Below are 72,089 nucleotides of genomic sequence, written 5' to 3' on the forward strand. Positions count from 1 at the left end.
AGAACTGATGAAATTTATCAGTCCAGCAGGACATCAGTATTTGACCATGCAGGTGACCTTAACCCTTCAGAAGCTTAGGAAAACACTTGGAAGAGATTTCGGTTTATGCCTGTCTGTGGGCCAAGCATCAGTCTTTTGACCCTATGAGTATTAACAGTTTACCAAGGCAGTGGTAACTTCAGGTGAAAAGAATACCTGTAACGACGAGATTTGGAATTAAAAACCAGAATAGTTCACCACAAATACTTGTTTGTGGATCTTTAATACTATCTCCAGCATTCCTTACTAAATGTTGTTCCGGCCTTTGATATAATCTCAATTTATTCTAAATGCTACTGCTAAGAACAACAGTAAATACCTACACACACAAAACCAGAGTGTTTAATGTTTCACAAGGTACATCCCTTTATTATTGTAATCACAAAAACATGATTTTGTACAGGAATGTTTAAGTGAACATTAATCAATGCAATTAAATTTGTTTCATAAAGATCAGGTAAACATACTACAGAACATTGTATTGTAAAGAACAAAAATATCAGCTTTCTGGCCTTGCGGTGCACATTTTAGTGCAAGTATTAAGACACAGTAGTGTTCAATTCAGCAATGTATTGCAGAACATCATGCCACAGTTCACTTCAAAGAGGGTCAGGACATGCACCTTGTTAATAAAATGCTGTAGTATATAAAAAAAGCCACATGTTAATTCATAAAATATATAGTGGTTTATCTGGATGATTTAAAGTGATTTCACTGTGGAATTTAGTTTTATCCAGGACAAATATCCAGAGTGTCTTGTCATTTGGAATATTCTTCTTTTAGGCGATGGCTTTGGCTTCAGGTAGGAATGCCTCCCAGTATTTTATTAGCTTGAAGAGAAGGGGAAAACACTCACTATTAAGTACTAAACGTTGGAAAAGAAAACACATACACCTTCCTCCTCTTGTGGTAAACTTGTCTCCACCAGACAAAGTAAGAACATAGGTGCTTCATGTTATCTATTCACATTATTGCATAATGCAAGAAAAAAAAATACAAGTAATAAATACACAAATCTGCTCCTAACAACAGAGTTGTTACCACACATTGAACACAATGCTACAGAATACAGTTATACAGAATTTGTTTGCAAGCTCACTTTGCTATTCTTACCTCTAAGGGTACTACTATAATTTTTTTTTTTTTTTTATTAATTAAACAAAGCTAGAGGGTTATATTCCCAGAATGAACAAAGGAAAAACCCAGACACTTCTGGGAACAACTCTACTTCTGAGTCACTGGAAACTGTTTTACTGCTTTACAACATTCAGTAATATTTTATACTTTTTAAAAAGAGCAATAAACATTTAAGCATTCAAGTCTCTTCAGTAAGTCTAAGTATATATTCATTACAATTTACTCCAATCTACAAGTGAAAGTATTACTTCAGTTTCAGAAGACAAGACCCTCCACTTGCCCATAGCCCTAAGGGAGCTTCTCCCTTGCCTCCCTGAGTAGGAGCTGTGCAAGGAAGCATAGCAGTAGCTGGGAAACTGCAATCACAACGTTATTCTCCAATACAGTACAGACTAGATGTAGTACTTTATGTTTTAGAAACTGCTGTACTTAAAGTCTGTCTTTTTTTAACTAACCTAATATGGAACGTAGTAAATATTAACTTGTACAAAACTTAAAATTTATCTTACCTGCTGTTGTGTTTGCACTAACGACTCTAAGTACTTGATAATAACAGTTTTAAAGTCTTTCACTCGTTCCTTCTGTTAATAAATAAATTATGGCATATTAACCTCTTAACCAATTTTACTTGGCATGTCAATATTATTTCAAGTAAAACTGTCATTTACTCGGACAAAATTATACATGCCTCAAATCTTCCCACTTCCTTGCGAATGGTTTTGGAGATCTGCTCAAAATCTTTTTCCCCTTGCTGAACTTTTGTCTCCCACTGGCAAAGGAAAGACATGCAGAGATAAGACTTCGTGTTGTCCATTCAGTCTATCAGTATCTGAACTTTTTTTAGTATATTAGTGATAGTCACTCAAGAGCTGAAAAGGACCTATTTGGGTTTTTGGCATACTTAAGGGAAAGTCTTACAATAACAATTTCAAAGTAACAACTTGTACAATAGGATGTCATCAGATCAGTTAAAACAATGGTATCTCTAAGACAATGCTATCTGTAGATGAAATGTAAAAATATCTTCGTATTGCTATTGTCCTGGTTTTGGCTGGGATAGAGTTAATTTTCTTCCTAGTAGCAGGCATAGTGCTGTGGTTTGGATTTAGTAGGAGAAGAATGTTGATAACACACTGATGGTTTAGTTGTTGCTAAGTACTGCTTATGCTAGTCAAGGACTTTTCAGCTTCCCATGCTCTGCCAGGTGCACAAGAAACTGGGAGGGGGCACAGCCAGAATAGTTGATTCAAACTGACCAAAGGGCTATTCCATACCATGTGACGTCATGCTCAGTATAGAAACTGGGGGGGGTTGGCCGGGGAGCAGCGATCGCTGCTCAGGAACTGTCTGGGTATCGGTCAGTGGGTGGTGAGCAACTGCACTGTGCATCACTTGCTTTGTATATTATTAGTAGTATTAGTAGTAGTATATTGTTACTATTATTATTACTATTTTACTTTATTTCAATTATTAACTTGTTCTTATCTCAACCCAGGAATGTTTCTCACTCTTACTTCTCCAATTCTCTTCCCCATGCCATCGGGGTAGCGGAAGTGAGCAAGCAGCTGTGTGGTGCTTAGTTGCTGGCTGGGGCTAAACCACGACAGCTTATTATGGAACACTTAATAACATTTTTTAAAGATTCTTTAGAAAAGAAAAAGGATCTCTAAAGCTTTACCAGCTATTCCATTTACAAACACTGCTATAACAGGAATTGAAACCTGTAAGCTTTCTGTGACTACCTGTCCAATCAAGCATGGAAGAGTCTCAAAAGTTAGTTCCCTGTACTTTCCTCATCCCAGAAGAGATGATTAAATCTTCGTCTCTGCCTATGGTCAAGTATACGATTATCTCTATCATAATTCTGTTGCAGATGACAGGCTATTGAGGATGTGTTTATTGGCTTTCCAGTCAGAATGCATGTTGCTTAGGCAAGCCAAAGCACATGCTTTCTTGTTTAGTGGGTACTGTTTTCATAGAACACAGGAGTAGAAAAGTTATTGCAGGTAAGAAGAGCACAAAAGGAAAATTCAGAGGAAGTCATGTTGCTTGTGGGGTTTTCCCATACTGGGAGCATGGCATTCATGTAACAATACATGACACTAGGTTATGTTTCTCCTTAGTTCATGGGAAAAGACATCCAGCTACACAGTAGGAGATCATCATCATCTCCATTACCTTATAACTGCTTTTACACACCTGTTATACTGTTAAATTTGAGCTAGTTGTGTAGATACACTGCGAAGTGTGAGGCTGATAGCTTTTTTCAGACACATGCAGGCTAGCAGCTATATAAAATGCAACTGTATCTATTCATCTCAACATATTAACTCAGTCATGGGAGCCAATATATCCAGCAATACTTATCTTCCCCAGAAAATGGCGGCAGGGAAGCAACATACTTCAATATAGCATACTCCAGTTAGCAATCTGGTGGTGCTACTTATTCACAATAACATTTTGTGGTGCAGTGCCAAGTTACTATTGTGATATGAGATGAACATCATCTATATTCCAATAAATATTAACGTATATATATATATTTAGTTTATATGTATTCAGAATCCCCGTATTGCCTTTTCTGGTATACATTATTAAGCTATGCAATAAGTCATAATAGGATGTCCTTCATGGAAGAACAGCCTGAAGAGTTATCTAATAACTGAAACAATACAAAACTCAACCAAGGAAAAGGTAGATAAAGACTGCCTGTGCTTTCCTACCACAGCAACTAGCAGTGCCTGAGACTTCAGTGAAAGCCTCTACAGGTCAAATGGATCCAACATCGCAGTTTCACCATGCCCAGCTGCCAGGCCCCATACGAATTATCACTGGATAATAGTCTGCCATCTCACAGGTTCTGACAAGGAGAAATTTCTCCTTATTCAATAAGGTATTTCTAAGACTGTTCTTCAGCCTTTTATCTGCAAAAAGCAACTGAGTCATGAATGAAGTTCAAGCTGTGTAGACTTCCACTTTGCGATTTCTCTGCCAGAAGGACTACTATTACAGAATTCAGCAACTCTGAACATATTTCAATGGCAGCACTAACTTTCCATCAGCCCATTCAAGTTGTGGGTTTACTAACAATCTTCTCTAATCATCCAATGAAGTTGGAAAAATAAATCCTTCAGGAACAACATAATTAATTATTTTAATATTGGGACTGAGAAAGGATCACTGCCTATTTCCTACTACTTCCAATACTCAGGAAGTATTTTTGACAAGGAGTTCCAGCTCACTTGTATTGTGATACTGATTGTATTGTGATATTGATTGTATTGGATAGATGGGTGACATCAAGAGAGGCAACCAGCAAGAATTTGGTCACACAAGAGTAGCACTAAGTTTTCCCAGTAAACAAAGGCCTTTTTTAAGAAAAAGAAAGCCAAATTAATGAGTAACTTCACCACTGTATGCAAAATATATTGAAGGGCAGAAAGAACAAAGCAGCATGTGGTTAGTGACCAATGAGGAAGCCAAACAAAGTAACTGCATAAGAGAGCTTGAAATCTGCAATGATGTTCTCCCATTATTTAATGGGAGAATACTGGTGCATAATTAGAATGCATTAACGTTAAATAATTAAGTTGTCCTACCTCTTCAATTTCCTTAGTGAAGCATGATAGAAAAAGTGTATAAATTATGACACTTCAACATGTTAGATTTATTTTTACTGAAATTACGCCATATATACATACACATATATATATATGGGTAGATATGCTGCATAATTAAGCAAAACATGGGAACAGTTCTCCGTTAGTCATCTTAGCTGGATTTTAGCTTTAGAAGCCAAGAGATGCTCCTCTGCCTATCCAAGTGATCTGTTAACAGTTAAAACCATTATTCAACTTGTCTGTGTTCCCCTCCTCCCATCTCCCAGACTCTGTACAGACAGTATTAATTGCCTTACAGATCTTACAATGAGTAACAATTGCACACATTTAGTATTTTAAATAAATACCTTTTAACCATTTCAGTAAATATGGAAAAAAGCAAATGAGTAAGTGACTTGTAAATAAAAATGGTATAAAGTAGTGCATTAATGCAGAATGAATGAGTTAATGCAGAAAGTCTGACCTCCAAAATAATGTTTGATAACATTACCTCTTTTATCTCATCTTTAGCTTGCTGCAATTTATCAGGTTTGTTGGCAAGTTGGAGCTTTGCTTCAGCTTCACGTTTTTTTTGTAAAGTGACCTGAGCATCTTGCCACTTCTGCCAGCATTTCATTCGATGATCAAACACACCCTGTAAGGACAGACAAACAACTGGAATTGTTAGAGCTATCTAAATTGCTAGTAGGAAAAGGTAATTCTGGATAAAACTGGGACAAGTATATTCAAAGAAACCTCACTGCGTCTACCATGTCTTCTTGCATTTCATTTGACAGCATGCTTGCACAGCTCAATACCTTCCACAAAAAACAGGGTATTCAAGAAGCCTTTTCAGAGCAGAGACCTTAGCTCCCCAACCCATTTTATATTCTTCTTTCCATCAAAACACTACCAAAACAACCACTACAAATTGCTCTATTATGTAAATACTTCTCTAAATGCAGATTCCAGTGAGCTTTTCATACATATGGATTACATGCATATTTAGTACTACCTTTTTCTTAGCAATGGACTAAGGTAACAGAATTAAAGTATACATATTAAAAAAAAAAGAGAGAAAATAAAAAGAAAAATATACAGTCCCAACAACCTGGCAAGTTCAAAGATACTTCTGCATAAAATTTGTAGACACCCCATCCCATGTCAAAACCTAATTATGCTGTGCAGCATGACTTACACCAAAATTGAGAAGGCCAAATTGTGTTCTCAAAAATTTATGAGCATACTGTAAAAATAAGTAGCCTGAAAGAAACAAGTACAGTATGCTTAGACACAGTAGTGTATGGTGTCCCCAAATACTGTGCACAATTAGTATTGCTCAAAGTAGATGATGTCTACCACTTCCATTTTGTCTGGATCTTCTTAATCCATTCCCATTTTTGATCACAACCATTTTTATCATTGGAATAACTGATCATGGTTGCATTCATTTTACTCAGCTAGACCTTCAGGCAAAAACTTAGTCTTAACTGTGCTATGACATGTGCAAATGCACACATTCATTTACCCTAAATCTACAAGTTGAGGAATATGACTTTAAATACAAAAATCAGTATTTTCCCTAGTAGTACTCACTTTTACTGCAGCAATGAGGCGAATGTAATCACCAAGCAGTTCTGAGAACACATAGAAATCAGCAAAAGCTTGTTCTTGATGCAATTGATCTATCTTCTCCTCAACCTCTGCAAGCTGAGACAAAGCTCTAGATAGAGCAGTGTGGTCCTCAGAGTTACCTAACATGGCAGCACTTTTAGCAAAGGCAGCTGTGTTGGCTGAAAGCTCTGAAATACAGGAGTAATGTTCAGTACAATGTAGTTAATTTGTTATATTACTATAACATAGTAATGTAACTGCAGCAGAGATCAGTGGAACAGAGACCTCTGCCCTATGTCAACCCTAACTTCACCAACTGAAAAATACAACCTGTATTTCCTAAAGCTCATGGTAGAATACACAAGGAGATCACAATGAAACCACATTTAGGAGAAAAACTGCTGCACAAAATCCTCTTCATCAGTAAGTGTTTTGCTGAGCCTGTTAATGTCATGCCTACTCTGTCTAGCAAAAGACATGGAGAAAACTGTCACCTTGGTATTATCCAACTGCCTAGTTCAAAGAAAATGCAAGCCCACAATATAACAGTCAAGTCACCTACAGAGCAAATTCAAAACAATTTTAACATGCCTATAGCACAGTTGTTCCATGCGGTTTAGAGTGGAAAAAACCCCAACTATTTCATAAAACCACCACCCCCATAAGTGGAATTTATTTCTGTTGTAGTGTTTTATTGACTACCTTCACTTGTGCATACTGTAATGTATTGCCACATTCTGACACACCTTAAGAGAAAAAAACCAAACCCACATACCAGCATGGCTGGCATCTACGAAGGTAAGGTTTTGAGCTTATTTATTAACAAATACTAGGGCAATTGTCTCATCAAATCCCATGTAAGTGATCCTGTACAAAGTTAAGTCCTACGAAGGACCTTTGAACAAATGTTTAATCCAAATTACTTCAGAATTGAAAGTTGGGGTTTTTTGCAACTGAGCTGTTTCTGCGCAATCATCAGGACACCAGAAATGTTTGTAGAAGCAAAATGTCTTCAGATATTTAAAACCCTTACAATTTAAACACAACTCTTTAAAAAAATAAATAAATAAACACTTCTTCAAATCTATGATAAGGCACCACATCAACAGCAAACAAACACTTCAATTATCCATTACTTCTGAAAATACTCTTTAGTCTTGAGGACATCTGGCCAAGGATTTTTTACTACAGAGAGTAATTCCCGATAGAGTTATGAGAGAGCAACTTACAACATTTTCATGTACTTTTCAAAGTGTAGAGCTGAAGGGTGACCCCATATTTTAACATAATATAGTGGTGTCAGAATGTACATTTATGGTCTTCCTTAAACTACAAATCAAAGTTTTGGTGTTTTGGTTTTTTTTAAAATCAGCTGATGGAAAGCAATCTTTGACCAAACAGCAGCACAGGTGATAAAAATAAAAACTTACAGGCTTTGCTTCTCTCTAAAATAGTAAACCAAAAGCTGACATTCTGAGACTACTTATCTTTCCAGAAAAGTTTACCTTAACAGCAGCTTGATGATGTATCATTATGTGGACCAAATCAAGAATAGTAAATTCCTGTTTAAGAGCTTAAACTCAGTTAACAGAGCAATACTGATCCAAAAGATGTTTAAATGGATTTATGCAGCCACTTTTTGTTCAGAAGGAAATGACTCTTGCCATGAGACCTAGAGATATATTTATAGATGTCTACCATAGTAGAATCACTTGCTAGGTATGGTATTGAATCTCTGCAAGAAAAAAAACTATGCTAAATCAATACAGTAATGTTAGGTATGACAGATATTCTGGTTAAAATTAAGATTAAAACCAGGTATACACAAATGCTAGAGCAGTTTCAACTAAAAGGTGCAACTAAAAGATTTTTGCATTAAAATATACTACATAACTCCATTAATTAGTTAAGAGCTCTGACATACTAAGCTCTTGTTTCATCACCATTTCCTAAAGTTCTGTTCAGGCAGCCACATAAAAGTAAAGTTACCTTTTCTGTGGCAGACTAATGCTTCGACACTGGCATGAAGTTTCCTAAGCTGCTGATCCAGATTCTCAAATTGCTGCTGTTTTTCTTCAAACCACTGACAAAAGATGAAAGAGTCAACCATTACAAATTAGATTACCAACAACATTTCTGGTTTTAAAGAAGCAAATTATCCACGTACTCCCAGGGTGGTCAACTGATACAGCTAAGAATTCGAGCCAATAGGCAAATTAATAACCCATTTTCTACTTCTACAGCTTTAAAATGCAATTGTTGAGGCTCATTAATTCGTCTCATTATTCAAGCCGAAAAATCAGCTCTTACTGCATCCGATTCATTCATCTTGATTGTCATTTTGTTGACAGCGTCGGCAGCCTTGTTCACCATCCTCAATATTCCTGCTCCACTCAGAGCCTGGGTGTTAACCGCTCTCGGCAGCTGGAATTGAATGACAAATAAGGGCAAACAGACTGGTTAAAAGGATGGTGGTTTAACTGGGCACAAGGGGGAAAGAAAAGGATATAGTGTTTTCTTTACTCCTATGTGTTTCAATATAGTGGAATGTAATTTCTCAGATTTACTACTTTTACATTCTCAGGAGGAAAACTTAAAAATATAGACTATTTACTTGTCTTCTACATTTTTACATTTAAATGGAACAAACAACCCACTTGTCCAAAGTTGTTATGAACTAGCCAAAGGTCCTAACTAGCTACCTATACACTATAAAGAACAAACTGCCACTACAGGAACAGAAAAGCTTAGATTTACAACAAATTACATGAAAGAAATTCTATAAAACATTTAATTGTAATGCAAGATTTGCATTGTGTCTTTTTGCTTTTCAATATAGGCCAGATTTCAAAACCTACCTCGTGTATCAAGAAAACTGTGTATTTGCTTAGGTACTTAGAAATCCACAGGGTTAAGTTAACAAACTTTAAATGTAATTGACATTATTCAGGCTAGTCTGAATATACCATACATGGTGGCCCCTATGTCAGACCATTGACCCTTCACGTGATGTTTTATCTGTTAGCAGCATGGACAAATCCACTGTAAGTCATCAGTGATGCTTTTGTCAGTAGTGAGGTCTCTGTGACTTACTAGTATAACTAAGATATTGACATTGGCCAAAAGACAGTTCAGTATTACAGTGAATCCACTATGCACATTTATAAAGAGATACTATATATCTTTAACAATATGTTTAATATGGTGAAAGGTGCCAGATTGATAGCATGGGTGACTGAAGTCCTCTATTCACAAAACATCTAGCCTTGCCAGCAGCACTGCTAGTGTTTTCACATTATGCAACCAATACACCTCAAGCTGGACTCCTCAAGGCAAGAGAACTGCTTTCAAGCCAGCTTAATTCTTGATCTTACTTAACAATCAGTAACATCAATTACGTACTTTCACCACGTATGACAGGCTTCTCTCAGAACTGCACAGACCAACTTACTTGAGAAGTCACAGCAAATAAACAGCAAATAGCTTTAGGTCACTACCACTCAAGTTTTATCAGAGGCAGAGGCACACCATTACCTAAGTAGCCTCTGCCATCTGTCCCATGAAGGGTACAATCCAATTTGATTTCATATTAATTTAGGGAATCAGGTCTCAATACAAAGAGAATATATTGTTTTGTAGGTTACCATATCTAGAAACAAACCGGAGAACTTAAAAGAACTTAAATACCTCAGAACTTTCCAAGAATTGTCTTAAATCTGGATCCTGTAACAAGGTTGGGTGTTTTACTGTTCGTTGCAGATACCTATGATTTTAAAAATTAAAATATTAGATAACAGAACAGATTTAATGTGCCTGACAGCATTGGAAAGCATCCTTCATCTAAAGAACAGGTACAATGCAGCACACAACCTCCCTCATTATCTAATGGGGCTTGAATGCTCTTAATACGTCACCTCTAAAGGGTCTGATGACAGTTCAGTCTCCATGCCCCTTCAATCCTTTGCCTCTCTGCTGACTCTTCAAACCGTATTTATGCATTCTGTCACCTTCCTCCAACAAACACTTAGCCTAAGTCCTACACAGAGTTACAAGCTAGGACCACTAAGCTGTTGAAACATTCACTGAAGCCTTACTCCAGTAAGACTGACACAAAACCTGGAACTTCTTACTGAAGTAATGCAGCCCCATGCACTCCATACCACAACATAACACATCAAAGGTGTGGGCAGTGGTTTCTGACACAGTTTGTTTACACCAGAAACTCCTTAAGGTGGGACCTGGCATAACTGTATGTTGCATAGTGGTTAAAATATTATACTTCCTATTTTCAACAGCTGAGTGAAGTCCTCCTCCTCTAATAATAGCCAATTTACGCCAGAAAAAATAGATGAGCTTGTTTAAACATTCTTGTACAGTGCAGTGGACCGGCTTTTTGTTACAGATAATTCTGGTTGACTTATTTTAGAATAAAAGGAAATCTTGGAAGAGTGAGCTGATTATGTTCTAGGTATGAAGTATTTATTTGCTGACGAGACTAAAGCCTTCAACCCACATTAGTTTTACAAGACTCACTGAGCACCCCCCCACCTCCCAAGAACAACCAAACAAAAAAACCCACAATGCCAGCTCCTTCCCTTTGCAATTTTTTGCGTTTCTGCTTAGATCTAAAAACCATGATTGAACAAATATGGGTTGAACAGAGAAATTTCAGCAGTATTCTTCCCCTAAAAACTGCTGCAAGTTTGTCTTCTGCTACAGACTGCTGCAAGTTTGTCATAACTGATTTTAATGTTACATATTAACAGAAAGTGTCCGACATTTACCTGAAGGCTTTATAGAAATCTAGTACCTCAAAAGATCACTAGAATGTAAGAAAGTATGTGTTACTGCCAATTAAGATGCAGTGACAGAATACTATCAACAGCACATTCTACTTTTTGCAAAGCCTTAGTTTTGCTCAAGCCTCAGCTGTGAAGTATCAGAACAGCCCCATTACATTCACAAATTGCTTAGAAACTGTCCTAGGAAGTGATGTGGGCTGGGACTTTTAACTGAAAGTCTTGAGTATGTTGATATTGTAAATGTAATGTATTTTTTTCCATCCTCCATTAGACATGGCCACCAGATCCTTATTTCTCTTCCTAAAGAAGCTAAGTGTTGCAGTGAAACTATTTTATACATTAGATGGCTCACCATTTCCTTGCTTGTTCTATACTCAGTAGCAAGTACAAGTTAAAGTTAATGTGGCAGCCAACCAAGGAGATTTTTCTTTAGAAATCTGCTGCTAGAGAACCACCTTCACTCCGAGGGAGACTTCTAAGATTTTCACTGGAGACAACTGGCAACGCGCTTGAGAACATCTGGCAGGCAGACTTAGAGGCAGCCTTGTAGTATGTAAGTTCACTATTCTAGGGCATAAATTTTCATGAACTCAACTAACAAGGTACACTGCTTTCCTGCCCACTTCCCCCATAGTTCTTTGTTCAAAAAAGGGTAAACTGAAGCAGATTTCTTTGGTCTGACTTTCTGGGGAACATTAATATGTTTTCCTCAGGTTTAGGCAAAAACAACAGAACCACTGCATCTAAATATTGTTTGAACACCTTGGTAGGTAGGCAACTTTTTGATTCTGAAAGGAAAAGACAGTTAAGTTGGCATGATGAAAAAGTTGCTCCTTGCCAGATATACTGTGAAGCTTCCCAACATTGTCAAAAGTCCTGAGGAGTCCATTCCCCAATACGGGAGGAGTGCTCAACATCCACTAGAAGTGGTACACTAGTGTAACTCCTTTAACAAATGAAAAAGCAGCATGCAGACAAACTTGTGAATTAAACCTTTTCCAGTCCTGCTTCTGTTGTTCAAGTAAGCAACTTGAAGAGGGAAACTAGTCATCTCTATTACAGACTTGAAGTTGTGTGGAAGTATCTGTTCAGTTATCTAAACCAAATTACTCTAATGCCAGCTGTTAATCCACGTCTTCATATCTCACAGCACCACTCCTTTAGCAATAGACTTCTTGTATAACCAGAACATGTTTCACAGTTCTGCTCCATGTGACAGAACAACTTCAGTAACTTCTGGGTGCAATTTTAAGTGGAAAATGTTAAGCTATATGCCAATTTTCAGTAACAGATAACTTAGGCTGTTCCGTCAGTATTTTTATTTTACTAGCCATGTCAACAGGGGAAAATGATGCAGCGTATCAGTGACAGTACCATTTCACAGCAAAGATACTTGAACAATATGAGTTGTATAGCCATGCTGGGTGACAGAGATCCAGTATCTCGTGCCAAAATTCAGCTAGTCACATCAATGTACTGTAAGTCACCCAAAGGCCATTTTACTTTCAAGTGACTGAAGGTGTCTTCCACCCTTCTCCCTGCCCAACAGCTGATTTTCTGTGGAACAGATATACTGCTGAAGCATCTTAATTCCTTAAACCCAAAAATGCCTAAGTAAGCTGATAAATAAAGTTTTACTTACTGGATCTCTGCAATCTCAATGTTAAGCTCCAACCAGTTTGAAAAGAGTTAGCTACAATCCTCTCTACGAATAAGGCTACATTTCCCATTATTAATGGGATTTATTCCATTTCTACACAGAAATTTGGCAGCTGCACACAGCCTCCAGAATCCATCTAAGTACAGATGGCCCAGACCCCAATTACAGAGACCATGTAGTATATTACAAGTCATTCTGAGGCTAAAGAAGTTTTAGTTAGATACATACATTACCTTTCTAGAGCTGCTCTTCTTTTCTCTACAAATTCAGTAGATGAAGAATCTTCCTTGCCTACTTTAACCTTGGTCATGCCTTTGAAGAAAATGGCATCATATTGATTTTATTTTGTCATAAATATACCATTAACATAACCAATGTGATCAGAAGATAAAGCTCACCTAAGTGCATGTATTTAAGTCAAATTACAATGAAAAGCACTACACAGGAACAAACATCAACACTGCATGCTGCACGGTTTTGTTGAAGCAGCTCTGTGAAATATGCAATTTTGTTTAATATATTAATTATGACTAAAAGTCATACAAAACTAGTTTAATTTGCATTTATGAAGACAATCTAAATGAAGTTCAGAGTCTTACTGGTCACTGATATTCAGAAGAAGAAAATGCTTACCAAATAAAGCAGAATAGGAGAATAAATCTCACACTATAAGCCTATTAATTGGTAAGCTTATTACTAATATTTTCATTCTATTATTTTTTTAAGTTCTAAACCAAAGATTTTTTTAGTCAGCTAAGGCAAACTAACCAGCTCTGAAAATTATGAAGCATATGAACAACTACAAACTGAATGGAGAATAAAATTAGCAGAATAAAATGTATCCAGCTTTACATCGCTTCCTCTGCCCAAGTCAAGAACACCATGAAACATCAAAAACACCATGAAACACTGAACGTTCATAATTATTCTTATTTCCTAAAACACAGGAGAGGTATGTTACAATACAGTCCAAACATCTTATTTCTACCTATAGCATATTCCCGCTCTGTTAGTTCTGTGCTTCTGCAGCTAAAAGTTTTAAGTCTGAGATTCTGAATATGCACTCTGTGACCTGCCAGGTCAACAGTTCCCAAAGTTGTTCCTCACCCGATCTCCCTTCTGGCTTAGAAGTTTCACACAGTAACCCACGGAGGGGACAAACAGCATCCTTACAGGAACAAGGAGGGACCCTTAACCTCTCAGTGAAGCCTTAGTTTTTCCCTTCTCTGTAACATGATGAAAATAAATCCGATCGGCATTTTCTTCAAAGGTATACTACACAGTTTAGTGTAAAATCCACAAATTTATCTGTAACATCGAGTATGTCTTTAAGTACAAGGATTAAATATTCAAACAAAGGTGAGGTAATTCACATGCCTCATCTTTTTTCATTAGAATACTACTATTCATTAATTAATTTCACTGCAGAAAGCATGAATGCTGCAGTTTAATACAAAAGGTCCTTCACATTTGATAGCAACAGAAGTTCGTAGGGAAAAAAATGTAATCAAATGACCAATATGAGGAATTCCTAACTTGTGATACTGACAGTTATTTCTAGATATCATATCAGATCTGATAACCGTATCAGGTTTCTTTCTCTGCTAATATAAGTGTAAATGCAGTTTCTGTAGCCCAAGCACTCTAACCCTTCACAGGAAAGGATCCATGACTTAATAGATTATTTTCTTAAAAATAGAAAATGTGATTTTCCAACACACATATGTAAGTAGTGAGGCAGTTTGGATGGATGTCCAACTCCAGCTCACCACCAACTCAGTTTTACCCTGTTGTTCCACAGTCAGTAATTGACCACTTCAATTTGTGGCTAAGGTCTGAAACGCCAGCCCCTCCCACCTGTCACCAAAATAAAGCTGGAGCTTAAAACTCCAGGCATTATCAATGGTGTAACAGAATGAACAGACTAAGGACTTTAGTACAATACACACTGCATAACACTGAATGTATGATTATTTCATATTAAGACTTTAAAATTAAACATGTGTGATGTAACCACAATATGTTATCTTTCAGCTGTTTTGCCAGCTCCCTGCTTTAAGATGCCTCATTTTAAATAAGCCTAGAATCCCTTCTTTTCTCCAGAATTAGAAATGTATGGACTACATATTTTTTGATAGCACTAAATACCACCTGTGCACTGAAGTTCAAGTTCAAAGCGGGAGGTTCATGTTCTTTGGAAAGTGTCCTACACAGTGTGAGTTTTCCAAAATTATCTGTAGTTTAATGAAGTCTCTATACAAGGATCTGAAGTGACAGCCACTGCTTGCTTACACTGCAGTAAGTCCCACCATTTTACACACTTCCAGGTGTATCAATATTTATGCTGATTTTGTTCAAATGGTACCTCAAATCCAGTCCAAGCCTTGTCTTGCAGATTAATTTGACTGTGATGCAAGTACTACATTTCCATGTAATTGCACACTGTCACAAATGCCTTAGATGTTGTATCATCCAAAGTACATGACTAGAAGCCTCATTCCATCTTTATAAGCATTGGTAATTAGACTTATTTTTGTAACATGAAAAATTGGTTATTACAGAATCATACATTACTTTCAAGAACTACAAAAAATTCCGACCAAATTTTCAGTCTTGCAGACTGAAAAATGCAGTGCTTTTCCACAGAATTAAAAGCATGATTTTCCCAAGCTTTCTGCTGCCCACATCTACTCAGTCTGCCTATTCCTACTTATATGAAAAGCTGCTGCTCCAACTAGCTTTACAGACCAAGCTACTGAAAAAAAATCCTGCCATTCCCTACATACCAAACAGCATTCTAGAATCCAATCACTTATTTATATGGGTAAGCCAAAAGACTGTAACAGGTTTTATTGTTTTAAATGTTTAGTTATTTTGAAAGAACCTCTACTACTTAGAGCTCATAAAACTGAAGTTGCTTCAATGCATCAGGCGTGCTTCTTAGTTCATGGAGAAAGGATCCGATCCTTCAAGGCATTCACGAAGACTAGCGTCACTCAAAGTGTTTTCCAAATTAGAACTTTGAAGAATTAACTAGAGGTTTTAGCATTGACCATGACCAAAAGAAACAGACTGAAGTATTAGAGAGGCGGAGAATGTATGAAGCACTGTATATTGCAGGCAACTGATAACAGCACAAGTTAAAAATAAACTTTCATTTAACATCTTTGTTTTGATAGACTAATCATCTCTTGAAGGGCAACAGTGAAGAAAGAGTGATAGATAAGAAACAGAAGGCCATGTATTAAGACAAATGTCATTATTATCATCAACACTGGTCTGAGTTAGGAAGAGGCCAGTACATAACTTTCCAATTTAACCTGAACTTTTTTAAAATACAGAACAGGAAGAATATTTAATAGTTTGGACCACCTGATAAGCAGTAAGTAATATTTGTGCAGAAGTATTTATTTTACAAGCCCAACACATATTACAATACTTAATTTGCATTACTGTACTTAAATGACACACTTAAATTCAACCTTACAGGAACTATACTTACCTACAATACTTTTTTCTGGAGCTGGAGGCACAATGTAACCAATATGCATGTACTTTGTTGCTAATTTGCTGTGCAAGCCAAGAAAATCACTGAATCTTCTTTTAACAGAGAATTCATTTTTGTGGAACATGGAAAGTGATGTCTTAAAAAAAAAATTGTTATGAATTACTGATCCATCTACTCAGCTATGATACAAAGTTATCTGCAAATACTTGTTGCACTAGTTACCTTTGTTGTTACTCTGTATGCCATATAAGCATTCATGCCATCTCCTGTAAGAAAATTAAGACAGTTATCCTAGGGCAAGTTATTTTAATCCCCCCACACACATTTTCTTCAAAATATGTACATTAAATACCTTTCCATTTAGATACTAAAAACTGCCAAAAGATAACTGAGTAAGAAATCACGCTAAAATATGAGAATAGTCTTCAAGGGAGAAGACAGTCTACCATCTGACTTACTAGACTCAAGGAACTTACCAACTTTCTCTGGGTCTGATACATTGATTTCTATATCAAACAAATCTCCATTTGCTTCCTCTTCAATCTAGGAAAAAGATAGGCCGTATTTAACAGGGTAACGTGCATTCATATTATGTATGGTTACAGGACACAGGTATAGAGGAAGGAAGAGGAAAAGTCAGTACATTTGTATAATTAAAAAGCCCTTCAAGACCCATCATCCAATGTCAAGTGAATATAGTTTCTAATATTGATTGTCACTGCAACAAAATTCATGTGGTAGACTTGGCAGTGTTATGTTTATGGTTGGACTAAATGATCTTAAAGGTCTTTTCCAACCCAAATGACTCTGTGATTCTGTAATTTAATTCTAAGCCTTCCTGCAAAAGCTTTTACTATGGCAGCCTTTTCTCAGGACTTGTTGGCCCCAAAATTTTTAGTAAATATTTGTCTTGGGGCTATATTCGTTGTATCTCCTCCAATGCCAGCAGATATTATGGTTCAAAAACCACTCTCATTTGCGATGTTTCTATAGGCCTCTAACCAAAGGACAGATATTCCTTTTTGTGAATGGTAGCTGTAGCAGAAGAGCTTGGAAAGGGAAAACTAATAGAGATCTTTCTGATATTTACCTGAGCTCTAATCACACAGAATGTCTTAATTTTTCATGTAATATACATAAGTTTGATAAAAACAGAGATCTTAAGAAACACCATGGCAGAAGAGACAGTGTACCAAGACTGAAGGGCAGAAAAATCAGGATAAAATGTCACCCTGCGGTATCTGGGGAAGCAGCCATCATCAAGTCTTAACTGCAAACTCTAATTCAGTAGAAACACTGTCTAGTAAGAGAACACTCCCCAGTGAGTGGCATTCAGCAATGCCCAGGCTTTGAATGGAACACCAAACGTAAACAGCAATGTTAAAACTACCATTAGCCTCAGCTGTTTGTTAGCATGCAGGATAATGCTAACAACTGCTTCCTCTATTTTCCCATTAACAACAGCTTCAGAAATGCAAGCTGAAACAGCTAACAGGCTAGTAAGAGTTATAAATCATTAACATTTCTCCTGTATCAAGCTCACGGCTTACTCCTACATACAGTCTTACAATATCTGTTCTGAAGGAATGGAGTATCTTACTCCTCACACTACAGATCTCCAATATAATCACCTAAGTAATAAATTGTTATGGTATTTCTATGAGTCAAATTCATACTAAACTTCATATGCAAAATAAAAGAATAGGTTTTCTTTTACAAACTTCCCTTTAGCAAAGGATGATCCCATGAGTCAACACTTAGGAACTGTCATTTTTAAAGAAGAAAAGAAACTTCAAAAAAACAAACAAGACATTTCCATAATTCAGAATTTTACTGTGTACCTCTTCTCTGGATCTATCAAAAATCACAGGGGCTGTTACACTTTTCGATTCCATTCTGGGAGCTACTAATGTAGTAGGTGTTACAGGAGTGATTGCAGGAGTAGGTTCTGGTGAAAGTATTGGATCCCTCTCCGGACTGTCCAGTGAAACTTCTTCTGTTGCTTCTAGATAAAGATTGTGTGTTAGCAAAAAAGTTTCTGTGCAATAGAGACATACGTGCATCACAAAGATAACAAACATGCACACTAAAAAATTATGATATACAAGTTTATTAAGATCATCTGTAAATAGCATCCATTTATGCCGGATAATTTCTTTCAATACATAGCTAAGACTAGATGTGACATTTGAGCTTCTAGTACATATGTTTTATAGTATAGGCTAGGGGATTTTTACCACACACACAGCATTTTTTCAGCACCCGTACCAAGTTTAGTTTTTGCACTCTGAAGAACAGGGTGATACCTGAGCAAACCAGCCATGTGTTAAATGAAGTTGCACAACCATAATACATCCCTGCCCCTGCCAAAAGCCCACAACCTGTAAAATAGAAATATTAGCAGGTGAGACATTCTGACTAGTAAGACTATCTTTAGTCTCTATCTTCAGTCTCTTTGGGGCTTAAAAAACAGTTTACTAGAAACTGAATACTTTCTTCAGACTGTAGACAGTCCATCTATCTTTCAAGAGGATGTAAGCTTCTGCTCTACAAATCCCTCATGCTTTCCTCTACTAACTGGTTTTGACCACTGGCAAACTACACATTTCCTGGGTATAGAAAAGTTCCTGTTCTAGTTTAAATAACTTATGCTGTGGTTCTCGCCAAATGTGCATTTTCAAGAATTCTAGTTCCTTAAAAGATAATATTGACCACAGAACAGTCATTTGATACCAAAATTGACTTCCCAACTGATCTCAAGTCTTGTTACAAACTAGACTTCTGTGGCAAGTACTTTACCAAGCAGGTAGAAAGGCAATAAAACAGATCCCCTCCAAGTTATACAGTTACCAAAAAGGTTTACTATGCAATCTGGAAAAGAGCTGTGCTTGCAACTTCTTTTGAAAACTGAGTGGTTCATATTGACAGAAAATAAGCAATCTCTGTTCCAAACTTTTTAAAGCCTGGTGCATATAATGAATATAACTAGTCCTTACTCAACAGTTAAGAGGAGTTTTAAAGATCAGATCTACTTTAAAATTTGTGAAATAGTTACACTACGTGTAAAAAAAAAAGTCTCAATTTTGTCCCACGTAGGACTGTTTGCTTCTCCAGAATCACCTGTAATCTACTAGCAATGTAAAAACAGAACTGGAAATAACATCCCACGAACCATATAATTTATTACTGCAAAAAGTAATATTATTTCATAATTTCATAATTAATGTATCAAAACCACTCAGCTTTGTCCCTGCTGCCACTTAGAGATATTCTGTTACTCAATTCTGTTTCCCATTCTTCTGTAACACTTTTTTTGCCAATCTTTGATGTTTTTTATAAATGATCAAAACCAAACTACTTCAGGGATGAAAATGACCATGTGCCTAAATTTTGTTTGATACTGAAGCTCAAAATAAATTGAAAAAAACAAACTTCAAGGTCACTATGCCTTAACCTGCTTTGAAGCAGATGCTCATTCTGACGTGAAGCTGACAAAGCTTTCCATCATCACTTTGTTTTGGGGTATATCACAGAATTGCTGAGCTTGGAAAGTACCTCTGCAGATCACCTAGTCTAACCCCTCTGCTCAAGCAGGGTCAGCTAGAGCAGGCTGCTCTGGACCACATCCAGATAGGTTTTGAGCATCTGCAAGGATGGCGAATCCACCTCCTCCTTGGACAAACTGTATCAGTGCTTGACCACCCTCAGCATTTAAAAAAAAAAAAAAAAAACCCCAAACAAACAACAAACCTAAAAAAACCCAACAACGTATCTTTCTTATGTTACCTATAATTTATGCCCATTGCCTCTTGCCCTGTCAGTGGGCACCACTGAGAAGTCTGTCTCCCTCTTCTCCATTCCATCCCATTAGGTATTTATACACATTGTGGGATTCCCCCTAAGCCTGCTCTCCTCCAGGCTGAACTGCCCCAGCTCTCAGCCTCTACTCATACGTCGTACACTTCATGCCCTTAATCATCTTCACAGCCCTGCACTGGACTTACTCCAGTCTGTCCATGCCTCTCCTGTATTGGGTAGCTCAGACCTGGACTCAGCACTCCAGGTTTGGCCTCACCAGGGCTGAGCAGAGGGGAATGATCACTTCCTTCAACCTGCTGGCAATCCTCTTCCTAATAAAAATACAAATACAGACTTCCATAGTATTTTCAAACTAAACTGAAAAGCAAGCACCTCTTTATATTCTTCATTTTTAATATGAACAAAGATCATCTAAAAGCTTTCTTTGAAAAGACTTCTTTTCCTACCATTGCTTTATTCTTAATGCTAATTTTTTCTGAAGAATCCTGCTGATGCTTCCTGCCCTCAAATGCCACAGGAAGGATACTGCATCTTAAACAAATAAAGAACTTAAATCAAAACCTCAGATCAGGTGAGAAGTCAACCTTCTAGACTGGTAGAAGAACAAGCTTTACACATGGTAAAGATCTCTCCTTTGGTGGCTAACAGCATTCAACGTATAAGCTATATGTTATACAAATGACTTTCACAGAAAAATTTCTCGGAAAATATTATATACATATGTACCATAATATGATATATATCTCTCTCTATAATATAATATTCCTCTTCAGTTCTTCCTTTTTCTATCACCAGCTGTATTCCAGCACATGTGTTTGGGAAACAAACCACTAATCACTACGTAACTAGCGATAGGACAAGAGGAAATGGCCTCAAGTTGCATCAGGGGAGGTTTAGATTGGATATGAGGAAAAATTTCTTCATGGAAAGAGTTGTCAAGCATTGGAAGAGGCTGCCCAGAGAGGTGGTGGAGTCACCATCCCTGGAAGTGTTCAAAAAACGGGTAGACATGGCATTTTGGGACATGGCTTAGTAGGCATGGTGGTGTTGGGTTGACAGTTGGACTGATGATCTTAGACGTCCTTTCCAACCTTAATGATTCTATTCCAGTTTTACTTTCATTAAAAAATAATCCAGCCACCCAGCCAGGAAACATGAAATTAATTATTACTCTACGCTTAACTGGTTTAGTGGTGGGCTTGGTAGTGTTAGGTTAATGGTTGGACTTTATGATCTTATAGGTCTTTTCCAACCTAAACGATTCTATGATTATAAGTACTGCTCTGTACTTTCCAATTTTAGACAGTCATGAAACAATTAAAAGCACAGATTTCTCATTTTCATCAGCTCAGAAAACATTCCTGTTACTGTAAACATATGACTTCATGAAAAAAGTGTGAATTCAATGTAACAAAGCAGCACTGCTATCAGATGAAACAGAAGCACACTCCTCCCCAGCACTCCTCTTTTTCAGACTTCTATCCACACACCCATTAGTATCATGAACTGATCTAGGTCGCATATCACATGAACTCCAACCAAGATTAGCCCCCTGCTACTGTTCTGCAGATAGCTGAAGATATTGCTAAGCTGGTGCATTATTTCTGTAAAAGAGAAAACAGCAGGAACAAGCAGTTGGAAAGGCAAGGAGGTTTCCTTTCAGCAAGACCAGCAGCATTAGACTTTGTCCAACCAGTATTTCTAAAGCTGTGCGACCCCAGGTTCGTTGGGCATGAGCAAGTCTTTAAAGGTGTTGCCTACTAGACCTCCTTTTCTGTTTTCCTGGAGGAACTTACCCAGAGAAAATAGTATCTGTTTGTTTGATAGCAGCAGGTCAGTTCTTTTAGGAAGAAGAAAGGAGAATTTATGCCATCCTCCCTCCTGTTACCTCTCACCCCCAAGTTTGCATGCATCCCGGACATTACGTAAATCTAGAAGAGTGAAATGGAAAAGACAGTGGAAGCGGATGAGGGGACAGAGCAGGACAGAGACAAGGATGTTGTACTTTTTGTTTAAAACACAAGTATTAAAAGATTCTGAAGGGAAAAAGAAGTATTAGCTCTATGTAACAACAGGAGGCTCTTACACTTCCTAGCTGTTTTTCCCCCTCAGAAAAGCAGTCCGAGTAGCACGTAAGCTGAAGATCTATTTCCCAAGAAACAGGTTTGTTCTGATGAACTCTGGCATCAATACTTATTGACAATTGTCTTTGTTTTGTGGGTTTTTTTTCTCCCCCTGCCCCGGAAGATGAATTTGGTAGGTTTCAGAGTAGAAGCTATGGCACTTTCAGAAACATTTGCTTGATTTATTCATTTTAGATTCTCCCCTGAAAACTTAGGTATTAGGTTGTGGGTTTGTGGGGTTTTTGTCTTGTTTTTAAATATTCTGTATTAGTATTTGCATGAAAAATGAAATCTAGATGTCTTGCTTTCCTGGGAAGTTCTCAAAAGCATAAGCTCTTCTTGCATAGAGGCACCTGCTCTGCCCAGCTTTTAGGAGAAAAACATTGAGATCCAACACTCACATCAGCTATAGTAGTTATCAGCACATATCAAGCACTCCCACCAATCCACTGCTGTGATTTCTACACATAAATACCTACTTTACAACGCATAAACAGTCTTTGTTATGGATCACTGTCAAGATGCTTAGCTCCAAAAGAACATGAAAACATCTCATCCTGCTGCAGAATACAACTATGTATGCTTAATTAACATTCTACAGCCAACTACACCAAGTTTCTACCACCACTCAAGCATGGGGCTCAATCTCAGCATTAGACAGCTCTTGCTTCTTTACTTTTCACCATCACTATTTGTCAAATATCATAGAAAGTGCAAGTTTGCAAGTGTAGCTCACTTCAGCTAAGTTGTTTTTACTGGTCACACTTAGAATCATAGAATCATTTAGGTTGGAAAAGACCTTTAAGTCCAGTCCAACCACTAACCTAACATTATCAAGTCTACCACTAAATCAATTCAGGGTAGAGTAGCAATTTCATGTTTCCTAGCTTGGTGGCTGGATTATTTTTTAATGAAAGTAAAAACTAGGAATCATTATGATTGGAAAGGACCTCTAAGATCATCAGTCCAACCATCAACCAAACACCACTATGCCTACTAAACCACGTCCCAAAGTGCCACATCTACCCATTTTTTGAACACTTCCACGGATGGTGACTCCACCACCTCTCTGGGCAGCCTCTTCCAATGCTTGACCACTCCTTCCATGAAGAAATTTTTCCTAATATCCAATCTAAACCTCCCCTGACACAGCTTGAGGCCATTTCCTCTCATCCTATCGCTAACTACTTGGGAGAAGAGACCAACACCCACCTCACTACAACCTCCTTTCAGGTAGTTGTAGAGAGCAATAAGGTCTCCCCTCAGCCTCCTCTTCTCCAGGCTAAACAACCCCAGTCCTCCCAGCCACTCCTCATAAGGCCTGTGCTCCAGACCCTTCGCCAGCTTCATTGCCCTTCTCTGGACATGCTCCAGCACCTCAATGCCCTTCTTGTATTGAGGGGCCCAAAACTGGACACAGTATTCCAGGTGTGGCCTCACCAGCGCCGAGTACAGGGGGACAATCGCCTCCCTGCTCCTGCTGGCCACACTATTCCTGATACAAGCCAGGATGCTGTTGGCCTTCTTGGCCACCTGGGCACACTGCTGGCTCATGTTCAGCCGGCTGTCAACCAACACCCCCACGACCTTTTCAGCCAGGCAGCTTTCCAGTCACTTTTCCCAAGCCTGTAGCATTACATGGGGTTGTTGTGACCGAAATGCAGGACCTGGCACTTGGCCTTGTTGAACCTCATACAAGTTGGCCTTGGCCCATCGGTCCAGCCTGTCCAGGTCCCTCTGCAGGGCCATCCTACCCTCCAGCAGATTGACACTCCCACCCAACTTAGTGTCGGCTGCAAACTTACTGAGGGCACACTCAATCCCCTCATCCAGATCATTGATAAAGATATTAAACAAGGCTGGCCCCAGAACAGAGCCCTGGGGAACACCACCTGTGACTGGTCACAAACTGGATTTAACTCCACTCACCTCTACTCTGCGGGCTCAGCCACCCAACCAGTTTTTTACCCAGCGAAGACTACACCCATCCAAGCCATGAGCTGCCAGCTTCCTAAGGAGAATGTTATGGGAGACTGTGTCAAAAGCTTTGCTAAAGTCCAGGTAAATGACATCCACAGCCTTTCCTTCATCCACCAGGTGGGTCACCAGGTCATAGAAGGAGATCAGGTTGGTCAAGCAGGACCTGCCTTTTATGAACCCATGATGGCTGGGCCCGATCCGCTGGTTGGCCTGCACATGCCTGAGGAGCGCACTCAATATGAACCGCTCCATAATCTTTCCCAGCACTGAGGTCAGGCTGACAGGCCTGTAGTTCCCTGGGTCCTCCTTCCGGCCCTTCTTGTAGATGAGCGTCCCTTCTAAATGTCATGCCTCTAAAATTCTGGCATGGCTCAAGTGTTAAATTGGCTTATTATCTTCAAAAGTTTACTCAAGTGATCACATAAAACCGGAAGTAAACTGAAGTAAAAACTGATGTCCAGAACAGAAAAGAAATTATTAAAAAAACTTCTCCGGGTGTAGCAATATTTCAGAGACAGGTATCCTAACAGAACTGACTGTAAGAACTACTACACTTAAGTCATAACCCATGACCCTTACTGTTATACCAGGAGTACTAAAAATAATCTTCATGAGAACACAAATAGTTCGAATGGAACAGTCAGCCACTAACAAGGCCGCCTTCTAACTTCAAAACTGTAGGTTCACATGCTTTTGTATCTTGCAGGAGAGACCTTGAACTGAACAACCAGCGTCAAAAAAGCATCTGCACTGAACTCTTCTGATCAGACACACCACATGACAACAGCCTGACAGACACCATCAGCTAGAAACTTTTGCTACTCAGCTGGGCTTAAAGTACATATCTTGTCTGGTCCACAGAATTAGAATCTCCTTTTCTGTATCAACTCCCAGGAAAAAAGCCTAAGACAAATCTATCATGACCTGAAGAAAAACAAAACAAAAATGCAACAAGAACTAACATTACCCCACCCCCCACACAATGACTTTCTCCCAGGACACAATAGCTAAATATTTGCATAAGACAGTCCATTCCCAAACACCTTTCAGAGCTGAAAAAACAGAAGAACATCAAAAGTAATCTTTTACCAGACTAGGGGAGAGGAAAAATTGTAATTTTCCATTTTTCCAAAAAGGCAACAGAGCACTGATAGAGCTTCACAGCCCTGCTCATCATCTATGAGCACTAGAGGCAGAAGGTACAGACAGCTATGTCCTGCACAGACAGTCCATGGCATGTTTCTGCAGCTACATACAGAAATTTAGGCTAACATTTTGGAAGACTAATTCAGTATCTAGTTCTCCACTCTACTGTAGAAGCTTATGGACAACCAGGTTTTAAGACACACCCCAAAGCCCCTCAATATACTCCTAATACTACCTCATTTTGAGCACTGACCATTATGGCAGCCTTCCAGTACGTGACAGGGGCCTACAAGAAAGCTGGAGGGGGACTTTTTACAAGGGCATGTAGTGATAGGACAAGGGGTAATGGCTTTAAACTGAAAGAGGATAGTTTTAGATCAGATATAAGGAAGAAATTCTTCACTATGAGGGTGGTGAGGCACTGGAACTGGTTGCCCAGAGAAGCTGTGGACGCTCCATGCCTGGAAGTGTTCGAGGCCGGGTTGGATGGGGCTTTGAGCAACCTGGTGTAGTGGAAGGTGTCCCTGCCCATGGCAGGGGCATTGGAACTAGATGATCTTTAAGGTCCCTTCCAACCCAAACCATTCTACGATTCTATGGTCTCCACATGTAAGAGCTCTACAAGGTAAGATAAAGGTAATTCTTTCTTGGCCAAATAATCAACACGCTGACTTTTATTCTAAGGGTGAAAGTGCTTAAGTGGATTTAGCAAGACAGTTTGTTTTTTTACAGAACCAAGAACCACAATACTAATGAATGCAGCAGCAAAATTTACTGGTATCCAATGACAGATGGAGAACTCATTTTCTGCCACCTTTGAAACCCAGTTTTAATAATTCAGCCAAAGCACTTACCTGTTTTCATCAGAGACAAGGTAATGAATATCTAAAACATTTTATTGCATATGCTATCTTCTAGCTGCCTCAGAAACACAATAGCAAAGAGGCTTTCCATATAGTCAAAAACGCCTAAAAAAGCCCCCAGATCCTGAACTGCATTAAAACAGTACAGGAAATAATATAATTTGTTCTCCCTCCCCTCTTTTTCTATCAGGTTGCATTATTAGATAGAATAATGAAAAAGATGTATCAAGCCTACAATAGCTGGAGAGGCATGCCATCACATTTTTTTACAAGTAAGTCTGCAAAACTAGAATTGTTTATGCCCCAAAAGAGTCAGTCTCCCCTTTCAGAAGCCATCCATAGGATTTCCTTGACCTGGATTTCATAGTGTCTAATAATTCAATATGAAGGAAGTAAATTAGAAAGCTGTGGAACCTTATTCTCCTCCTTTCCAGATAAGCATTCCTATAATCTGTGCAAAGATAGGTTTTTTTGGAATTTCAACATGTTAAAGAAAAAAACATAGTCACGCTCACTTGTAAATTAAGTCCTGCTTTCACAGAAAGCCAGGCTTATGCAATCAAGCTGGAAGCAAGAAAATAGACATCTCACGTTGCCTTTTCACACTCTTTCTATTCACTGCAAATCAGTATCAGAAAGTTAATCAGATGGATTAACATAATTGTCTAGCAAAACAGTCTTAAGAAAGAAAAAATAGTTATACTTGTGAGTGCACAGCACTGGAACATAGATCAGATGTCATTTTTGAGAACACCTATGCTGACAGTGATACAAAGACAGAAGTTCATCACTAGGGTACAACTGTATTACGCAAACTTCCTGCTTAGGACAGGATACTGTGAAAGATGTCATATTCTGCCTTAGCCTCCATAAATCACTCTTGTTTTTTCCCCTCTTTGGGAGTTTGTACCTTGTACTAGCCTCAGTCTGTACATAAATTGACCTTTTGAAGACCAGTCTTAGACATGCAGTACATGTCCAGTTTTGGGCCCTTTGTCCAGTTTTGGGCCCCTCAATACAAGAAAGACATTGAGGTGCTGGAGCGTGTTCAGAGACGGGCAACAAGGCTGGTGAAGGGTCTGGAGAACAAGTCTTATGAGGAGCGGCTGAGGGAACTGGGGTTGTTTAGCCTGGAGAAGAGGAGGCTGAGGGGAGACCTTATTGCTCTCTACAACTACCTGAAAGGAGGTTATAGTGAGGTGGGTGTTGGTCTCTTCTCCCAAGTAGTTAGCGATAGGACGAGAGGAAATGGCCTCAAGCTGCGCCAGGGGAGGTTTAGGCTGGAAATTAGGAAAAATTTCTTTACGGAAAGGGTGGTCAAGCATTGGAAGAGGCTGCCCAGAGAGGTGGTGGAGTCACCATCCGTGGAAGTGTTCAAAAAACGGGTAGATGTGGCACTTCGGGATATGGTTTAGTCTAGTCTACCCTTGATTGGTTTAGGTGGGCTTGGTAGTGTAGGTTAACGGTTGGACTGGATGATCTTAAAGGTCTTTTCCAACCTAGACGATTCTATGATTCTATGATTAGATGCTTTCAGTTCAGTGCTGCATGCATTTAAGAGAATGTCTTCCATAGCAAAATTTAAACTCATTGAATCAGTTCTGTGTGTTTTCCTCACAGCATTCATTTCAGTTGAAACAATCTGGCGGCTAACAGTTGTTCCTTCTGTCTGGTTCCCCTCAATATTTACTCCAGCCACCTTTTTTCTTAGTATTATCCAAAGGAGAATTGGCTTTCCTAAAATACCCATGCCAGATGGCTCTACGGTTATAAAAAGCCAGCTTTATATGTTGAAGCTAAATAACCAAATTACTAGTACTAGAAAGCTTCATTGCTAAAGCACTGCTGGTCTTTATAAGTCCTAAGATCAGGTAAGATAAATACAAAAGAAGTAGGATTATCCTCTATTCTTTATTCTCTCTTTGTCTTAAAACACTTTCAGAGAGTTAGTAAACTAGTCAATACATTCTAATAGCGTCATGAGCAAATATAGGTTCAAATATATGCAAATATAAATTTAGTAAGTTCAGAACAAAGTTAGTGGGCACATGTATACACCTATCTATACAAAACAGCCCAAAACTAAAGGCTATAAATTTTCTTTTCAAATTGTTACATCAGGGAATCAATGAAGATGAGATGAGGACTGTATTCAAAGCAGACTGCCAACCGACTCACACAATATGTAGTAATACGAAAAGTGTTAGTATTGAGAAGCAGCATTCAGAACCACCTTCTGATGTACATAAGATACTCCAAATATTACAACTCCTTTCTTGAATAGTTAACGTTCTTACAGATGTAACTGACAGCAACCATAACCCACATTACTATACTTGAAAACCAACACCAAAGCAGTGACTGACTAATGAAGTGTTAGAAATGTGTTGTCTATTGACTATGAATTTGATTCATCAAAACTTTCACACATCTTTCTCCAACATATGAAGTACAGTCAGGTAATAGAGACAGAATCATGTACTAGTGAAATTACAGGACTGGCCCCATATGCCAGTTTGTTACCTTTTCATAATAAGAAGAGACTCTTACGAAAAAGGAAATACCCTCCAGCTTGCAATATGATCTGAATTGTATTTCTTTGTAATTGGAAAAAAGACTGGGGCAGCTTATGTATGGTTATTAAGTAGAAAACTAGGATGTAACTTAAAGTCACATTTTTACACACAGATTTGAATATTGTTAATTATGTAATGATAAATAGTGTTATCACTGTCAGCAAAACACATTACTAACCAGCTAACACTTCCACACTATGCACTGACAGTACACACTGAGAGACCTGTATTTAGTAAACAGACTTAACTAATGCTACTAAGTCCCACAAGAAAAAATCCATACATAGTTGTCAAACTACTTAAGAAATTTAAATTAAGCTTTTCTATTAAATAAGTTTCTCAAAGTGCCACTAACTCAATATATGAGAGAGCATTTAATAGTTATGCTACAAAAATACATAACATCCAGAGTGTAATAGAAGTGTTTACACCTGAGACAACATGTGCAAATCTGGTGAAAAAATATTCCCAATTTTAATTTACCAACAAAACTTTAATAAAACTCACCTAATCCTGAAAAGAAGTCACCTATCACATTGTTTTCGCTAGTAAGCAAGATTAAGTTTTCTGCTTTGAGTTTGAAATGAAAGGCTACAGTCCAAAAAGAGTTTTACAACAATATAAAATCAATAGCAAGATGTGTTAACAATGATAAAACTAATAACTTTGGACAAAAAAGAATCTTGGGTATTTTTTCTTTTTAGTGTGTCACTTCTTCTGCAATTTCATAAACCTGGCAACGTACTGCAGAAGATGACAGGACTTCAATTAAATACATAATTGTTGAACTCGGGCAAGAATGACGGCTAGAGGCACTAATTCATTAATGAGCATATAAGCATATAAGGTATGCTTATACCTTCAGCAGGTTAAGCAACAGTTAAGATTTGCTACAATACTAAATTGTGTAAAATTAAAATTGCGGTTTCCATTGCTGGGTTACTGCTTCGTATTTCCTTACAGCCAAGAAAATGACATTTTACAGCATAAAAAGGTTTTAACCCTTCTTCCCAGAAAATCCCATTCCTTTCAGTCCAGGAGCAAAAGAGTTTATGCAGATGCATTAGAAGAAAAGAGCAATTACCAGCAAAGAGGTCTTCTCTGTCATCATCTAGCATGATTTCTGCCGGCTTTGGACCATTGGAGTTTGTGCTGAGGTCTTCTGCAGGAAGACTTGCTGGCTCTGGAGATGAAGGACTTGACTGGTTAAAAAAAAAAAAAAAAAAAAATTAGCAGAGAACCAGTTGCCATGTGTCAGTATATAAGAATTATTGCAACAAACATTGTTTCATGAAAAGAAACAAGGCGAGATGTACAGAAAGGAAACCCTGACAGCTATTTCCATTTCCTACTCCTAGCATGGTAACAATGAACAAAGGATATGAGCTAGTCAACAGGTCTTTTCATTTCTTTGTTGGAGAGAAAAAAAAGTCACCCATTTCCTTAACTTTAATTAACACGAAACAAAAGCTGCTACGGAAATATCTAGAATAAGTTTATTAGTATTGCTGAACATAATTTGATCTTTAAGTTCCTTTTGGAAAAGCTTGTATTGAGATTTGGACTTGTATGTAGAAAAAAATTAATAAAGAAATCTCCAAGGGCTCTATACCAGTTTTCAGAGATTAAAAGAGTGCATTAATATCATTCAAACAATTCAAGACTGCTTGCAGCCATAACAAATTTTGATATCTTTGCAACAGGTTGAATTTGGGGATTATTGCTGCATCATACTGACATTGAAGCTAGGCTTGCCATAGGTACAGTTCTTTTAATTCACTGAAGACTAGAATTTGCCCTATGAAAAAGAGAAACACTTGAAGACACCCAGGAAAATTAAAGCAATATTGAAGCTGGGCTACCAAATGTATAGCTTACTCACAAAATAAATACACACTTAACTGAGGATCAGTACTTCAGTTAGAAAATCCTTGTTGAAGAAGTATCAGCTATGGTTATTTTAATAGTTCTAGAAAATTTGCAAGACTCACTGCTCACAACTTTGGCCAAGATAGCTAGCTAAGGAGTTTTCAACAACAGCACATTTATTCATGAATGCATGCACTTTAAAATGAGCATCTGAAAACTGCATCACTACTTGCTTCCCAGTTTTTGCACAGAGTTGTCACATAATTTAAGTTCAGAACCAGAATTCCAAACAGACAGTAAACACTTCAGGCTACACTTCAACAAACACCAGAGGCTACAAAAGATGAAAAAAAAAAAAAAGCCTGAAAAATACTCAAAGCCACTGAAATCTGTCCAGGTTGTATCTTCACATTCATAAATGCAACAGAGGCAACAGTTCTAAGGGAGAGGTCTTCCTTATAGCCAGCTCTCCAAGAACAGTGGACACATGGAGTATGGCACTGCTGCTTTACTTCAGGCAGCACAGAGTAAGATCCTAGCCCCCACATCTATCCCAACCTCAGTCACCTGTAATTCTAGTACAGAGGAAGTAAGCAAGAAACAGTAAAAATCCTGCCAGACAAATTCAGACGCAGTACAAAATAGTTTTTCAGAGGACATATGAAACCAAGACTCTCTCAACCTGGAAAGGTATTAGCCCAAGGTTTACCCTGCTGAAGACAGAAGGAAGATAAAAGCAAATATAAGAACACCAGAAAATTTATATTCCTCTAAACCTGATTATGGTTGCAATAAGGAACTGCTCCATTCAAATGACAGAAGAAGTTATATCCCCTTCACTCTGCCAAAGGCTGCCGCTCTCTGACAAGCACACATATAATGTGGGGAAATCAATAAACAAACCAAAGTGATGAGCAATGGAAGGAGCAGCCTCTCAAACTGCTTGTTGGATTTTGCCCAAGAGCCTGCAAAGAAAGTCAAAGCAGAAACACATGGGAACTGTAGGAAGGTAGTAGAGTTTATAACCTTACAAGCAACCAATCCACTAGTCACATGTACACTTCTTGTCTCATACTAAAGCAATGCCAAAATGATCCCACAGCAAATAGAAAGCTCTCAGATAATAAAGCTGTATTTGTTCATTCTGTGCAGCATGATCCTTAAGTTATATCACAAGACTTGCAACTGATTTAGACAAAATGAACTAGGAAATTCAAGAAAACCTCACCACTTACATGCTTCATTATTCTACAAATCATAGTATAGATAGTATGTGTCACGTGCAATAAATAGTCAACAGTTTTAAGTGATTTGAAAACTCAGAAGTAGCATATTTCAGAAGAAACAGTCTGTCTCTCTAGGCAGCGTTGTGCAGAGCAGCGAGTTCAAGATCTTACACTTCAACTAGAACAGCAGAGCACAGAAACACTTGATTTCCCTTGTGAGGTTCAAGCAGTTTAAAGTTTTATCAGCAAAAGCAATTCTTCATGAAAACTTTATAGATAATCATTCTGAACCAGTTTTGCTGCTACTCAACTGTGAACAGCAACCCACTTCCATTTTGATAGATATGATCTTTAGGACATAGTGGGGACCCCACACTACCACAGATGCAGAAAGACATGTAGCTCATGCTTGTCAATACACCTACACGAAAAACAGCTGTAACATGGCCAGGCACAGAGAACAAAAGCCTTCCTGATCACTTGTTCCATGCAGCAGATGGCTTTCAGCTTTATCCCTTAATTGTGCTCTTGATTAATGAGTGGTGGAAAAGAGCCCTCGGAGAATACTGACACCTTCAAACTATTTCCCCAGCCTATCTTAGTTTTATCTGAGGTAGCTAGTTCGGTTACTGTGATTACTTTTGACCATACCTGGCTTCTAATCACAAAAAGAAGCCATACCGAACACAAGATTCGCCTTGAACACTTAAATATGATCAATGTATGGCATAATATGAAAAAACAAATATTTATGTGCCTAAAGCAACAAGTTAACCAGAGACCAATACATACAAAGCCATTCCCACTTTGAAGAAGGCACAGTGTCTTCCTAGAAATAGTCATAAATACATGGAAAGATACCAAGTCCTGATAGGATTATGGATCTCTTTCTGTTACTGAGCTGGGAAAGATCCTGCCCTTGGCATTATTTAAGAAAGCCAAGAATTCTGCACTGGATACCAGGCTTCACAGCTGTAGTTAGTGTATCAGTTACAGAAGACTTTCCCCAAATTTCACATACCTCAGTTCCCATGAACTGCAACTGGAGAACACTCACAAAAGGAGAGGACTCAAACAAACAGACCATAAGGGAACCTCAGAAAGCTCAAGAAGCAAAGCTTATTCATGCAGCTGGTATAATTTGTAGACAAGACGCAAAGTCTAGAAGTGACTCTGCTGTGGTTCAGCCCCAGCCAGCAACTAAGCACCACACAGCCGCTCGCGCACTCCCCCTACCCTGATGAGATGGGGGAGAGAATTGGAGGAGGAAGAGTGAGAAACACTCCTGGGTTACGATAAGAACAGTTTAATAATTTAAATAAAGTAAACCAGTAATGATAATAATAACAATATAATAATAATGATAATAATAATATACAAAGCAAGTGAAGCACAATGCAATTGCTCACCACCCACCCACTGATACCCAGACAGTTCCCGAGCAGCGATCGCTGCCCCGCAGCCACCCCCCCCCCTCCCCCCCAGTTTATATACTGAGCATGACGTCATATGGTATGGAATAGCCCTTTGGTCAGTTTGAATCAACTGTCCTGGCTCTGCCCCCTCCCAGTTTCTTGTGCACCTGGCAGAGCATGGGAAGCTGAAAAGTCCTTGACTAGCACAAGCAGTACTTAGCAACAACTGAAAACATGAGTGTGTTATCAACATTCTTCTCATCCTAAATCCAAAACACAGCACTATGCCAGCTACTAGGAAGAAAATTAACTCTATCCCAGACAAAACCAGGACACTCTTACAGGAAGATTTCCAGTGAAACAGAAGTTCTGCCTATGTGTTATTTATATCATACATATATAATAAATTCATATTTGTTATAAATCTCAAGTTCTGTTTTTAATAATAGTAGATACTGAAGTTTAGTTTTGTGGATGATTTACAGGTAAAATGTCTTTCCTTTAAAATACCCTTTCAGCTGTCTACTGGTTTTGGCTGAGAAAGAGTTAATTTCCTTCACAATAGCTTGTGTAGATCCATGGCTTGGATTTGTGACCAAAACAGTGTTGATCACATGGGGATGTTTTATTTATTGCTGAACAGTGCTTACACAGTGTGAAGGCCGCCTCTGTTTCTCACCGCTCTGCCAGCAAGTGGGCTGGGAGTGCACAAGAAGTTGGAAGGGGACACAGCTGGGACAGCTGACCCCAACTGACCAAAGGGATATTCCATACCATATGATGTCATGCTCAGCATATAAAGCTGGGGGAAGAAGAAGAAAGGGGGAACGTTCAAAGTGATAGCGTTTGTCTTCACAAGTAACCACTACACATGACGGAGCCCTGCTTTCCTGGAGATGGCTGAACACCTGCCTGCCAACAGAAAGTCATGAATGAATTCCTTGTTTTCCTTTGCTTGCACGCACAGCGTTTGCTTTACTTATTAAATTGTCTTTATCTTGACCCACGAGTCTTCTCACTTTTACCCTTCTAATTTTCTCCCCCAGCCTGCTGTGGGGATAGAGTGAGTGGCTGTGCGGGGCTTAGTTGTCAGCTGGGGTTTAACTGCAACAAGCTGACAGCTGAATAAGGTATTTCCTGGCCTATTAATCTTTCAATGGCTCTTTGGTATTTTTAAACAGCTGTCATTCTCAGACAAGATAAATTAAAGATGGGGTTAAAAATCTTCACAAACAGTTAGGACTTTATATGAAGACAATGCGTAGAAACTTCTTAAAAATGATTTATGGTCTGAATACTTACTGTAACTTTGGACACAGCATCAGCTTGTTTTTAAGAGTTTTGCAATAAAGTTTAGTTTATCTTCAAAAGTTACCTTCAAAACAGACATAGCTCTTAGGGAACTATGAAAAAACAGAAAGCCACAGTCCTGAAAGTATCAGAAACTGGAGTCAATAATTCCTAATAATATTATTTTACACAGTCAGTGGGCCAGAGAATGCTATTCAGCCTCTCGAAGAAAGCACCCATACACTCAAACAACTATTAACATATAAAGCTGCCCTAGTTACACCCTACTACAGGTGCAAGCTAAAAGACAGTACCCCAACTTTGCTCTTTGTTCTCTATGAAGTACAGCTAAAGTGGCGATTAAGATGGCTGTCAGAGGAGTTAGTTGTTAGTGCAGTGAAAACCTGAGTATCAGACAAGAAAGGGAAGATGAGACTAACAAAACACCTCATGGCTCAGACACACATGCAGAGCACAGCTGTTTAGAAATTTTAAACTTACTTGATGCCAGTGAGTCACAAAACATCACAAACAAGTCCACTTCCTGAAAGGTTCATGCCTGTGAAATTTCTGAGGGCCTCCTGAGCTGAAAGTCAGTCAGGCGAAGCATCCAACAACTGAGATACCTGAATGTCCTGGCCATTGGGTATCCAGGACAGTCAGGATCCTGGTTTACTTGTTTTCTAGAAAACAAGTTTCCAGTGAGAGGCCTACAGGCCCATTCCAATTTGCAATGGCAGTAACAAACTCAATTTTCTGAGCATTACATTTGGTGGTAAGTGTTTTATAGCTTTGACTTATGAAGAAAGAAGAACAAGTTCTCACATTTGCTGTTGGATGAAATTACAGCCCTAGACGTTTGGACATCCTCCCTCCTCTTAATAGCAGGGTCCCCCCCAAACCAGTTCAACTACTTGCCTGAACCCCTTCTAGCCTCCTTCAGTCAAAACACAGCAGGCTGACAAAAGCTGACCATCATACTATTCTAGTCATTCGAGTTAACCCAGCTCATTGTCTCAAACAGGGTTACAGAAGCTCGCAAATCACAGCATGGGCAGAGAGAATAGACTCAACAGTTGGACAGTAACATTTTCAGCAGAAAGCAAAGGACACAAGCAATCACACCAGAACAAACACCTACATGCTTCCATTACAGCCTGGATTTAACACCAAGGAACAAGACACACATTTTCAGTAGAATTACACCAATTCATCTTGGATACAGACTTAGTTTTCTGCAAAGGTATAGTAAGTACAGTGTCGAAGGACCTACTACTTTTCTCTCAGATATTCCAACGGGGTTTTTACTGCTTCCTCTATAATTGTCACTGTTAAATTCAATGGATATCATTAAAGATATCTGGACTTCTGTGCCTATCTAATGTTTTGCCTTCTGTGCAAAACCCAAATGCATATTGCAGATCTTTGACATAAACTCATAAACTGGCAGTGAGATTATATACACACCCTGCCCTAAAAGACAGTCCTTGATAGATTACCACATCTACTGCTTACTCATTTTTTTCAAATGCCTCCATGTATTCTTCCATTACCAAAAAAAAAAAACCCCAACCCAAACCCCACCCAGAAATATAAATACCAGTTGAAATGAGTAGGTGGCAGCTTAGCTACATGTTCCATGGCACCTGCTTTACAAAAGACAGAGACAGGCAATACAGAAATAAGCGAGAAGTTTAGGGAAAATGAAATAAGAAGTGGCACAACAGATAAGCAAGGAAGGTGGCAGGGAAACAGACTAAAGCAAGGAGGAAGGAGGAGGAAATGATGAAATGAGAGTAACACTAAACGTACCATTTTTCAGAGAATCTCACATATGCTTTTTTCACATAAGTCATCAAAAGTTACTTTCATACAGTTGTTTGCAGTCTCACCTAATAGTGGCAGAGGACACAGACAGCAAATGAGCAATTTGTTGATTACAAACTTATAACAGGGGATGATTCTTCTCATAATGCAGAGTTAACTTCCAGAACTTCTTGTTGCGCATTATCATGGACACCTTTTTTTTGAAACAAACAAAAAACAATGCACTTGAAAATTTAGCAAGTAGATAAATCCATGGAAGACTATTAATCCTGTAATGCTACCTAGGGCTCAGGAAGTCCTTGAGCTACAAAAACCTGGTAGCTGGGAGAGCACTGCAGGTGACTACCAGCACATACATATAATCACCAGCAATATTCTTCACACGGCATCCACCACTGAGCATCGCTGTAAATGCTATCTTGGCTTAGACCATTTGTCTGATTCAGTCTGGCTCTTCTCAATGATGAAAGCAACTCTGGCAGCTGGAGACCACTCAGTGACCATGAATTTAATGGAGGCAATCCTCAAGACATTACAATACGGTTGGCAGAACAAAAACTAAATGATTCCACTACTCTTAGGCACTGTGGATATTCAACAAGGAAATGAGCACCCCACCAGCTCAGACAAGCTGCTGCTCAGCCCCGTGCCTGGAGTTCATAGGCGCCCTACATTCACAGAAAGGGAAGCGTTCTCATACTCTGCCACCCAGCAAGTTTTCAAGACTTAGAATGTGTTTCCACTGCACCCCAGAAATGCCAGGTGTTACAGCTCAGTGTGATCTTTTAATGTTTTATATTCTAGAATTCAGAGGGTTTAATTCACGACATTAACTTTTAGTACACGCACAAAGAAAGCTAAAGCTACAGCTGCTTCTTCTTCACATCAGAGAATTGAACTTGAAATAAACAATATTCTCCATTTGATTACAGAGATAAGTCACTGAAGTCAGTAAGCCTTCCTGTATTTAAATATTTCATATTTGCTGTTCATAATATACATTAAATTTACATTTTGTCAGAAGAAACTTAGATGAGTTAGCATGTGTTTTCTAAACGGAGACTTAGTTAACATGGAAGCTATGTGGAAGGCCTGCCAGAAATCTTACAGCTTCTCCACTGCACAACCAAATCACAGGTAAGAAAGGAACACCATGCCTTTTGTGAGCTGCAAAAAGAATGAAAGCAAGAAAAAAATAGGAGGGAGGCTGAAATTAATCACATAAAAAGCAAATGGACAGCTCCAAGATAAACCAGTTGGGAACCCTTTCAAAGTACCATAGCCTTCATATCAGTTGGCTTTGGACCTCACCATCCCTTGCCATGCTCTCTCCTCAGGTATCAGCAAACAAATACATGATCAACTACGAAAAGCATGACACCGTTCTGTTGTTACTATAGAACGTCCATTGCCATTTAGAAACAGCTACGTCATGAATATTTACAGGATTAAAACAACACTCAAGCAGAAGTTTAATTAGGGCCACACCATGAGATAATCATTCTTCTCCGGACTAAGATGCCCTATACACTTGAGTTAAACAATCTACGGTTCAAACTAGTGAGAAGTTCAGAGTAAATTTTCATGATCTCTTCCTTCCAAATTTTCAGGAAAATCACAAGATTAAGGTTCTTCCCTAAATGATGTAGCTGATTAGATGTCAAAAAAAGCTTTACTGACAAAGCTTTTCAGAGCTTCTCTTTAAGCAGAGAGGCTTCCCCTTTCTAATTTGCTACCTTCTTCCAAATAGACTGTCTACAAAAATAAAGCAGTACAACAGAACACTCAGCTAAACCATCCAATACAAAGTGCATTTTTTAGCCAGTTTTCGCAGTTTGAGGAGTTTTCAGTAACTGTTTTTAATCATTGAGATGAGGACTTCTCATTGCAACTGTGACTTAGACACTCAATCGTATCTCTTGCAGCTTTAATTCTAGACCATATCAGTAAAGACGTTATTTCTGTTATACTGCAGTCTTTCTTAGCACACAGAACAAGACACCAATAACATACACTGCATGACGCACAGATGCACAGAAGTCTATTGATACAATTCTTGTCAACTGCAGGTTCAAATCATTTGCTATTCCTTCACAGCCTTTTTCCACAGATCTTTTTCTACCAATGCACAGATTATGCATCTATAAAAAGGGAAAAAAAAAGAAAGTGACTTGAGAGAAGGCAAGTGATTTTAAAATACATTTAAGAGCCTCTTTGTATACTGGCCTTTTTTGTTAAGGACAGGGAACAGCCAGCATAAAACAAAGACATGTCCACTGATCCTATTACTGTAAAGGTCAGGGACAGGAAACTCTTCAGGAAAAGAGGAACAGGAACAATTTTCTTTTTAAATGGGCAACTGTGTACGGGAAGAACAAAGTTGTTCCAGAAGATACTGGCAAAACACACAGGCGAAACGTGACCACAACAACTCAGCAAGAAAAGCGCCCACTACAATGAACGAAGACACAAGCGTTTTTCAGAACTGGCCTATTTACGCGTTCAGTTGGTTTGGGTTTTTTTGCATTAGGCTCCCGACATGGAAAGCAAGCGCAGTTTAGAGTCGTATCCACTACACGTTTCCAGATCTTTCAGGCTCCGATTTCTCTGAACAACGGCAGGTTTCCTGACACCTTGGGGGCATGCCTCCTCCCTCCGGCCGCCCGTCACTGCCCCCCCTGCCCGGGGCGAGGGGGCCGGCTGCTGCGGCAGGCGCCGGGCAGGCAGGGGCCCCGCAGCCGCCGGCGCCGGGACACGGAGCCACCGCAGCCCCGCACTGCGCCGGCTCCGGCGGAGGAAGGCTGGAGGAGGAGTAAGTTCCTGCAAGTTTCTGCAAACTGGAAGAGGGTGAAGCCTCGGGAAGAGGCCACACAAGGAAAATGCGTTGTTATTAATCCACGCAAAGTCTAAAGGGGGGGGGGTGGGGGGGGGGGGGTGGACACGACACCAGCGAAACTGGCGTCGCGTGAGGGAGGGAAGGTGGAAATATTTATTACCCCGGCAGTACAAGAAGGGGGTAAGACGAGGGAAAGCGGCGACCCGGCATAGCGGTACTTGGAGAAAGAGTCTTCGGTATCTTTTGTCAGGAGAAGACCTGAGGCGAGCCACCGAGCCCCCGCGGGGCCGAGGCCACTCGCCCGGCCAGGGGAAGCGCCGAGGAGCCGCCGCTCCCGCAACAGAGGCGGGCGGCAGGGCCGCAGCTGGGTGCCGGGCCGCTGAGGCCCGGCGGGCCGGCCGGGGGGGTCGGGGCCCCGGTCAGGTGCGCGGCACCGGTGGCCTGGAGGGGAGGGGAGGGGAGGGAAGGGCCCGGCGGGCGCTGGCCCGGCCGCGGGGGCCGGGAGCCCGCGGTGGCGGGCGGGCTCTCACCTCCAGGGTGGACACGGTGCTGGTGAAGAGGTCCTCGCCGTCCTCCAGCTCCTCAAAGTCGGCGGGCCGCGCTTCCCCCAGCGGCGGGGGCTCCCTCTCCGCCGCCATCTTCCCCTCCAACCCGGCCGCCAGCCCCGGCCCCCGCGCTCACGTGACGACCGCGCCGCCCCCTCCCGCCACGTGACTGGAGGGGCCGGGAGCGCGCAACCGCCCCGAGCGCGCGCGCCCGCCGGCAGACCGGGACCGGGACAGCGACCGCGACGGCGACAGCGACAGGGACGGGGACGGGGACCGGGACCGGGACCGCGACCGCGGCAGCGACCGGGCGGCCCTCCCCTGCCCCTGCCCCTGCCCCTGGCCCTGGCCGGGGCCCGCCGTCAAGCAGCCGGAGGAAGTCCTTCGTTGGAAGGCCTTCAACGAAGGCCGCGTCCCGGCGCGTCGGTGTTTTAGGCTCCCCGCCCCGGCGCGGAAGCTGGCCGTCCCGGGGCTCTCCCTGCCTGCCCCGGGGTGGCCTGGGTGCAGCCTTGGGTAGATGTGAGCCGGCGTCTTGCGTGTGAAGCGTCTGCTGGGGGTGAAGCCGGGGAAAGCTGAAGCTGGAGGAGGGAGAAGCTCCTTTCCCACCCCACCCCTCACCCTGCTATTCCCAGCTTTTTTTCCCCTGGAACACTGCGGGGCATGACATTGTCTTCCTTGGGCGAGGAGCCAGTGCTGCGAGGCTGACCCTTGCACCGTACAACCATCCACCGTGTGCCTTGCACCACAGAGTTGGAAGGAAGTTCAGGAGACTTTGTTTTCCCTTTCATGTCAGTCATTGAATTAAGAACTGTTCTTCTGTGAGGAAACTCACTGTTTAAGATGAGATCTTCCTTCGGGAGCGAGGATTAGAAGTACCATGCCCCACTCTCGCAGGCCAGTCGTTCAGTTGGGTGCAGTAGTATTCACGACCACTAAAGTAACATCTCATGCAAATAAAGTATTTGCGGGCCCACTCCCTAAATTACTACTTCCAAACTTTTCTTCCCCCCCTCCATTTGTGAGTTAGCTGACAAATGACACCAATTCTTCCAAAACTTTAAGTTATAATACTCATTTTAAAAAAGATTAAGTCAGCTGTCAACAGTGTCTATATAGTAAGCATTACTGAGGATACTTACACTTGATGTGAGCTGTTATTGTTGTTTCCGCTATATTGAAAGCAAGTTTTAAAAATTTTCTTGATTTTCCATGTGGATAACATATAGGTTTCATGCATTCAGCATGCTTGTGCTTTGTGAGGGCTTCGTTAATGTTTGCTGTGTTGAAGTTAATTTCTAAACTGTGTCCAATGTAGACAGTGCTCTTTGTGTAGGAAGAATGATTCTGTTTCTACAGACTATAAGCTTTTTGGGGCAAGGGTGGCACATCTCTAGTGTTTGCAGAGCGCCTAGTAAAGACTAAATGGAAAGAATATGGTCTTACATATTGTTTTCCTTCGGCCTCTTCCCAATCACATCACAAGAAAGTTGTAAATGCATAAAGAGAAATCCATGTTATCTTGGAAACACCTAAGTGCCATGCATAATTTTATCTGTACTGCTCAAGCTCCAGACGTAAGAAATTGTGGAGAACTCTCTCCTCAGAGACGTGGACTGCTGCGTGAAGAGAGAATATCCCTTGTCCCTGCCGACATCCGAGGACATTTCATGCCTCAGTGCTTTGACTGAGACCTTGTAAATCTCCCACTCAGGAGAGCTAAATTTGTGTTGAAGCTCGGGAACTCCAAGTTTCCAATTGCAAATGACAAAGAAGTTATCAAATAGAGGAGATTTATGAACAAAACTTCCAATGAAAGTGGCAATATCTCTCCTTAGACATACAGTAGATGGAAAAAGAACAGCCAGGCTTTCCCGTATTTCCTCAGGTCAGAAAAAGTTGTCCGCTGCTCTAGTAAAAGATGTATTTTGAGACCAACATAGCTACAATGTTACTGTTACTAGAAGCTGCAATAACTTGGTTGTTGTTTACCAGGTTGGATAGCATTTTTATTTTTCATGGGAATGGGACATTTTCCAGCCTATCCATGTTTTCCTTTTCTGTACAAAACCAGAACAGTAGTGATGCTTAAGTTGTTTGCAGTGACTATAAGATGAAATACACTCTATTCACATTTTTACTCTATTCCTAAACTCAGCCCATTGCTGTTCAGTATATGTCTAAATACCATTCAAAGGTCTTTTTAAGATTTAAAAATGCAGAGTAAGGAACTGAGAAAAACCTATTCAAAATATGCAAATATTTTCTATCCAGAAGTAGTTCTCTGGCATCTACATTTTTGTGGGTGGCACTATCATTACATCCTTACTGCCTTTCCAACTTCTTGTGGTATTCTTGTTCTGCTATGCTATTCCTGGAAGCTTTTCAAATAACTGGCTTGTGTACGCTTTATCTAGAAATTAGGATTCAATCACCTCAGTAATATTTCTGTGTCCTTTGACATTATACATTAAGGTATCTCACCATAATTTTATTTGCTGTGATTAGAAAGATCTTATGATGTTTATTAAATTTTTTAGATTTCTGGCAAATGTACTAATCTAGCATAGTACTTAGGTGTTTAATAGTTTTCCACTAGACTGAGTAGTTTCCTGACTTCATCAAGATTCACACCCATGCCTTTAATACTCATGTGGCTAGACTGTAAATCAGCTCTCTGAAATACCTTGAATAGTCATCTATCACACCAATTCTGTATGCTACAGAAGCAGAATAAAATGGAGAGCAAACAAGATGTCAGTTGTGTGTGTGTGGGGGGGTTGTTGTGGGGTTTTTTTTTTGTCACTCATTATGAAAGGTATGTAAGAATTTCAGCTTCTCTGATTCAAAGTAACATTGTATTTATATGTTGAGGGGTTTTTAACTTACTTTTCCAGTGCTTCTGAGATCTATGGCCACAGAAATCTATTACAGATATTTTTGGGCAGAGCGGACAAGGAGTAATACAAAGGTAACTACAGGACCTGGATTTTTAATTAATTGAGATTTCAGTTTGAATAAACTGTGGATTAGTAAATCTGGGTGGAAAAATAATCCAAAATAGAGAAAACCAATCAAGGAAATAAATTTTAAAACCATTAATGCTGCAGGAAAACTTAGGATGATTGCAAAAAGCCAATAACACATGAGATCATGTCATGATGTGTTACTGCAAAAACCAAAACCTCAATTTAAAGACAAGCCTTGTCCCTGTCAGTGTGGGTATTAATATGTGTGTCATTCAACAAATAGGTCATAGCTGTCAACTCTATCTCATGCTACTAAGTCAGAATCTAAGGGAGAAGAGAGGAAGCTATCCATGTATCCTAATGGAAACTGCAGCCACCCCATCCTTTGCAGCCAATAAATCCACCTCTGTAATGCCATGTGAGAAGGATATTGAGGTTGCAAAGTCAAGAAGCTGAACAGTAGAAACATCAAGGCAAGTTTACACATGGGACTTGTTTCAGCCCTTTGTGTATATGTGCTGTGCCTGCTTTAATTACCTGGTCACATGCTAAAGTTTCTATACAAGCCCTCTTCTCAAGGAGCTGCACAGTCACCGTCACCATTTTTCCTTATTGTTTCCTGACAGTTAGCTCTGTACTTCATTTATTATAAGCATTTCCAACCCTACTCTGAAGACAAAAAAATACATCTCCTCACGAGTTTTTCTCTGAGGCTCATCACTACCAAATCTAAACATTTCACAGGCACTGATGAATTTTATCTTCACAGTATTCCTGTGGGAGTATGTTGCCCATTACACAGGCAGTGAGCAGAAACTGAAAAATTAAAATGTGAAGTGTTTACTAATTTGGATGCCCAACCTGAAGCAGGTAGGATTTGGCTTTTTCTAGAATACCTAACATGTCAACAGTTTCTTCACCTAGGCAGCAAGCCTCAATATCACAGTACTAGCCTTACCCAGACCCATTTTTACGGGTGGACTTTTATTTCTTTCCTCCTCTATTCTGTCCCTTCCTTCCCTTTTGTCAGCCCCTGTCAGGTCCCATACTTTCTTCATTAGCCTTGAGAGAAGTTGAGAACCCTCCAAAAATGGCCATTTCTCATTTTGGTCCACCAGCCAGCAGTTCCTCCAAGTCAATACATCTGCTGCACAAAACTTTCACCATACGTATCCTGCTTCTGCCCACAGCATCTGTGGGCTCTGTAAACCTTTGCAGTCCAGCCCTTCAGAGGAGATACCAAAATCATAGAATCATAGAATTGTTTAGGTTGGAAAAGACCTTTAAGATCATCCAGTCCAACCATTAACCCGACATTACCAAGTCCACACTAAACCAATCAAGGATAGACTAGACTAAACCGTGTCCCGAAGTGCAACATCTACCCATTTTTTGAACATTTCCAGGGATGGAGACTCCACCACCTCTCTGGGCAGCCTCTTCCAATGCTTGACTGCCCTTTCCGTAAAGAAATTTCTCCTAATATCCAACCTAAACCTCCCCTGACACAGCTTGAGCCCATTTCCTCTTGTTCTATCGCTAACTACCTGGGAGAAGAGACCAACACCCACCTCACTACAACCTCCTTTCAGGTAGTTGTAGAGAGCAATAAGGTCTCCCCTCAGCCTCCTCTTCTCCAGGCTAAACAATCCCAGTTCCCTCAGCCGCTCCTCCTAAGACCTGTGCTCCAGACTCTTCGCCAGCTTCGTTGCCCTTCTCTGAACATGCTCCAGCACCTCAATGTCTTTCTTGTATTGAGGGGCCCAAAACTGGACACAGTATTCCAGGTGTGGCCTCACCAGTGCCGAGTGCAGGGGGAAAATCACCTCCCTGCTCCTGCTGGCCACACTATTCCTGATAGAAGCCAGGATGCTGTTGGCCTTCTTGGCCACCTGGGCACACTGCTGGCTCATGTTCAGCCGGCTGTCAGCCAGCACCCCCACGACCTTTTCAGCCAGGCAGCTTTCCAGCCACTCTTCCCCAAGCCTGTAATATTGCATGGGGTTGTTGTGCCCAAAGTGCAGGACCTGGCACTTGGCCTTGTTAAAGCTCATACACTTGGCCTCGGCCCATCGGTCCAGCCTGTCCAGGTCCCTCTGCAGGGCCATCCTACCCTCCAGCAGATTGACACTCCCACCCAACTTAGTGTCGGCTGCAAACTTACTGAGGGCACACTCAATCCCCTCATCCAGATCATTGATAAAGATATTAAACAAGGCTGGCCCCAAAACAGAGCCCTGGGGAACACCACCTGTGACTGGTCACAAACTGGATTTAACTCCACTCACCTCTACTCTGTGGGCTCAGCCACCCAACCAGTTTTTTACCCAGCGAAGACTACACCCATCCAAGCCATGAGCTGCCAGCTTCCTAAGGAGAATGTTATGGGAGACTGTGTCAAAAGCTTTGCTAAAGTCCAGGTAAATGACATCCACAGCCTTTCCTTCATCCACCAGGTGGGTCACCAGGTCATAGAAGGAGATCAGGTTGGTCAAGCAGGACCTGCCTTTCATGAACCCATGATGGCTGGGCCTGATCCCCTGGTTGACCTGCACTTGCCTGTTGAGTTCACCCAATATGAACCTCTCCATAATCTTTCCCAGCACTGAGGTCAGGCTGACAGGCCTGTAGTTCCCTGGGTCCTCCTTCCGGCCCTTCTTGTAGATGGGTGTCACATTGGCAAGCCTCCAGTCATCGGGGACCTCCCCTGTTAACCAGGACTGCTGATAGATGATGGAAAGTGGCTTGGCAAGCTCCTCCGCCACTTCCCTCAATACTCTTGGGTGGATCCCATCTGGCCCCATAGACTTGTGAGCGTCCAGGTGGCATAGCAGGTCATTAACTGCTTCCTCCTGGACTATGAGGGCTCCATTCTGGTCCCCATCCCTGTCTTCCAGCTCAGGGGGCTGAGTACCCTGGGGATGGCTATTAAACACAGAGGCAAAGAAGGCGTTAAGTACCTCAGCATTTTCGTTGTCCTTGGTGACAATGTTCCCCTCCACATTCAGCAAAGGATGGAGATTCTCCTTGGCTCTCCTTTTATTGTTGATGTACTTATAAAAACATTTTTCATTATCTTCTACAACATTGGCCAGATTGAGTTCTTGCTGGGCTTTTGCTTTTCTAATTTCTTCCCTGCATGACCTAACAAGATCCCTGTACTCCTCCTGAGTTGCCCGCCCCTTCTTCCAAAGGCGGTAGACTCTCCTTTTTTCCCTGAGTCCTAGCAAAAGCTCCCTATTCAGCCAGGCCACTCGTCTTCTCCGCCGGTTGGTCTTAGGGCACATGGGGACAGCCCGCTCCTGCGCCTTTCAGACTTCCTTCTTGAAGAAAGCCCAGCCTTCCTGGACCCCTTTGCCCTTCAGGACTGCCTCCCAAGGGACTTTCCCAACCAGCGTCCTGAACAGGCCAAAGTCTGCCCTCCGGAAGTCCATGGTAACAGTTTTGCTGCCCCTCCTCTTTACATCGCCAAGAATCAAGAACTCTATCATATTGTGGTTGCTAAGCCCAAGACGGCCTCTGACCACAACATCTCCCACAAGCCCTTCTCTGTTTGTAAACAAGGGACTATGTCTTCTGCATAAACACTCTTGGGAGTTTTTATGCAATAAAAACCCCTTCTTTTTATCACACAGAAACAGGTTTCACTGAGGCATATAATCTTGTCAAGTTTAAATGGCTTTCAAAAGGAGCAATACAACAGTGTTAGGGCTCCGTGTCATTTCCCTAGTTCAGGCCACAAATGTGCTGAAGCATTAAAATAGTTACAAGTATTTGGCTATGGACAATATACTGTTTATTACTTTGCTTGGATATACTTCTGTCCATCTGTCCAAACCCAACTAAAGTAGATGCAAAATAAAGACAACAAAGTTCTAAGCAATGTGAATTAAGGTTTCGTAATCAAATATGTCAGGTTTTTGCAACTTCTTACACTTGTCAGACTTCACCAACTCTATCTTGTTATTATACTAATGTAATAGCTACCACAATAACAAGTCATTTTAAAAACTGAAATATCAATGACACTGAAAAAAACTCAAGACTAAGAAAAAGCTATTTTGGAGGAGAGAGTGATAGTGAGTTATATAAGCTCAAGGTCAGCCCCTGTGATTTGGGTCTGCAGGGAGCCATAGGAGGTTATCTAGTCCATTTGCTGGAAAATATTTGTCATACCTTTTCTTAAACATCTCCAGTGACTAAGACCCCAAAGCCTCTGCAGGCAGGCTGCTTTAGTTCTTTGCTATCTAGCACCAGAAAAGATACTTGTCATGCCTAACCTAAAATTCTATTGCTATCCTGCCAGATATACGTCCTCATACAAAGTATAACTTTGTAGCAGCATGAGACTGTTGGGGCTCGTTTAGTTTGTGATCATATTCAGAACTGATACTGGCCTCATTCTGTATCTGTGAAGTGGTTTAGTCAGACTTTGGAGCAAAATCTCACTTTCCACGCTGAATTTTGTCTTTCTTTTTACTGACATTTACTCCAATCTGTTTTGACCATTTTGAATTCTCTTGCTATGCTACAGCTGTTTGGTATCACTTGCAAATATAATATGCATTCTCCCTGTTCCATCACTGATGCGAATATTAAATCATATCATGCCTATGATAGACCACTGTCATCTTTCATTCAATGCATCCTTCCGTAAAAATGGTAATCACTGAAAAATAGTCTTTGACTTTGTTTTCTAACCAGCTTTGTACCTACTCTATATTTGATTAACATATGATGTTTCATTAGCTTCCTTATGAAAATGTCATAAAAGATGAAGCTTCTTGCTTATGCTTTACAAGGGAGAGAATGCCTTCAGGCAAAGCTATGTTTTTATTTTGGCTCTCCCAGCCTTAAACATAAACCAGATCATTGCAACTTGACAAAAGACGCACAGCAACCTCTGAGATATCCTGATTTACTTTGGGTGTCAGTCACCTGTTCACTGACTGCTGGCTCTCAAAGCTCATAAGCATGTGTATCCCAATACAGGGGTCAAGCTGAAAACAAATATAAGGATGTTGTTAGCAGGCAGTAGACCCGAGGCATCCCTAGCCAAAGTAGAAGCTGTGCATCTAAATAGCCCCAGAAGGTTGGAGGTGGCACAATACTTGGAGGAAGCATCATATGTGCTTGCCTGAAGCTAACCCTTTTTCAAGCATCTGCTTATGGCCACAGAGAGAAGCATGGTCTTAATCACATTAAAGAATGCTAAAGATTCCTAAATACCAAGTAATTATTTGTTCAGCTACAGCCCAGTAAAATTTTTGGGTCATGTAACTGCAAGCCCATGGTCCGTGATTAGGTCAATTTCATATATTTCTACAAATATAAAGCTGTCTTGACCTGCTTTCCTACTTTCAGAGAATGTAAAGAAAACATGTAAGGTCTGCAGCTTGTCCCATATAAGGTATGAACATTTGCAGCATTTTATTAATCAATTTTCACTCATTCTATGAGGGATAAATTGTTATAAGATTTTTGACAACAAATCAATAAAGTCAACATCCATTTTTTATTATTCTCTAACTTGCTAGGACTTTCAGTTAGAGGTAGGAGCATTAGAAGCAGTCAGTCTGCTTAAAGATTCACATGCAGTCTTAGCTGGTGTCTGAGTCGTATTAGTAGCAATTCATTTCAGTGCATATTCTTTGACTCCTTTTTTAGAGCTATTTGGTTATATTGATGCTTTGAGTTGTCTTCATTCTTTCACCCAAAACTGGACAATACAAAGGTATTAGAAAAACAGAACAGTAGGTTAAAGGAGGCTGGACCTTCAGCACAGTGTCAGAGATGAATAAGTGCACCATCTCTGTTGGTGCCATCTCTGTGTGGCACATCACGAGTTACCATTTGAAAACCCCTCCAGTCAAAGAAAAGGATTCATGTAGCTATTATGCAATTTTTCTTTAATGGATTCCAAGTTTCTTTAACTGTGGACCATTTTCTTTCCCTCAGTTGGGAGATGGGGTCAGAGGTGATCCTGTTTTTCTGCAGCTAGTTTCTGGTACTGCATTAGGAACTGCTCAGAAATGCCTCCTGACTCTTACCATCACTGCTTCAGCAGGGGAGAATTTAACATCACCATTTGTTTTTATCTAATTTCTCCAGGGAAAATTTAATCTAGTAAGAACATTAGGGTCAGAACCACAATGAAAACAGTTTCGGGGAAAAAAAACAACAATCCATTTCCAAGTGTCCATTTTTAGAAGAAAAAAAAATCACCTGCTGAAAGCATACACTTCGTTAAAAAAAATTCTGTAACTAGAGCTGCATCTTGGTGTACACCTTTCAGCCAGCAGTACTATCTCCATCTAGTGTATGACTTAGTAAGATGAGAGCTCAAAATAGTTTTGTGTTATCACTTGGTAGGTGAAGAAAGTTTATATTGTCTTTGTCTTTCAAAGAGTTACAATTCTCAAGCTAGTCTTAGTTTAGAAGATTTGAGAAGGGAGTAGGGGAGAATGTGAATGAAGGGGAAGCTTTTTGTATGTGTGAGAACCTTGCGGAGAATCATGGCAAAAGCCTGAAGGTAGAGAAGATGGCAGCATGGAAGAAAATGGGAATAACATGCAGCAAAAATCAGTGTAATCGCCTCTCCAGTTCACCACCATAAACATAAACCTTGGGAGCACTGTATTGTTCTGCCAAGTCATGAGCCTGTGGGAAGGAAGCTTATTTTTCTTCTTGCTTGGCATAAACCAGAGGCTGTGATACTCACATACAGCAGCCTACTCCTGTGCTGTGGGATCCCAGTGATGGGGGCCTTGCTATATCCTAAGGTGGCTGAGAGTTTTCATTTGTTGCCATAGGAACAAATGCAGGTTTTACTGATCACAGGATTTTTCTGAAAGAAGATCTGCATTCTTCAAACATTACAAAATAGTGCTGGCTAATTCATCCATTTATAAAATGTGCGTAAAAGACAAAGGCAACATTGCAACTAGTTCTTTGGGATAGATAAGGAACAATATTTGTTATATAAATAATATCTTTATAATATATATAAATAATAAATTCCAGACAATGGAGACAATGTATTTTGTATGTTCTCATGACTTTGAAGCCATTGCTAGGGCATTGTCAAGAGGGTCTCCAAAGAGCTTGTGGAGGGTTGGGGTTTTGGGTTCCAGCCATTCTTCTGCTGCAATTATGTATGTGCAAAGGAAGGGAGGTGTTGTGTCTGCTCTTATATAGGTGTTCAGTGCTTTAAAATAGTTTGCCCCTCTCAGCTTGCTGTGTGTGGTTGATTTGAGGTAATTCACTTTGATTTTAAAGCAGAAAGTAAGAGAAAGGAAATCTGCTCTCTGAGACCACTGTTGGAATTTTGAGAATGTGCGTGTCCAACACATAGCTCCAAAACCCTGCACTTCAGTTCTCCCTTTGCATTTTGATACGCATTTTGGGTACAGTTTCCCCTGCATAACTTTAGCTGGCTAAAAGACAGGAATCTAGTCTAAGCTGTTCAGCTCAATTTGTAAGCTACAGAAGGAGACAATCAAAGGAAAAGATGATTTCTCTAAAATCCTACCTGTCTTTAACTCTTATTCTAGGATGGGTTGCCTGATGAATGCCTATTTCTATTGCCTAGAGAGGATGCTTATACAAATACATACACAGATGCTTGACTTTAGGACAACTGCGATTAGGTGAGAAAATCTCATTCAGCAAAGCATATGCATATATCCTAAATTACAAACTCTCTAAGTTATTGAGCCTTGATCTTAAATGTGGCTTGTTGGCTGATTATGGTATTTATCATCATAGAAGTTATAAAGTGGCTGTAGAATTAACCTGACTCAAAATACCATTAATAATACTCAATCCAAAATTAGTCTGAGAAAAAATTACTTCCCTCCCCTCCAGACACACTGGCACATGGACTGCTGCTGCTTTAAAAAACCCAGAGTCCTAAAATTAAAGAAAACAAGAAACACACTCATACTTAAAAATATCTCTCAAAATATTTGCATTTGCATGGATTAAGAGAGCTAGGCGCCAGAAAAAGTTGTTTCAAATGTCTCCAGTCATTTTTTTTCAGAGCATAATCTACAATCCACTGAGATCTTTTTCCCACTTCGTGAACATATAAGATAAGGGCATGTGAAAGCAATTTTTCTTTGAAAATTGCACCGTGAGTATGCATGAACCAGTATTTGCTTTATTTCAAAGTTCCACAGCCCAAATGCAGCTGTAATTTGCATCATTTACAATTTTGCTGTAAACTGACTTGGGGTATCTGTCTACATTATAGCCAAACCAGGCAAAAGATAAGTAAGAAAAATGAAAAACTTCTAATATAATTGATTTCCACCAAATAGCACTGTCTCTGGCTGTTATAACAATTAGTTCATCAATTTAATGTTGGTTATGACTTTCCCAAGAAGTAACAGGAAAGCTTGCAAATATCCACTGAACAGCAGTGCAAAAGAAGAGTCTGGCAGTGTTGCCACTAGAGCTAATAAAGTATCTAGTACATATATTTGTTTTTCTTTAAGATATTTTCAGACATGTTAAGCCAAAATCTGGCTTTACAACATTGTCCTTCTTTGACAAATTTTATTTCACTGTGCTCCAGCTAAATTTATCCTGTGGAGGCGTAAGTTTGGGCTTGGAAAATCTATTTCCTTCAAGTTTGTGCTTCAAGTGACAGCAGATGCTAAATACAGAGTAAGAAAATAAGATTTTTCTCTCAAGACCATTGAGAAAACAATCAACATATTGTCTAAATAAGTTAATAACCACATTTTCAAAGTTCTTCATAAGAAAACAGCTTCAAGAGCTCAGGGAAGTCCTTAGAGGAGCATGCAGTCATAAGATAGTGAGGAATCCATTGATAAAGAGATGGGAACTTCAGAAACAAACCATTGAGATTCACTTGATGTCTTAGAAGGGATTTTTTAAGTGCTTGACCTGCATGAAGTAGAAATTTAACTACAGAAAAGTGCACATGGTTTTCTAATCTTCTATTTGTCTAGTTTATGTTGTATCCTACAACATATTTTCTTTGCTTTGATTAACCTAGTGTTGTGTATGTCAAAAAACAGGGCATCAAGCATCTCATTTCAATACAAGTATGATTCTGCCAGTAAGTTAATTAGTGAAATCACTGAACCTGTTCAGGATGAATTTAGTATGGACTTAAACTGATACTAATGAAATTCTGCATGTGCATTCTGGAGTGGCACATGGTGGGATTGTCCTAACTTCACCTAACCAGTCCTCCTTAAAAAAACCTAGCACTACTGTAAGGAGGGACTTTCTATCCTAGGCACGTTTTCCCTTTCAGATAAAGACAGATTGTAAAGAGCTTTGTCTTACCTAATTTTAAGCATGATATTAAACTGCCTGTAATGTAAGCACCCTCATTTCTATGTTCCCTATTTAGTTGGCAGGAGATACCTTCAGACAGTAATTCCAATTTGCTCTAGATCACCCCCACTTATCTCCCTTATCTCTTTCTATTGACCATACAGGAACCCTATAGCAAGTCTTACCTTACCTTTGGCCCTTACCTTGGGCAACTCAGGTGGATGTCCTCTTTGACATAAGCTATCTTTTAGCTTTATCTTTGATCTTTTAGATACAAAATATGTATATCCACATGGAAAAAGCCACTATAAAACCATACAGAGAGAGCAGAAGGGTGGGGAGATAATATATATATAAATCAGTGTATATAGATAGAGTATTTATATATATAGATATATAGTGTATATATAGTATATAAAGACTATATATACTCTAAACCCTCTTGATATATACTCTATATAGAGTATATTTACTCCGTCTATAAATTCTCTCTATCTCTGTATACTTTATATATAGACTATATATATGTTAGTGTGTGTATATATATATAAAAATATATATCAGTTGAAATTTTGGGAAGCTAATTTTTTAGCATATAACAAAAGAAGTTTGTTTGTCTTGGAGATCACTAAGTTTTCTTCCTGTGGCTGCTAGTATACTGGCACATTAATATAAGTATAGTGGACTGATATCTCAGTTCCTCCTTCTTGTTTGCAGTTCTACAAATTAAAACAGAAGAAGGAAAAGCAGCCTCCCACTTCCTGCCTGATGCTAGGAATGTAGATTATAAACAGCTGACAAGCTGATTTATCCAGAACAACAAACAACCAGTCCATGGAATTAATTATTTCAAGATATTTGAGCTCTTTGAATTATTTTGAATAATTTCCTCCAACAAATATACCCACCTTCCTCTTCATAGACCAATTCAGTTTCTACAAAATATGTGCTATTTTGAAGTGTTTGTTTTCAAAAGATGTTCAGATTTGTGGTGTTTCAAAGCTACATTTTCCCAGCTGCTCACCTGGCTGTCCACAGTCACTGACCACTTGCTGCAGGACCTGCCTGCAGTTGCCGGTGGGAGTGATCGCCATTGGAAGCCGTTAGATGAATGGCCAAACCAGTAAGATCAACATGCTGGGAACTGCTTGGTGGCAACAGGCAGTTCAAGGCGTGGCTTGGGAGCAGTACCTGCTCTGTGCAGATGGGTCACCTGGCTCTGCCCAAAAGCTCAGCCTGGTTCCCTCTGTGTTAGCGGAGGACAAGATTGTGTTCTGGTTTTTGTTGCCCTGTCCTACGGGAGGTTATTGCTGTGCTGATCCTCCAACCAACCAGCTGAGATGAGCAGTCAGAAGTGATTTTGCCAGCCCAGGCAGGATCCAGCTGGGTTTGCAGTCCGGACAAGCCTGGCTGAATTTGTCCCAGGTGACTGTCATGGTTTAACCCCAGCCAGCAATTAAGCACCACGCAGCCGCTCACTTGCTCTCCCTACCCCAATGGGATGGGGGAGAGAATCGGAGGAGTAAGAGTGCAAGAAACTCCTGGGTTGAGATAAGAACAATTTAATAATCGAAATATAGTAAAATAGTTATGACAATAATAACAATATAATAATAACAGTAATAATAATATACAAAGCAAGTGATGCACAATGCAATTGTTCACCACCCACCCACCGATACCCAGGCAGTTCCCGAGCAGCGATTGCTGTCCCCTGGCCAACCCCCCCCAGTTTCTATACTGAGCATGACGTCACATGGTATGGAATAGCCCTTTGGTCAGTTTGAATCAACTGTCCTGGCTGTGCCCCCTCCCAGTTTCTTGTGCACCTGGCAGAGCACGGGAAGCTGAAAAGTCCTTGACTAGCATAAGCAGTACTTAGTAACAACTAAACCATCAGTGTGTTATCAGCATTATTGTCATCCTAAATCCACAACACAGCACTTTGCCCACTACTAGGAAGAAAATTAACTCTATCCCAGCTGAAACCAGGACAGTGGCCTAGAAACAACTCCCATGTACTTGGTGACAGAAACACAGGACTAAAAATATTAATAAGTCTTGCATGGCAAGTAAGTAATGAATAGCACATGTGAGAAGTAGTGAAGAAAACATGATGGTTTTGGAACAATAGTTAAGGATTAAGTTTCATGTTTAGAGACTATTCATTTTGTCATACCCCATGATTGAACTATTATTCAGTTGCAGTACTTTTTGATCTATAAAAATTAAATAAATCTGGTTCGGTACAAAAATCTGAATGTAGACATGGTTGAAATCTTGAGAAAGGCTTAGATGTTCATATGGTGTAGTGTCACCCAGTTAAACTAAGTTAGATGTTTATAAGGTTAATTAGTCTTTATGTTTTAAAATAGAAATTATCTGCTTCTTGACATTTGGAAGATTTACCGTATATTCATTTTATTATGTGGGAGGAGAATTTTTTTCAATGGTTGGGATAGGACCGTAGTTCTGCTTTGTTGTGGTGATTCCTCTGTTCCTACATTTGGCTAAGTTTTGTCAGCAGCAGAGACAGAAAGACGTGCATACAACTTCGATTTGCACAGGCATGCAGCAAGACTGGCAAGTGTCTGCATGCTTTTAGTTATGTAAAACCTTACCTCGCATCCCCAAGACTACTCGGGTACCTGTTTCCTAATGAGATCAAAAGTGTAGCACACTTGCACGCCTGTGTGGATTGAGCTTTAGTTATTGTTTGGCTTTTACCTAAACGCTCCAGAGACTTCCTAAAAGTGCACACTGCCATACTAGCAATAGGCATCTGCTGGGAAGGTGCCTGCCTCCATCAAGGAAAAAATCCACTTGGGGCTCTCAGTGTAGTAGAGGCCATGACCGGAGCAAGCAGCTGCCTCATCTATGCTGCCCAGAGTAGAGGAGATGTCCCATCCCTTCTCCAGATGACAGAGCTGGTAACATGGAGCAGGAAGGGATGGAGCACAGCCCATGGAGCAGAAGGACATGGTCTGCCCCTGTGGGAGAGGGTGCTGGTGCCTGCGGGTGGGTGGTCCAGAAACAGACTTTGGGGCAGTCTGTGTGGTCTTCACCATCACTGCTGTTCCTGACAGCATGTGAGCATACATCTGCCAGCTACTGTTTACTCACTTTGTGATTCTGGTATGTGCCTCAGCATTTACTGTCATTGAGTCAGTCTGTGTGCCAGGCTGACTTCTGTGTACCTATTCATCAAGGAAAGGCTGAAAAAATCTTGCTGGCACATCCTTTTTGTGGAGGAGGCTGCTCGTGTAGCAGGGCTTGTTCCAGAGGCAACGTTGTCTGAAGAACTGGTGAAGACTGGGAGGACTGGGAGAAATGCAAGTGCGGTGCTGGCACCAATGTTTTTGCGCAGGTGTTTAGGCAGTAGGAACCTGTGAAGACAGATGGTTGCTGTGCTGTCCGATACAGGTTGCCAGGTCCAGGCACTGACTGGTCATGCAGAAAGGATGAGGAAGGCTGAGCATCTCTCAGAGAACTGGGTCCAACTCCTGCTCAGCGCTCACCCCGCTCCAGGCTCCAAGAAACTGTCTAGCAGTGGTCCTTGCATGCTTTCACTGACTATAGAGGAGTGGATGGGGATTGGGGGATGATGGCGTGTCTTGAGGAACTGTGTATCCTCTCCCCTGTATTTGTGGTGTACTGAAGATACAGCTGGAGCATTCAGGAGGTACCTTGAAAGCCGGCAATGAGGACGCAGACAGGTACATAAAGATATGGCCATTTGCTTAGTTTTTCTGTATGTCCTGAGACAAAAGTATTGAATATATCTTCATCTTCATTTATGCACACTGAGTCAAGATCATGATTACTGTAACCCATTTGAATATTATATGGGATAAATTCCTTTAATTTTTTTTCCAGGGACTTACACATTTTTACTTAAGCCTTTTAAAACATAGAGGAAATTAAAGTCTTCTCGGAGGTTCTGATGGATGAAAAACTTAAATGCTGACATTGTACTGCTTGTTAGATCCAAGCATTAGAATATCCAAATTAAATCAAATGGAAAACATTAGTGGATTTGTAATTATGACTTCAGTATGATGGGAATGCATTGTGGGTTTTCTGGTTTAGAGAGCAAATGTTATTTAGAAGCCACTTCTCTCAAAAAATCATGAACACAAACCATCAGCCTTAGGAAATTCCCATACTGTTACTTAACCAGAAGTATAAAAAATGAAGCAAATGCTATTTTGGACTAGTGAGCTTTTTGTTCTCTTATAACAACTCTAAGCTATTGCCAAGAATATATTTCTCTTTGCTAAGTCAGTATGTTGACATGGAACCTATTATTTTAGATGAGCATGTTACTTCTGGAAAAATTCATTGGTCTGTCAAAGGATTTTGTATTTTTTCTTCTTCAAAGAAAAACAATGCATTGAATTTCATTTTCCCCAGACATTTATGTCAAAGCTGGCATAAGCAACATGTTACTTTATGAATTCAATAAATTAAGAAACTTCCCTTTCTAACACAGGTGTTTAAACTACACTTGGAAACACAGTTTATGCCCAGAACACACTTCAAGGTTGCCACTTGTGTCCTCATTTCTGTATTCTCAGACTCACTTTTAAAATTTATGGTCTAAAGTAGCCCTTTTTTGTGAGATCACAGAATATTTTGTGTTGCATTTGGAGCTAGGTAGACTCCCTCTGGTGGCTAACTTCAAACTTCGACTGTCCACTTACTACCGTTTCTCTAGGTTAAGTAGCTACGTTGGTAGAGAACTATGTGCATCAAAACTTACTGTGAAAGTAATGTGACTGCAGCCTGTCTTCATGCTTCTTTACAAAGTGGATACCAAATTCAATCACAAAAGTCACAGACATGTACACCAGAAAAGCATCATAAAACCTGTGCACCAGTTAGCCAGATAAAGAATACTTCACACGTATGTCTATCCAAGAAGATAAGGAATATATGAATGAAAAAAAAGGAATAAAAAATGGCTTGCAATATTGAAAAATGCTAATCTACTGAATCAAACCCATTGCACTTCACTGACCAGCAACCCTAAGTAGTTTGTTGTCTTTCAAAAAAACATTTCACTTGATAGCTTCGAGTAATTAACATAATATGCATTTTCAAAGACACATCTGCTTCCCAGAGAAGCTGTCTGAAACTGATGGGAAGTGGCAGAAAGTTATTGTCTCATCCAGCTACCACAACAGGCAGTCAACAAACCATATCAAAAAGGAATAGTCAATGCTTCACAGCCAAAATGCAAAGACAGTGCAAGCTGATACCGCAGGTATCTGTTCTGGGTCAGTCCTTCAATTAGTTGATGAAACAGATTCAGGCTTGAAAAGAATTGTAGATGCTTTATAGATAAGTGAGAAGAACTGAAAAAGGATTAAATTTTGAAATTAAAGAACTTGAGAATTGGCTGTTAGAATTTAGAAAAAAAGAAAGTATCACATTCAAGAAGCAAATATGAAATGAACAAATACAAAATAAGGACTAACTGGTGAGGAGACAAAACTGTATCAGGAAACTGAGACTGTGGAGCAGACCACAACTTGATCCTGAGAACATCACCTGCAAAACAGGCAATTTCCATTCTGGGGATATTAACAGGAGCATTTTATATAAAGCATGAAAGACAGTTTGTTTTTTTTTTACTCAACTCAATGCTCAGGCCCCAGGTCAAAATATTGTGCAGAGCAGAGCACAGTAAGAAAGATGTAGACAAACTAAAAGCACTTCAAGGGACAGCAGCAAGAAGGATAAGAGGTTAGATAACAAGACCATGTGAGGAAAAGCTCAGAAAACAATGAGGGATATGACAGTAATCTAATATATGAGAAGTTGTAAAGAATGGTGTAAAGAAAAGTGGTGGTGAACCATTCTGCATTTCCCTCATACTATGGCAAGAAGTAAAGGCTTATTTGCATATGGGAAAGTTTTGGGCACATAATAAGAAAACTTTTTAATATGTGTGGAGTTGTTCATGTGTGATCAACTCTTTCATGAGACACTACACAATAATTTGAACAATGACTTTCAAGAGTGGTATAAGTATATGTGATCTTAGTCAGAATAGGAAGCAGAGTGCATCACTTTCTTTATTCGAGGTCACAGGGTGGCATGTTACCTCTGGACCTACACAGCTTCTGCAGACTGATTCCTTTTGCTCAGTTTTAGACTGCAGCCATAAATGCAAGAAAAAGCACTGGATTTTCTCATTGCATTGGAGATACCCACGTTTTATGGATTGTTGAAAAGGGCTTATCAAGAAGCACAGAATTAAACTCTCATTTTTTCTTGCCCTGGAGTTTTCTTGAAAAAGGTGACTAGTACATAAAGCTTGTTGTAAAACTTATTTGTTATGTTTGGCATCTGCTGCCACTGAATGGTACCAGGGAGTCTGGATCTGTTGTTTTTCCTCCTTCATCCACACTTCACATATTTTTTCAACTTTATTTATATCTGAAAAAGAAGCCACAGGGGATTTTTTTAAAAGGGAAGCATCCAACACAAACAAGTTTCCAATTCACGTGAAGCAAGATAGTAATCCTGAAACATAAACCAAAATCACTTAGATCATTCTGTCACAATATAAATCCTGTATACAGTATTTTCTTAAGAATTCCTTAAAAAAATCATCTTGTCTCTCACATTTGTTCAACCTGATCAGTTATTTTTCTCTGGTACATATCTGTCTGTGATAACTTTCTGCTGTATCATGGGATCGTAGGAGATGGAGTTGGAATGGACCTCAAGAAATTTCTGGTTCATCCCACTGCTTTATGCTCATCTGTCTCTTATTTGATGAAATGCACAGATCCATTTTTAGAACATACAATCTTTTGTTTTTCATTCTACTTTTTGGAACAAACTGAGATGAAAATTTCAAGGTAGAGGGAAAAATGCTGCATGCCTAAACATAACCTGGGACAATTTGGTGATATCTCTGCCTGCCTTCCAACATTTTGCTCTGTTAACTATGTGTTTTGTTTTCCTTTTCCTCCTTATGCTATTTTACAGCTTATTTTTCTAGAGTTGTTGCTTTCTAGCTTCTGTCTTTCCTTTGCCCTTATTTCCTCTGTTATCTTCACAGATGATGGTGCAAAAAGAACTGAATGAAATGGTTTGCTGTAGAAGAGCCATCAGCAGCATGGTATCTTTCCACTGAAGAAAATGGAAATGCAATAAGCACAGAAATGATGCTGGTAATTGTTGATAATCATTTCAAGAATTTCTCAGACCATTTTCTCTACTCTGATTGCATTTATATTGTGGTCTGGACATGCCACATAAAGACACAATGATTACTCTGTGTTGCATCCAACCAGCTCTTTCCTGCCCTTGGTTCTCTGGCAGCTGCTTGTTGTTTCCCCTGGACATCAGATTCCCTTCTCTGCTCTTTCAGCATAGACCTGATGCCAGCAACATGACTGAAAGACAGGCCAAAAGTGATGGCTGACCTCCCACCTGGGTACTTCTTATGGGAATCTGATCTGTTGGAAAAACCTCTGAGTGAAAAATCCAGCCTGTTTCTTGGAAGGTGCTCACACACCCAATGTAAACCTGAAGGCAGGAAACAACTCTGTAAAACAATATGATTTTTAAAATTAATGAAAACTGCCTGGAGAATAGAATCCCATTTTTCTAAACTCCACAATGATGCAGAACCTATGTGTTACCAAAACTGTTTAGATATCTGAAATTTGTTTTTCAATAATGTAAATTCTTGCTGAGTTTTTTGTAATCAATTTCCAACCTTGCTTGTGATATTTTTTTTCTCTTTTACTCTCTTTCGGTAACCATTGCTACATCTGCATTGTTCTGCAGCTAGTGCCATGTCAGGTTAGGGACCAGCTGGAAGAACCAAAGACAGCCTCTGCTCCAGATGACCTGCCATCCTTTCCAGTGCTGTTCTGGAATGGAGCCCCAAGGCTAGCAGCTGGATTGTGAAACTTCAGTTAATAAATCATCATTTAAAATGGAAAAGAAGGAAAAAAAGTCTATGCATAAAGAAGAAATGTCAAGCACTGGGCTATTTATAACATAACTCATTAGGCCTGGACTTTTATGTTTAATTTTACCCTCTATTTGCAAGAAAAAAAATTAAAGTAGTTGAGACACATTTTGTATTTCTGAACGTCTGATAGCAAAGATTAATTTGCTTTGAAAATTGGGAACAAGAGAGCTTAGTGCACATATAGTAACTTGCAATGTGACATTTGCTTGTATAAATGGAAGATCTATGTGATCTGCTCTGAGCAGTTGTCTGGGTGACACCCATGCATTTCAGTGAGGATCCTGGGAAGTCCCCCCAAAATACTGGGACTTATGCAAGGTACCTTCCTCTTCTGTAGTCCAGAAAGTGAGCTGCAGTAACAGGGAACTCCAATAGTTACAAGAAAGCAAGCATGTAGGTCCTTGAAGGGGACAAACTGAAAAAAAATGAAAATGTTTTGTATTTCCCTGATTTAAAAAATTCATAGGGATTCTCTTTATATTCAGGGGCTCCCATCATTCCTAGGAGGTGGATCTGTTTCAAGAACTGTTAGCCAGTTTTGATTCCAGGAAAGGGTTCTCACCAGTCTTATACTGTCTCCACAACATCCATCCCTAAAGGTCTATTAATGTATGTGCTAAAACAGAGTTGAAGATGAGGAGAGGAGTGTAAGGCTCCACTGATGAAAGTAATGAGCTAGTTCATCAGAGAGCAGCTAGAAATATAATTTTTAGTGAGCTTTACTCTAAGAAGCACTCTGAGTTGAAATGGAGTGTATTCAGGACATATACACCAGCCTGTGAATCAGGATTTAGTTCACTGATGTTAGGATTAAAGTTCAGTTAGGAGAACAGCTCCATCATCTTCTCATTGGACACCATGGGAAAGTAGATATACTTGATATATTTTATGTTATACAAATAGCAACAGTCTCCAAGAATTCATTAATTGATGGCCTAAAGGCAATGAAGAAAAACATTACATTATAATTCCCAGAGCAATAGCTGAGGTTATGAATGTGCAAAAAATAAATTCAATGAAGTCCAAAACTAATGTCAGATTTGGCTTTCATGAGCTGGTTTTCCCCCGCAACATTCTCACCTCAGTTTGGGTTTATTTTTCCAGCTCTTTGAGCATTACATCTCTTTGCGTGGCTTTAAGAGTTACAAAACACAGAAGGGACTCAGGAGAGACCTCTAGGCTGTCTTCTTCCACATCCACCATGTGATATCTGGGAGACCCCTTTCTTAAACTGGTTGGATCCCAGCTCACTAGGGAATTCAGAAGTGGTTGGATGACTCTAGTAGTATTGAAGCTAGTCTCCTTTCATTCTTGCAAGACCATCATAAGGTGAAATAATAGGCTGCTTCTGTTACTGTTTAACAGCATCCCAAGTGCCTGGGAGTAAAGGTTGTGAAGACAGGGGGCATACACAACTTTTTTCTTACCTTATTTGCTTTGCCTTATGTCGCTTTACCCTGACTCTTAGTACTCTTCTGTAAGATTTTTTTATGAGAGAGAATCCTAAATCCTTCACTTACTCTTGATTTGTGAAAGCACTACAGAGTCAAATATTTTGCTTTCATTTCATTTATGAGGAAAAAGATTTGGAGTGCATTTTGCACTATGAAATTTTGTGACCTCAGTTCAAAAGATCAGCCAAGCACATGCAAACCATATTAATGCCCTGTAAAATACAAAGAGAGAAGAGTACATTAACAAATAGGGAAGATCTGTTCAGGCAAAATGAAATAATGCAGTGCTTTCCCTGGGGGAATAATAGCAAGCACTGTCTGAATATTAGTTAGAAGAACTAAAGCAAAAAAATTACAGTATAGCTGGAAGAAAGGGATATTTGCCACAGGAGTACTGCAGGGCCTGCTGAATAAATACACATACAGTACTTTCTGATCCTAAGCTGCTATGTGCATTAAGAATTAGTGAATTTCTGCAAGTAAGCCCATTAAGTAAATAAATCTATGTTTACTACCTACAACGTATATATTTCATAAGAATAGACCTCTGAACTGTCCTGGCTATGTAACCTGCCCTGAGGATTATAAAAAGGCAGTGCATACATGGTTGTTTATGGCACTGGGCATGAAAGTGGCACATTTGTCATGTCACTAGATGGTCACCTGCCAAAAGTCACCCACATCCTATTATCTGCTGTGTGTCAATAATATACTCATCCTGATTGTCTACAGTTGAATGAAGTCACTCAAGTTTTCAGGGAGTATAGCACTGTTTGTATGCTATGAAAAGACTGAAAAGGAATTTTGTTGCAGTGAAAGGAGGTGAACGTATACTTTTAAACTTTCTAAGTAATCCAAGCCTTCAAGCCTAATAATGTCAATAAACCACACTAATTATTTAAACAAAAGGACCTGCAGATAAGAGGAGAGCTCAGACACTGGGCAGCATCTGAAACATGGAGCTGCCTAACAAGATTAGTATTTTTATACATGTTCCATCTTACTCTGTATAAATATCTTCTACGTGGTAATGTTGTTTGCCATAAAATAAATGAATCTGTTAAAACTCAAGAAAACCATCTGATGGCTGGAATTGCACAGACATATTTAATAAGGGCTGTACACTCCAGTAGTGAGAAACTCAGAGTAATACCCTAAAATGTTCCCGAAATGGTATCTGAAAAAAACTCAACACTGTTTTTCTGGCAGTCCAAGCTGGTAAGTGTCAGGATGCACCATGCAAGGACAAGTGCTATTTGCAATTGCTGTGGGAGGAGTCCTGGTGGTCTCCCCTGCTGCTTTGGGCAAGCACAGGCAAGGTCAACAAGCCAGGGCCTCTATGGTATCTGGAGACCACCGAGATACTGGATAGTGCTCTGGACAGCTTTCGCAGTGAGCAGCTGAGCTGGGTCAATGTAAACACCTGCACTGTCTCTAAGCTGCTAACTTCTGAAGAGGAATTTCTCCTAATTGGTCTATGTAAAGAAAACTAATGTTAGGTGGGGAAAAAAACATACATTGGTCAGAGAGAGGATAAGAACCTCAGTCTGACCCAGCTGTGTCTTGTCTGTGACAAAGAAAAGTGAAATAAATTGCAAGGTCATTGCACCCTGCCTGTATCAGACTGTCTTTCATATTCAAAAAATGATGTGCGATTACAGTAAGCAGCTAGCTTTGAGGGAGTATATTCTGGCAAGGCCTCTCCCCTCTCTCTTCAGCACTGGTACTATGGCTTTGTGCCATGGTATCCTCCTACCTGTCAAAATACTTCAGTCTGAATGCACTGACTGCTACCGAGTGAGGAGTAAGCCTGGCGTTAGGCAGCTGTCTCTGGAATGCATCTCACTGAGCAACGTCGCTGGGCAGAGAGGTCGCTCTCCCCATACCCACAAGGGTCATTCTGATACCAACAGGACTTCCCTCTCCAGACCAGCAAGAGATGGTTTTAGGAGCTAACAGGCTATTTTGTCTAGGTCTGTTTGTGGAGGATACAGCAAGGTGATTGTCTCCTTCATGTATTTTTCTCTTTTTCCCTCTCCAAAATGACTCTGTCAAGATGTGGTGGGTTTTTTGTTGTTTAGTTTTGCTTTGGTTTTTTTTTTATTCTTAAGGGTCGGTTTTTTTCGCATTGCTTTCCCTCAGAAGATCAACATTTGAATTTGTTTCTTTTATGGGTAGCATAAACTAAAGACAGATTTTGTTTGCTTCTCTTTACTGAACTTCTCTTGTTAAAAATGACTGATGCTTGTTTATCCTCTCTTTTGTGCTTTGAACAGATATCAAATCCCATGCTTTGAGAAAGGAATATAGAAGGGGATCATGGATCTGTCATCATTCATCATGCACTTCGATGTGCATGTGTGTGCCTGCACTGCAAACTGAGACCACAGATAAATTCGTCTGCTTACAGTGAAATGTAATTAGACTTCTGACTAGCTGGAAAGTGACTATTCATTACATTGCAACACTACAGAGCTAGATTGACTTTTTTTTGAGGCTTTTCAAAAGCACCATTTGCACTTTCTGGCATCCACTGAATAATGATAATATAACCAAATAAATTCTTAGTACTTTGCAATGCAATAGCATATATGAGCCCACGTCATCAACTGGGAGCCCACTGGGTTCAGTCCTGTACAGACACCGTATGTTTTGGCTCCATCCAAAAGGTCTTACAGTCTAACTGAGCCAGACTGAGCCAGAGATGGCTATTTTTTGAGGCTGTCAACTTTCCATGTAACTCTACCCCTTCTGGGACTTGCTGCATAACTCTGGCCCAGAATGTAAGCAGCATTTGAGACAAGAAGAAGTCTCATTTCTCCTTTACAGTAGATAGCTTTATGGCTTCACTCACAGTTCAGATGGCTTCCTAAAGGCAGATTCTTCTGTCAGGAGTGGAGTGCCCCAGTGTAGGCACCATCTGGCAGCACAGAGCCAGCAGAGAAACTCTGGTGTCAGCCTCTGGCTGGCTGATGGCACACAAGGATGGCCACTGTTTGTGCCCACAGTCTTTGGCTACTGTCTTCATTCATAAGGTCTGCTAAGAGCTAATTCAGCTTCAGAAAATAGCAGGAGAAAAGGCTGTTAGGTGCCCAGTCCAAAACACAAAAGTGTAGAGGCCACATTAATGAGAGCACCAGCTTCTTTGAACCAGTGTGTATGTTCTTCAGCCACAGGCAAGGATTTAGACCTGAATGTGTAGTCCTTGAGTTGACATAGCTAACCGTTCAAGTTTGTGCTGTATATAACAGATGCAAATATGTATTCCCCTGTCTGCAGACATCTTGGAGCAGGAATTCTAAGACAAATAAACCCCTTAGCAGCCTTTAATTAGAGGGCTATTTTCCCTTGTAACAATATCAAATTCTTACCTTTTAGGCTGAAATATGCTGTTCTCTTCTGAATAGTCAGTTTTGCTTGGAAATTTGAACAAAATAGATGTATACACTTTTAAGAGGAATAAAATAAAATTGTATTTCTGCTGCTACTGTAGAGAAAACACTTGAGTGTTCCTTATTACCAGGTTTAAAACTGAAGCCTTAAGTCAGAAAATGTACATCTGGCATAGGAACATCTTTAAAACTCCAGTAATCTCTTTCAATGCTCAGATGAAATTCTATTTTGATCAGTAGAGCAATCATATTAAAAAAATTCTGTGTATTTGTGAAACACAACTGTTAGGGACTTATTTATTCTGATTTCCTGATGACGCATGTTTGTATGGATACATTGAAGGAGCTTTGAATCATGCTAAAAATCAATACAGGGAAGTTTTGGTTCTCAATGTGTAAGAATTTCTGTCTGTGTGTGAATGATTGAAGGGATGTGGAGAACAAATCAGGCTTCCTAACAGAAGCGAAGCTGGAGAGTGCAGCTACAGTACCTTAAATGAAACCTCAGGTTTAATAAAGTCTGCTCTTCCCCAGAGCTGACCTTTTACCATTTCTTTAGCCAGGAATTATGTATACTGCAATGCTAGTCCCTTGATGCCATCCAAAGGTTTTTTGATGTCACAAAGACCTTCAGAAAAACAGATTTTTAATGTTCTGTTTCTCTTTTAATGTTTCATGTCTACCAGGTTTACTGTACCATTTCATTAACCTTTTCCATTTGTTTAAACTACCTATTGTTTCTTGTCTTAAACTATAAATGTCTAAGGGTAGTGAATGTCTTTCTGTGCTGTATGTACCCATCCAGTGCCAAAAGGGCTGTGACTTGTTATCTATGACTGGGCACCCAAAGTACTCTAAGAGACCTTTGTGGAAGATTTCTTGTGACTCAGAAGATACCTGGTTGTTACAGAACCTGCTATCAGAGGGACTGCTGTACTACATTATGATCATGACTTTTTCCATCCTGAAAAATAGTAAAAGGACAATCAAAACTAATCTGCTGCCAACTTTAGGATTTAAAAAATGAATTTGAAACCCAGCAAGAAAACTTTTACAGATGCTGTGATTTCTACTGGAGGAATAGAACTTACAATGATATGCTTAAATTTCTGTTGTTTAGTATAGAAATTAAACCCTCTGACACAGACTAAGGTATCTGCTTGGAGAGAGACCCATTAATAAAAGGTTCTTAGGGAGGCTGGGTGTTGTAGAGCAATCTAGAAATACCCTCTTGAACCTTTATGACAATTTTGGCTATACTGGAGAAGAACTTGAGATGTACACACATGACATAATAGAGAAGGGAGGGTCAGCAGGAAAGAGCATGCTGAGGATCAAGTGGACACATCAGAAGTTACTTGCTGTGTCCCATGGGAGCTACAAAATAAAACGTGCTTTTGAAGTTTAGAGGGGAAGATCCCCAGTCCTTTTCTGTCAGTGGGCCACGAGCTGAGAGCAGCTGCAGCAGCAGCAGCAGAGAAATGTGCTGAGAGCCTGCCAGGAAGGGCCAGACTCTACATGGGGCCAAGAGGCAGTGCGCTGCAAGACAGAGCACCTACAGCTGCTATTAAAGAGTGCTTCTTGGTAGTGCGATGTATATGCATACCTCCCAGATGACTAAGGGAGCAGTGACCTTAAAAGAATTGCTTGTTTCATGAAGTTTTCCCCAAATTCATTAACGATTAAAAAATTGCAAACCTCACTCAAGTAGGAAATTGTAGAGTTCAGTGTTTAAGTGCCACAAGTGGAGCAAGTGATTGCTTGCGATATGACTGGATGTAAACAAGCTTTATCCCATTGATTAATTCTCTCTGAAGAAGAACGGTAATTAGGCCTTAATTTTATTTGTAGATGTCAGAGATAGGAAGAATTAATACATCTTCATTTCCTTCATTATATAGGTCAAATAGCAAAATCTAGAAGAAGTTCAAAGTTCAGTATCCATACATTTTTTCCGCTGATCCTAATGGGAATAGGTTCCTCATTCTTAATTTTGTCATTGCTAATGACTTACGTAGTTAGACTTTACATGTCACATAAGATAGTTTTACTCCATGCCATCACTGCAGTAGAGGCACCATTCATTGCTGTTCCTTGGGGACAGCACTAGCTGTGCAGCTGCAATGTAAGCTTGAGCTCAGTCCCATGATACATGCTAATCTGATAAATTACTGTATTTGGCAGTGGTTTAAACTAACACCCTTGCACTGAAGCAGGGTCTAAACACTAAGACAGTAAGACACTGTTCAGGGAGAGCTCAGGGAACCTTTTTTGCCATTGCTGAGCTGCCAGCTGCCTGTGTGAGGGACTGCAGCCTGCAGGAGGTCTGCCAGCCCTGACGTCTTTGCACTCTCACAGTCAGAGCTGCAGGCTCAGTTTCACAAACAGAGCACTAATTTTAACCTCTTTTTGTGCAGCTTTATTGCAGCTTAACTACAGCTTACACACACACAGTATATGTTAGACATAAGGCTTGCAAATGTATTCGTACCAGACCATGCTGACTGCTCATACAGCCATACCCTTAGCAGATCAAGTAACCAACAGTACTTTAAATAAACCTTCTATGTCATGGAGTTGGTAGTGCTGTTTAGACATTTCAGTGAATGTGCTCTACTTATTACCCTTTTGCTTCAACTGTCCCAGAGAAATCTTTATATGTTCAGGGGGGAATATTAAATAGCCTTTACCAAATAGAAAATTGAATCAATTTACTCCATAGTTAATGAAAGTTTTTTCATTTATTCACTGTGGTTTATTATGTATTAAATTATCCTCATGTTATCAACATAAGAATGATTCTGGAGAAGGCATATATACCATGAGGTGCTTTGGGATAGGACACAAAATATGACATGAATGTGAATAACAGGTTTATCATCTGTACATTCTTTTTCATAGATAATTTCATTTTCCCTATTCCCATGAGACTTTGGAAGGGGTGGTAGGAAGTTCCTTAAATACTGAACATCCTTTCCATAAGTAGCTGCAAATAGGTATGAAAATGCAGTGTTGAAACCACAAGAACTAGCTTTTGGTTTCTGAATGCAGCTTGAGCACACACCGAGAGCTTTAATATTTGTATGGCTCCTAGACAGGCCTGTACTGAAAGATAAGATCTAGATTGCTTTAGATCTAAACATGTGGCACTTTACTGGGCATTTATATATTTGATTTTGGAAGATTTAGTACCTTTAGATCTTTGAAATACCAACTGATCTGAAAGAAAAAGATAAGATTTTAAGACCAGATGTTAAAATTGTGAAAGTATTAAGCATGAATAAATTAATACCTGTAAACTTAATCTAGGTATTTAAATTATTCCAGTTGCAAGTGAAATCAAGTATTCATATGAGCTAAACACCAGAAGAACAGTCTATCCCACATTTCATAACTCACACTTTAAAAATCCTAAAGTTCTTCCTACCCCTAACTTTCACAGCCCCCCAATGTTTTTTTATCTAATTTAGATAGCAATCTATTTTTCAAAGAGACTTTGTCCTCTTCAGGTTCTTCTACACAAGAAAATGAAGGCATGGCTGTAACGTGATAGTTTATCCACACCAACCTCACAGGGCAGGCACTGATAACAGTAACAGTCATTGCAACAGCACAGTCTTAATGTGTGCTATCAGAAAAGAAACTCTCCAGGGACCCTTAATTAAATTAGAAGTGGTATACTAGGATGAGGTACAACTGCACTTTCCTAGGCAGACATATCTTTACTTTCTCATCAAAATCACCAGGAAGGTTAGGAGCACAAATCTTTATTGACTGCCAGTAAAATTTGTTATACTAACTCATTGAGGCACTTCATAAGTCTTCCTCTAACTTATCTTTACAGGTTATACATACAATAAATATTGTTCTTCTGTCCATCTATCAATCAATCAACAAAGGGGGTTGTTTGAGCTAATGGTGAAACTAATGGTATACCAACATTTCTCTCTGGAAGAATAAAACATGCTTCAGCTTTGTAAAAAATAATAGTTCCTCTCCTGCTCTGAATAATTTGGTAACTAGGTTAAACATACTACATGATCCCATGCTCTAAGAAAATACTATTAACTACCTCTGTATTAGCAGGGGTGGCTGTTATCAAGAATCATCTGCAGTCGTCTTTCTTGCTACATTTCATTCTGCTGTTACGAGAGCCAGCAAATAATTGTGTGACATTCTGACAGTGGCCCAGCAGTTAATGTGGATGTTTGGTGTTACACATTATAGTCCATAGCCATTATTTCTGAATTTATGGACAGCTTGGATTTGGATGCATGTATGCTGTATTAACTTCAGAATAACTTCTCCAAGTCAGCCCTGTATGCCTGCTTTTACATACATACTCTTTATGGCCCGGAGTTCTGTTTTGTGCTGGTTCATGATATAATAATAATTTCTTAATTCCTCTTCCTTCTGAAGACTAAAAACAACTCTCAAAGCCTGACATGAAACCATATATTTCAAAAAACACTCAATAATTACTGATCTAAGGTCCAGAGAGGTTGAGCGGCATTACTGTAAGAATCCTCTATTGCAAAGGAATTGTAATGTAGAAACTCCTCAAATGACAAAAGTAGTATTTTGATTCATAAAAAATATGTCTAGGTATAATGCATAGGCTGCAGACATGCAGAATAATCCTTAGAGGAGCTTGTGAGTAACATTTTAGACTACACACCTGAATTAAATAGGATTTCACATTCCTTTTCAGAGCTGATTTAAGAGCTGATGGTTTTGTCTAGAACATGCAGAAAAATCAATCTGAATTAACTTTTAAAACGGATTGGCTAAACTACATTAAATTTCAGTGTAGCCAACTCTTATTTAGAATGTATTAATTTACCTTGGAAGTAAATGTAGTTAAATCGAATTAGGGCCACTTTAATTTTGAATCAGAATGTGCACATAATGCAGTTAAAGTAATCACAACTTTAAATTCACACCTTTAGTTAATTTGAATTGGTTCTCTTGAGTGTTCCCAGACATATAAACTCTAAATCTCACTGAAGTCCATATACATTTCTTCAGACGTGCATTCTTACCTATCCAGATAAAACAGAGCAAGCAAGACAGCTTAAAGGAGCATGTCCTGACAGCCAATAATGCTGCAGACGCAGGGTGAAGGTAGAGTTTCTTATCTAATAAAAGCTATGGTGAAAGCAACTGTCTCTCTTGAGTGGTATTATCCAGTACCTGAACACTGAAAACATTTAAAACCGCCTACTGTCAACATTTCATTATATCTGTGATAGCCAATTTTTGATAGGGAAATAATGTTATCAAATTTGAACTGCAATGGGTTGCTACCACTTGACAGCCAACATCACCTATGACAACCAAGAAGCATTTAATGAACCGTGGGTGTTGATTACACATGCCAAGTTCCCTGCTCTCCCTGCCAACTGCAAATCTTAATGACCTGGTTTGCTGTATACCTGATGGCCTCCCGCTGCCAGGTATGCTTGTGCTATGTACGGCTTGCCACTTCTTCAAGGAGCTGTAAATGGAAGAGGCTGAAAGAGCATTTACTTGAGCTATTGAAAAAGCAGTGGGAGATGTGAAGGAAGAAGGCAGGGATAATACAATCTCTAATAAGGCCATCTTTACTCTTACAGTGCAGATTAAAACTTACACGACAATAATCAATGTGCCAGGTGAACTGCATGGTTTCTGCCCAGAATCTCTGTTCAAAGGTAACAAAGTGCAATGGCTGTGTGACTGAGAAATACCAAGGTATGAACATGAAGTGAATAACTTGGTAATAGCTGCATACAGATGAGCAGACTGTACTGAGAAGTGAGAGAAACAGGACATCTGACCATCAGAACTTGGTTGATTGAAATTTGCTTTTGTGCAGGTAAAGAGAAAATACCGTGAGACTGTAAATCTCAGAATTTAAAAATCAGAACTGGATGGCTTGCAGTGAATTTAACTATCTGTGACATTTCAATAAAAGCTAAAGGTATCTGAATACCTTTAAATAAAAATTTACCAGATTGCAAATGCTGCTATCACAGATTTTTTGGAAAGAAGGAGTTAAAGGTATAAGCAATTATGATCAACAAAATTTTGAGCAGAACTAATGTGCTTCATTTCTGCATCATGTTACTTTTAAATGTGGTCATTTTAGAAAGTTGCATTGAAATAGTCAGACTATTTCTCTTTTCCAGCAGATGCATCAGATTTATAATAAAGACAGATCTTTTAAATTGTATTGGTTTCTGTCTTAATCTTATATAATATGAAACATGAATCCTGAACTTTCACACTTTTAACACATCTGACAATTTCAACCTAATGTGAAACTGTGCACCTACAGTTAAATGAAAATTTACAGCAGGTTCCCATATAAATAAAGTATAGCATTCTAAATCTACACTTAGACATTTAAATATATGATGTCCTTCTTTTAGAAGAGCAATTTATTATATTTGTTAAAAAAAATCAAACTCTTTGGTATTCATGGACCTATGGATGACTTGTAAGTACCTCCAGCTTGCTCATACAGAGAAGTTACTAGCGAGAGCCAGGAAAAGAAAGAATAGATAGATAGAAAATAGAGTGTATATGTATAATGCAATGCATGACAGATTACATTTTTGTGTTTGTTGTTGCAATTTTCAATTTCCACTAAGGTATCACTTTAGTTATGCTTGGATTCTAACAAATTTCAAGCCAATAACAAATTTCAGTCATTAGCATGAAACAGGTTCAGGATATGGATATGCAGGACTGTTGTTAAATGTTGCAAATCTGTGATCCTATTTTACAGTTCTAACCCAGTTAAAAACTCCTAATGAATCATGAGGAGTTTGGTGTATATGAGAGTATGAGCAGCACTGATCCCATGGCATCCTCTCACAGGTGTGCCTCCCACTGTCTTCCATGAGAGCTGGCTAGCAGAAATGATCCTCCTGAGTTTCAGTTCAGCTGTGGAAATGAAATACATTGTCACAGAGATTTCCCCAGATTTGACTAAATGTTGTTTATGCCAGCTTTTTCTTGCAAGCAGTTTGTCAAAAGAAAATGCTCAGCAATCTTTTAATTCAGAAGCTGCCTCTCAAGGTAGAGGAACCTCCATGTGCTCCAGGG

General features: G+C 39.7%; 1 protein-coding gene across 4 annotated transcripts; it reads right to left on the reverse strand.

Annotated features, from left to right (window-relative positions):
• Nucleotides 1-379: 379 nt before the first annotated feature.
• On the reverse strand, nucleotides 380-39,967 carry SNX2 (sorting nexin 2). 4 transcript variants are annotated; one of them, XM_075725866.1, is made up of 15 exons: nucleotides 39,860-39,967; nucleotides 29,951-30,068; nucleotides 18,201-18,364; nucleotides 16,836-16,902; nucleotides 16,582-16,625; nucleotides 16,354-16,495; nucleotides 13,085-13,163; nucleotides 10,077-10,152; nucleotides 8,700-8,813; nucleotides 8,379-8,472; nucleotides 6,372-6,577; nucleotides 5,287-5,430; nucleotides 1,865-1,945; nucleotides 1,686-1,757; nucleotides 380-869 (listed from the first exon to the last, which is right to left on the reverse strand). In XM_075725866.1, the coding sequence occupies exons 1-15, from the start codon at nucleotides 39,965-39,967 to the stop codon at nucleotides 819-821; spliced, it is 1,560 nt and encodes a 519-aa protein (XP_075581981.1). In that variant the 3' UTR covers nucleotides 380-818. The 4 variants fall into 4 exon arrangements, with proteins under 4 accessions (XP_075581981.1, XP_075581983.1, XP_075581982.1 ...); XM_075725868.1 differs by lacking the exon at nucleotides 39,860-39,967 and adding an exon at nucleotides 36,479-36,526 and having other exon boundaries at nucleotides 18,201-18,361; XM_075725867.1 differs by lacking the exon at nucleotides 39,860-39,967 and adding an exon at nucleotides 36,479-36,526.
• Between the last annotated feature and the right edge of the window lie 32,122 nt (nucleotides 39,968-72,089).

This window comes from Pelecanus crispus, chromosome Z (assembly GCF_030463565.1).
Source record: "Pelecanus crispus isolate bPelCri1 chromosome Z, bPelCri1.pri, whole genome shotgun sequence".
Taxonomy (NCBI): domain Eukaryota; kingdom Metazoa; phylum Chordata; class Aves; order Pelecaniformes; family Pelecanidae; genus Pelecanus; species Pelecanus crispus.

Coding starts and splice junctions, on each gene's coding strand:
- SNX2 (XM_075725866.1), bottom strand. CDS start 39,967: ATGGCGGCGGAGAGGGAGCCCCCGCCGCTGGGGGAAGCGCGGCCCGCC. Junction 10,153..13,084: donor AGAAGAGCAGCTCTAGAAAG/GTAATGTATGTA, acceptor TTAAAATCATAG/GTATCTGCAACGAACAGTAA. Junction 870..1,685: donor TAGTGCAAACACAACAGCAG/GTAAGATAAATT, acceptor CTTCTCTTCAAG/CTAATAAAATACTGGGAGGC.